Source organism: Notolepis coatsorum (assembly GCF_963971535.1).
Source record: "Notolepis coatsorum genome assembly, contig: SCAFFOLD_1165, whole genome shotgun sequence".
NCBI lineage: Eukaryota > Metazoa > Chordata > Actinopteri > Aulopiformes > Paralepididae > Notolepis > Notolepis coatsorum.
In genome coordinates this window covers 1-64,992 of record NW_028174350.1, presented here as the reverse complement: position 1 = coordinate 64,992, position 64,992 = coordinate 1, and the positions used below count along the sequence as shown (strand labels likewise).

The window sequence follows — 64,992 nt, the reverse complement described above, 5'->3', positions numbered from 1 at the left end:
ATGCATTTGCATAGATGTAGAAATATATGTTAGCTTATGTTATTTTAACAAATAATTTTAGTTTATCAGAACCCCATATTACTCCATCAATCAATGATCAAACCATTCAAGTAAATAACAAAGAAGAATATCATCAAATACAAGCTATGACATTAAGTTTGTTCAAAACCTTTTTGTCACAGTCAAGAAGGGCAGAACTAACAACTGAGCTGCAAAGAACACGTGGGACAGATGTAGCAGATGTTACAAAAACAAATGGCTGCACACAACCTTGCAGAGGCCACTAATGGAAGATAGTTTAATTTGATTGATTGATTGAAAAGTTTATTAACAGATTGCAGAATGGGTACAGTACAGTACAGCTCAATACATACAATTGTTAAGAGGATGCAGACCTGAGAAAGACTTTCGTCTTGTTTCCATCAGGGTCCCCCATTTTCAATTCATCATATGACACACATGACATACAGATAGACAGTACTGCTACATCTATACATTTATGACATACCAGATTTTCAAATACAGTACTGTTTGTGATACTAAAAAAATCCAGAAGAAGAGTATATACATTTGACATAGAAACTGTGCATTGGGGGAGGTTGGGTAGGTGGGGTGGGGCTGTACATTGGAGGTGGGGGGGGGGGGGGGGGGGGTGGGTTGGGTAGGGGGGGGGACACACTGTACATTGGAATACTGACATACATTTGACATGGAAACTGTACATTGTAGGAGGTTGGGTAGGTGGGGTGGGGTTGGGTGGGGCTGTACGTTGGATACATCACAAAAGTACTCTGCACAAGCCAACCCCCCCCGATAACCATGATGATCGCCACGACCATGAGAGAAGAAACGCAAAACGAACCCACCAACCCCCTTGCACCATACTTCCACAGATACGCACTAGAATCCACAATGCAGAACCTCTAATCCAACTATTTTAATTCATTTTATATTTCTCTTTAACATTCCTGTAAATTGTGTCATTCACTGAGCTGATGGTCATATTTGCATTAAGTCCTATTCCATTCATGTTTTTACCGTTTTATCTCATTGTTTACTATTTTAATTCATTTTATATTTCTTTTCATTTCTTTATCCAACCTTTAAATGATGTATATTTTACCGTTTTATCTCATTGTTTACTATTTTAATTCATTTTATATTTCTCTTTAACATTCCTGTAAATTGTGTCATTCACTGAGCTGATGGTCATATTTGCATTAAGTCCTATTCCATTCATGTTTTTACCGTTTTTATCTCATTGTTTACTATTTTAATTCATTTTATATTTCTCTTTAACATTCCTGTAAATTGTGTCATTCACTGAGCTGATGGTCATATTTGCATCAAGTCCTATTCCATTCATGTTTTTACCGTTTTTATCTCATTGTTTACTATTTTAATTCATTTTATATTTCTTTTCATTTCTTTCATTCACGTTTATATCTGTTTGCCAACCTTTAAATGCTTTTATATTTTACCATTGACCTGATGGTCATAGCCAGATGACAGTGTATATACTAAAGTAAAAGGTGGTGCCATCAAGTAAAAAGTAAAAGGGGCGATATTCACAACCCTAAAAATACACATAGATCTTAACCCACACTGTATAAATACTGACATTCAAATAATAACTAATTTTATCATTTTATATTTACTTTGTTTATTTTATATTTCACCATATTCTATCTCATTTATTAATTCATTTTATATTTACTTTAATTCATTTTATATTTACTTTCATTCCTTTAATTGTTTATTTTATATTTCACCAAATTATCTCATTTATTCATTCCTTTAAATTGTGTATCTCATGTGTTTACTATTTTATATTTCTTTTCATTTATTGACCCTATGACCGAAATAGGTCACAACAAGTTTATAATTTTACTATTTTATCTCATTTATTATCTCATGTTATGCTGACCTTACCTATTCCAGTCATACATCTGAGAATACTTGTCCCAGCCACATTATAAAAGAGAAAAGGACCCAACTGTGGAATATATGTATGACGCCCCCTTCCTCCCCTCCCCTTCCCCCACTCCCCCCATTGTTCACCGGTTACTTAACTGCTCCCCCAACTGGGGAAGGAGATCTTTTTACCTGACTGACGGAGCTGGTCTGTTCTAGGTAAGATCTCCAGCCATACTCTCTATTGTTGTATTGATTTGATTTGATCTGGTTAATAAACCTTATTATCTGGACCCTCTGAGTGAGCAAGTCATTTGACTCTATTCCTATTTGAATACTATTATTATCCTACAAATACTAACAAAGCCATGCTTGGTCTTTATTGTACAACTGGGTTAGGACATTTGTAGGGGCCAGTTTTGAATTGCAGTCTCCCGTAGGTGTTCTTTGAGAGTGTTTTTGAAGGTGGGTAGTGATTTACATTCCTTTACAGCTTTGGGTAGGGCGTTCCACATTGTTGTGGCATAATTGCGAAACGTGTTTAGTCCCTTGTTTGAGCCGAATCTGGGTTTTACATGATTTGTGGAGCTCCCTCTGGTGTTGTGATCGTGGTATTCACTGACCTTTGGGAAGTATTTTGACATGTACATGGGTACCTTGGTCGTGTAGTGTATCTTGTAGACCAGGCCCATTGCAAGTTGCTGTACTCTGTTGTCTACTCTAAGCCATCCTAGGTTGGCAAAGTGTGCAGGGGTGAGGTGGGTTCTAGGAGTCAGGTCAAGCAGTAGTCTGACTAGTTTGTTTTGAGATGTTTGTAATTTGGTTTTTAGTGCCTTTGAGGTGCTTTGGTACCATGAGGTGCAAGCATAGTCGTTAACTTTAATTAACAGATTGCAGAATGGGTACAGTACAGTACAGCTCAATACACACAATTGTTAAGGGAATGCAGACCAGAGAAGGACTTTCGACTTGTTTACTTCATCAAGGTCCCCCATTTTCAATTCGTAATGAAATTGCTATTATGTGTCTGCATGAACACACAACTGTAACTGTACTCAAAAATAACAAAATAAGGGTTGTCTCAGTTCACAACTATATTGGTCAAGTTTTGGGTGGGACTTGTTTGCGTCCCTACAGCTTCTTATTCAATTGAGCGAGATGCTCGGTTATGTCACACAGCCAGCTTGCATCTGACAGTTCAGACAATATTTCTTCAAGTTTGTTACCTATTCCGCCTGGATCTTTTTTGTATTTTGGGCTGTAAAATTGTCAAAGAATGTCTGAGGAGTAAGTGCTTTTGGCTTTTTTCCTTTGTTACTTCATCAATACCTCAGATGTTCAACACACATGTATGTGTAAGAATGTGTAATAACTAAGGCTGTCAAAGCTTTATTAACGCATTAACCCACAATTATTTTAACGCCGCTATTTTTTTACCGGCGCTCTTGGGGGGCCACATCAAATGACGTGGCGGGCCGCATTTGGCCCGCGGGCCATGAGTTTGACACCTATGCATTAGACTATTGTGTGATGTCATTATTCAGGCTCATTCTTAACCATCAATATTTGTTCATTTTCTTACTCACCTCTGATATATAATGCCATATTTACTTATTTGCATTTTGCATCTGAAAAAATACAACAATTTAATTTGAAAAATTAGACCAAATTTATGAACTTGAATTAACATTTATTTGTCTCTGCACTTATAAATCAAAAACTAACAAAATAATCTAATGGAAAATAAATAGTTGTATGGCACAACAGCAGCATTTATCAGGATACAGTAAGTAACATTATCATCTGATAATAAAATGAACATAAAATAAATACTTGTATAAATCAAAATAAATAATGTTATAAACAAATGTGCACAGGTAATCAAGAACTGTATGAAAAATAGTAGCAGCATCTTCTTAGAACAACAAGAAGAAAAGTAACTACTGCAGCATGTCACCGACATGCAGACTGGAAGAGCCGGGATTCAAACCACTGACCTCTTTTATCCAAAGCGAGTAGTGACGACTATATTCTCTTCCTCAACTTCTTGCTCTGAGAGCTAGTCACAGTCCCATTCATCCACTGCTCTGCCAAATGGGCTCCAAATGATTTATTTAACAATATCTTGGCGTTTTTACATGGAAGGCAGCCAATGCATCCCTCCTTGGCAAATAACCAGTCATATTTATTTTTCCAAAAGTTCCACTGACTCGGACCCCAGCATTGTGGTGGTTGAGTAGCAGCGCAGTCCAGGTCTAGTGGTGGAGACTCGGGTCTGGCAGTGGCAACCGGCGCGGTAACAATAACAGGTGCACTGCGCACAGGAGCAGCAGAGCTAACACTAGTACTAGCACTAGCAGTGTCAACTTCAGTGACAGTAGCGCTGCTAGCTGCTGCACTAACAGCGTCAGTCTTTGGCCTTTTTATAAAACCAAAGCTGTCCAGCTTTGTACAGCCTTGCGGCGGGTTGAGCCTTTTTTTTTTTCTTTCTTTTTGGCGGCATGTGGCGTACTGTTTAGTGTTTATGTTTTTAGTTGCAGGACACAGACCGGCAGCTTTCTGTTTACAGCAGCTGCTTGCTGCTTCTTCTTCACTAGGTTGCAGTAGCGTTAAACTTATGGGCGACGCATAGCGGCTTGGAGGTGAAATGCAGCCTATTCCACAACATTAATTACTCAGTTCTTTTAAAAACTGAAAAGAAAAATATGATCTATTAACAATTTATTTAGGTAACATAAATAATACTAATTCGTAAAAAAAAAAAAAAAAATATTATATAAATTTTTTGAGAGACCCCCACAGGGGCTCTTGACTATGGGGGCTCAGACTATAGCTATGGGGGCTGAGCCCCCATTGGCCCCCTCATAATTCGAACACTGGTGTCTGGATGGTGTGTGTGTGTGTGTGTGTGTGTGTGTGTGTGTGTGTGTGTGTGTGTGTGTGTGTGTGTGTGTGTGTGTGTGTGTGTGTGTGTGTGTGTGTGTGTGTGTGTGTGTGTGTGTGTGTGTGTGTGTGTGTGTGTGTGTTATTTACTGGTAGAGCCAGGGGGCAGTTTGGGCCATGAGAATGCTCTCAGGACTGTGACAGCGGTTAATCAAGATAACAAGAGACAAAAGAGATGTTAATTCAATCCAATGCCCAACAATGAAAATGGCCAGTTGAAGTGTGATTATCTAAAGTCACATGTTAGCGACAAGTTACAGCGTGAAGACACACCCATAGATAAAGTTTAAACCAAAGGCCACTCTTGGTCTGTAAGTAGGACCTGAATGGAGGATACAATGTTTGAATGTCACTCTGATTGGCCAGGCAAGTGTGACAGTGTATGATGTCATCATAACAGGGTATATAAACCCCATCTGAAAGTATTAGGATTTAGGCCACACAGCAAGTCTGGACCTCCTCCGCCCCAGCTTGAGATGCATTGCTGTGCCATACGTGAGTAACTATACGTTTGAATGTATATTGAACAACTGTTAGTTGACGAATGTAAGGTCAATGCACTGGACCAGGTGAATGTAAAGAGTATTGATAACCATGTAATTAATTTGAATGAATTGATCCTGATGTAGAGGGAGAGGCTCTAGTGGTGGGTTTAGATATTTGTCATTTCTCTGTCTGCTAAATGAAATTGCCCCTACTGCCTGATCCAAAATAATCAGTTTTACAACAGCTTGTAATTTTAAGATAATACATGTATGTTACAACAAAAACTATTGTTTTGATGGTGGAAACATTAGTAGTAGGAAAACGTGTTTACCATTGTTTACTTTAGAACACATACAGTAGTTATATAGATGCATGTTCCAGTTGTCAACGACTTGTAGATGGCATCAGGGTTCGAGTTATCACCTGAGAGCTATGGGGGCCCCCTGAATCTTTTTTTTTACTATTTTTTTTCCTGGAATTGTGGCTGTTTTCGAAGTCATATTTAGAGGAATATCTCATTAGGATTAGTCTAATACTAAGTAATAATGACATCACACAACATTCTAATCATTAGACCAGGGGTGTCAAACTCATTTTCACAGAGGGCCACATCAGCATTATGGTTGCCCTCAAAGGGCCAAAGACTGTATTAATGTTAAGGTTAAGGTTAAGGTTAGGCATTGTTTCGGAGTTGGTTAAGGTTAGAACGGTTAAGTTTAGGCGCTGTTAAGGAGCTGGTTAAGGTTAGAGTTTGTCAAAGAGAATGGCAATAGACAGCCTATTTCCGCGCGACAGCTCCCAAAGCGGGCCTGAAAAGAAAGGCGCTTTACCGTAGTGGCGTGCGGTGACGAATGCTTCCGCATTTTTGCACTGTTGGATTGGGAAAAAGCCACACGCGTCCCCCCTACCCCCCCTCCTCCCCCCCCCACCCACTGCCTGCTGTTTTTGACCAGTTTGCCCCGGTCTCCCTCTCCTCCCTTTCCGACGCACTCCCCTCACGCATTCTAAAGGAAGTACCTGACCCTGTCCTCATCACATTATTACCCCTACTAAACGCCTGCCTCAGCACTGGATGTGTCCCGGCTGCCTTAAAGCATGCTGTGGTCCAGCCCCGGATAAAGAAGCCCAACCTCGATCCCTCTGTCTTCGCCAATTTTAGACCCATCTCACAACTACCATTTTTATCAAAAATCCTGGAGCGCATAGTCTACATACAGCTACAATCATTCCTTGAACACAACAACATCCATGACAAATTCCAATCTGGCTTTAAACCACGACACAGCACTGAAACGGCTCTCCTCCGTGTCTTAAACGACCTGATTACAGCTGCTGATGCAGGAAACTCATCCCTACTATTACTCCTTGACATCTCAGCCGCCTTTGACACGGTAGACCACCACATCCTTATAGCTCGCCTCGAGCATTACGTAGGCCTTAGGGGCCCCGTCTTAGACTGGTTCCGGTCCTACTTGAGTAATAGGACCTTCTCTGTCCAACTCGGTGATCTCACTTCCTCTGTGGCCCCCCTCACCTGCGGGGTGCCCCAAGGCTCGATATTGGGTCCCACTCTCTTCCTCCTATACATACTCCCCCTAGGCCAGATCTTGGCAAAACACAATATCTCATTCCACTGCTTCGCCGATGACGTGCAGGTTTACCTCCCCTTAAAGCCCACCCAAGGGAAGACATCAATAGAACCACTGCTTGACTGCCTGGCAGAAATCAAGTGCTGGATGTCCGAAAACTCCCTGACATTGAACGAAGGGAAAACAGAGGTCATTGTTTTTAATAGTGCCCCCCCGCCCCCCCTCATTGACGCACTTGGTCCCCTGGGCCCAAACCTCTCCACCTCTGTCAGGAACCTCGGGGTCATCTTCGACAGTAATTTTAAATTCGATAGACAGGTCAGCGCCGTAGTGAAAAACAGCTTTTACCACCTTAGACTCCTGGCGAAGACAAAGGCATACCTCTCCCAAAGTAACCTAGAGACGGTGATACATGCCTTTGTCACCACTCGCCTCGACTACTGCAATGCTCTGTACACGGGCATCGACAAGTCCCTCCTCCGCCGCCTACAACTGGTGCAGAACGCAGCCGCGCGCCTCCTCACCAAAACAAGAAAATACGAACACATCAGCCCAGTTTTGGCCTCGCTCCACTGGCTGCCTATTAGCTTCAGGATCGATTTTAAATTAGCACTAAATGTTTTTAAATCATTAAATGGCACGGCTCCCTCCTATCTGTCCGAGCTCCTGCACCGCCACACCCCCCACCGATCCCTCAGATCAGCTGACCAGATGCTATTGGTGGTACCCAGAACCAGGCTCAAAACTAGGGGAGACAGAGCTTTCTCCACCGCAGTGTCTAGACTGTGGAACAGCCTCCCCCTCAGCGTACGGACTGCCCAGACCGTACAGGCTTTTAAATCACTCTTGAAAACCTACCTGTTCTCCTTGGCCTTCCCCCCTACTTAACCACCACTAGACCCCTGGCCCTTCTATCCTCTTTGTTTTACTGTGTCCTACCAGTTTTTATTACTTTCATTGCTTTATTATGTTTTTAATCCTATATCTTGCACCATACTGTTTGTTTTTGTTGCTTTCATTGCTTTGCTATGTTTTTTTTTTTTTTTCTTTTAATCTTATACCTTGCCTCACACTAATTTGTTTTTATCAACTTGCTTGTGAAGCACTTTGGTGTCAGCTGCCGCTGCCTGGAAATGTGCTATACAAATAAAACTGAATGAATGAATGAATGAAACACACATGTACACACAGAGGAACACACACACACACACACATGTACACACAGAGGAACACACACACACATGTACACACAGAGGAACACACACACACACACACACATGTACACACAGAGGAACACACACACACACATGTACACACAGAGGAACACACACACACACACATGTACACACAGAGGAACACACACACACACATGTACACACAGAGGAATACACACACACACACATGTACACACAGAGGAACACACACACATGTACACACAGAGGAACACACACACACACACATGTACACACGGAGGAACACACACACACACACATGTACACACAGAGGAACACACACACACACACACACACACGTGTACACACAGAGGAACACACACACACACACATGTACACACAGAGGAACACACACACACACGTACACACAGAGGAACACACACACACACACACACATGTACACACAGAGGAACACACACACACACACATGTACACACAGAGGAACACACACACACACATGTACACACAGAGGAACACACACACACACATGTACACACAGAGGAACACACACACATGTACACACAGAGGAACACACACACACACACACACACACACACACACACCTACAGTATAAACATATGTATTGATGATGTCATTATTGTAATTATTGTATGATCACGTAAAGAATGTCACTTTTTAATTATGTGCTCATTTTAACTAATGTACTTTAGGTAGTGATGATATGTGATAATAACCCCGTTTAAGTAGAGAAGCCTATAACCAGGGACGGCGGTTGCAAATTAGCCTCTAGAAATCCTACATGCAGTGCATCTGTATCTTGTTATTGTAACCAGCTACAATGTTTTCTTTTGCATCGTCCCTGAGAAAAATAAAATAAAGACTATACGCAAAGTCAAGCTGACACAGGCTCGGTGAAATCTACTCCGCGCTGCACACAAAGTAGGTTTCAGACGTCTGTAGTGTGGTAGTGAAAGGGTTAACCTTCTGTAGTGTGGTAGTGAAAGGGTTAACCGTCTGTAGTGTGGTAGTGAAAGGGTTAACCGTATGTAGTGTGGTAGTGAAAGGGTTAACCTTCTGTAGTGTGGTAGTGAAAGGGTTAACCGTATGTAGTGTGGTAGTGAAAGGGTTAACCGTCTGTAGTGTGGTAGTGAAAGGGTTAACCGTCTGTAGTGTGGTAGTGAAAGGTTAACCTTCTGTAGTGTGGTAGTGAAAGGGTTAACCGTCTGTAGTGTGGTAGTGAAAGGGTTAACCGTCTGTAGTGTGGTTATGAAAGGGTTAACCGTCTGTAGTGTGGTGGTGAAAGGGTTAACCTTCTGTAGTGTGGTAGTGAAAGGGTTAACCTTCTGTAAGGTTAACCCTCTGTAGTGTGGTAGTGAAAGGGTTAACCTTCTGTAGTGTGGTAGTGAAAGGGTTAACCTTCTGTAGTGTGGTAGTGAAAGGGTTAACCTTCTGTAGTGTGGTAGTGAAAGGTTAACCTTCTGTGGTAGTGAAAGGGTTAACCTTCTGTAGTGTGGTAGTGAAAGGGTTATCCGTCTGTAGTGTGGTAGTGAAAGGTTAACCTTCTGTGGTAGTGAAAGGGTTAACTGTCTGTAGTGTGGTAGTGAAAGGGTTAACTGTCTGTAGTGTGGTAGTGAAAGGGTTATCCGTCTGTAGTGTGGTTGTGAAAGGGTTAACCCTTTGGTAGTGTGGCAGTGAAAGGGTTAACTACCCGGAGCTGGGTTGTGTCGAGACAGAACTCTTATACCGATCGCCGTCATATAAGTGAGAAGTCAGGGTTCCACAAATCAGAACGGTGCCTTTATTTTTCTGGTCGTCATGGCGCCACGCAATCATAACGTGACACATGTGATTTCACCTCAATGTCGAGATGATGATGAAGGCACTGAAGAGCTACAACACCAGCGTCGTTCCCTTCGTCTTGTTCGTCCAACACGTTATCTCTCCCCTGGTGGGTGTCGGCACACACACTGGGACCACTGCGATCGGAGACGGAACACCCTGTTCTCCAGATATAGACCCGTTCACTGTCCACGTCGGATGGCGACCGCGCGACGCATCAAGGAGACGTGATCTGGGTCAGAACAACCGGGGCAGACTACAATATATTAGCATTCGTTAGCCGCGCTAGCGATCTAAACGATCAATCCATGCCAACGCTAGATATGCAAGAGGTGAAAGACTCACACTCAGCCACGCTGATTTGGCTAAAATGACATCCAGCCGTTTTAGTTTGAAACTACTTTTAGTCCGGGGAGTGCCATGGTTTCTCCATTTCTTCTTTTTGCGCAGCAAAAGTCCCGCAGGTAGGGGGGCGACTCAGTTGGTATTGCTGATTGGCTGGAACACGGTATGTTTGTTACTGATCCCGGGGGTATAATAATTTTGGAAGCTATTTTAATTTTAGTTTTAGTCTTAGTCATGTGTCAAATCATGCTCCTTTTTCGTTTTCAATCATATTTAGTCACCTTCATTTATTTTCCGTTTAGTCAGTTTTAGTCAACTACAGGTCTGAGCATTTTAGTCTTAGTCAGTTTTATTCTCGATTTAGTCTTTTTTGTTTTAGTCTCGATTTAGTCGCAGAAAACGGATGACATTTTTGTCTTTATTTTTTTTTGCTTTTTATTCTCTTGTAATGCAATTCTATATGTACCGCTACAGTCAGTCAAATTCACATTAATTTCTATTGGGATCATAGATTCATGTAGACGCCCCTTCTCCCCACTCCCCATATATATATATATACACACCATAAGACATAATCAAACCAATAGTTTTAGTCTTAGTCAGTTTTAGTCTCGATTTTGTCTTTTTTGTTTTAGTCTAGATTTAGTCAGGGGAACAAGCTTCGATGACGACCATATTTAGTCATCATTTTCGTTGACAAAATTAACACTGTTGGGAGAGCAGAGCTTTAGGAGAGCAGAGCTTTAGGAGAGCAGAGCTTTAGGAGAGCAGAGCTTTAGGAGAGCAGAGAGCAGAGCTTTAGGAGAGCAGAGCTTCAGGAGAGCAGAGCTTTAGGAGAGCAGAGAGCAGAGCTTTAGGAGAGCAGAGCTTTAGGAGAGCAGAGCTTTAGGAGAGCAGAGCTGTGGGAGAGCAGAGCTTCAGGAGAGCAGAGCTTTAGGAGAGCAGAGCTTTAGGAGAGCAGAGCTTTAGGAGAGCAGAGCTTTAGGAGAGCAGAGCTTTAGGAGAGCAGAGCTTTAGGGGAGCAGAGCTTTAGGGAGAGCAGAGCTTTAGGAGAGCAGAGCTTTAGGGGCAGAGCTTTAGGAGCAGAGCTTTAGGAGAGCAGAGCTTTAGGAGAGCAGGGCTTTAGGAGAGCAGAGCTTTAGGAGAGCAGAGCTTTAGGAGCAGAGCTTTAGAGCAGAGCTTTAGGAGAGCAGAGCTTTAGGAGAGCAGAGCTTTAGGGGCAGAGCTTTAGGAGCAGAGCTTTAGGAGAGCAGAGCTTTAGGAGAGCAGAGCTTTAGAGCAGAGCTTTAGGAGAGCAGAGCTTTAGGAGAGCAGAGCTTTAGGTAGGAGAGCAGAGCTTTAGGAGAGCAGAGCTTTAGGAGAGCAGAGCTTTAGGAGAGCAGAGCTTTAGGAGCAGAGCTTTAGAGCAGAGCTTTAGGAGAGCAGAGCTTTAGGAGAGCAGAGCTTTAGGGAGCGCAGGGCTTTAGGAGAGCAGAGCTTTAGGAGAGCAGAGCTTTAGGAGAGCAGAGCTTTAGGAGAGCAGAGCTTTAGGAGAGCAGAGCTTTAGGGAGCGCAGGGCTTTAGGAGAGCAGGGCTTTAGGAGAGCAGGGCTTTAGGGAGAGCAGAGCTTTAGGAGAGCAGAGCTTTAGGAGAGCAGAGCTTTAGGGGAGCAGAGCTTTAGGAGAGCAGAGCTTTAGGAGCAGAGCTTTAGGAGAGCAGAGCTTTAGGAGAGCAGAGCTTTAGGAGAGCAGAGCTTTAGGAGCAGAGCTTTAGGAGAGCAGAGCTTTAGGAGCAGAGCTTTAGGAGCAGAGCTTTAGGGGAGCAGAGCTTTAGGAGAGCAGAGCTTTAGGAGAGCAGAGCTTTAGAGCAGAGCTTTAGGAGAGCAGAGCTTTAGGAGAGCAGAGCTTTAGGAGAGCAGAGCTTTAGGAGCAGAGCTTTAGGAGAGCAGAGCTTTAGGAGAGCAGAGCTTCAGGAGAGCAGAGCTTTAGGAGCAGAGCTTTAGAGCAGAGCTTTAGGAGAGCAGAGCTTTAGGAGAGCAGAGCTTTAGGGAGCGCAGGGCTTTAGGAGAGCAGAGCTTTAGGAGAGCAGAGCTTTAGGAGAGCAGAGCTTTAGGAGAGCAGAGCTTTAGGAGAGCAGAGCTTTAGGGAGCGCAGGGCTTTAGGAGAGCAGAGCTTTAGGAGAGCAGAGCTTTAGGAGAGCAGAGCTTTAGGGAGAGCAGGGCTTTAGGAGAGCAGGGCTTTAGGAGAGCAGGGCTTTAGGGAGCGCAGGGCTTTAGGGAGAGCAGAGCTCCCACATGGCTCCAGTGTTGTGGCTCCTTGTGAAAGCAGCCGGGACTAGAGGCTGAAGTCCAGGTCTTCATTCTCAGAACACGACACATCAATTTGTAGGTTGTGTAACGTGAGTGGTGCAATTCAAGTGTTTGTGTAGAACTCTTTGGTGTGTGTGTGTTATAGAACTCGTTGGTGTGTGTGTGTGTGTGTGTGTGTGTTATAGAACTCGTTGGTGTGTGTGTTATAGAACTCGTTGGTGTGTGTGTGTGTGTGTGTGTGTGTGTGTGTGTGTGTGTGTGTGTGTGTGTGTGTGTGTTATAGAACTCGTTGGTGTGTGTATGTTATAGAACCCGTTATTTTGTGTGTTTTATAGAACTATATTGTGTGTGTGTTATAGAACTATATTGTGTGTGTGTGTGTGTGTACATGTGCGCGGCCCCTGTGTTATGCTATCATAAAACACTAGATCCATTTCTCATCCTCTTTTATGGATAGCCCTCCCACCCTCCTCCTTCTCTCCCTCTGCCTCTCTCCCTCTCTCCCTCCCTCCCGTCTCCCTCCTTCCCTCCCTCCTCTATCTCTCCCTCCTCCCTCCCTCCCTCCCTCCCCTCTCTCTCCCTCCTCTATCTCTCTCTCTCCTTCCCTCCCCTCTCTCCCCCGCTCTCTCTCTCTCTCTCTGGGGGTCATTGTCCTCCTGCCTCTCTCTCCCACAGAGCTGTTCTCCAGATAGCATCAGAAGGGAGTCCTAGCCTGCGAGTTCCGCCATGTTCTGTCCGTCCCGCACCTTCCTCCTCTTCTTCCTCCTTCCTCTCCTACATCATGTGACCTCCGAGGGTAGGTGAAGGCGCCCCGCTTTGTCTAAGTGTTGACCTGTAGTTGTGTGTGTGTAGAGAGAGAGAGAGGGAGAGAGAGAGGGAGAGAGAGAGAGAGATAGAGAGAGTGACATTCGTGTAGCGTCAAAATGGACACTGTGCGTTGTTCGTGTTCACTGTCAGGGCTGTGTGTGTGTGTTTTTGTGTAGTTATGTTTGTGTGTTTTTGTGTAGTTATGTTTGTGTTTGTGTTTTTTTTTTTTTTGTTTATCCACTTTTTCTCCCCATTTTCTATTTTTTCTCCCATCCCAATTTCGTGTATCCAATTCTTCCCTCCCCTGTCTTGAACGTTGCTAGACCATGCCCCCCACTGGTCGGTTGTAGTGAGGATAGAAGCCTTGCATCACGTGTCCCCTCCGGTACACGAGGAGGCAGCCTGTCGCATCTTTTCACCAGACAGCTCGAACTCTCAGTGGCGAGGAGTAACGCGTGGGAGGCTCACGCTGCCCCCGTCACTTCCTGCTGCCGTCGCACCGGCGTCACCAAACCGACCTGTAGGAGTCGCTGTCCACAATGTCAAATCCCCACCCACCGGCTTTTCCCACCCTCTAACACTTGCCAATTGTGTTAGTATGAACGACCGGCCAGCCGGTAGCAACGCCGAGAGCTGGGCTCGAACCCAGCGTATCCTGCGTTAGAGGCGAGCGCCTTGCCTACTGCGCCACTTAGCCGCCCTCGTGTGTTTGTTTTTTGTGTAGTTATGTTTGTGTGTGTGTGTGGTGCGTGTTTGGGTGGCGTGAATATTTTCCCTAGCGCGATCTGATTGGCCACTGGCGTTTCTGATCATGTGACATCTGCGCCAATCGTGTGACGCCTGTTTCTGCGCCTATTTCCGCCTCTAACAGCCTGCAAACTACCTAACGCCTAGTTTATCACTGGTTAAGCTTAGGCGACTCTTTCGAAGTTGGTTAAGGTTAGAGTTTGGAATCAGGGCTGGTGTTCTATCGCCCTGCTCTAAGACAAACTCTAACCTTAACCAACTTCGAAAGAGTGCCTAAGCTTAACCAGTGATAGAAACAGGCGTCACACGATTGGCGCCGATGTCACATGACCAGAAACGTCAGTGGCCAATCAGATCGTGCAAACCGAACGCGGAAGTGCAACTCCGTTAGGGAAAATATTCACGCGTTGGGGTGGTGGGTGGTTTATCGACTTACGGTTTGTGTTTGTGTGTCGTTCCTTTGAGTTGTGAGTGACGACATAACAGCACTATTGATGATGAAGATACTAGTAATAATATCAATACTAATAACAATAACAATAGTCAAGATAATGATGGTGATTATGATGGTGATTATGATGGTGATTATGACGGTGATTATGACTGTGATTATGATGGTGATTATGACGGTGATTATGATGGTGGTTATGATGGTGATTGTACCTACGATACTGCAATCATGTCTGCAGGCAGGGGTGTAAAACGTACCCAGAAATTATACTTAAGTGAAAGTATGGGTACTGTCTCAAAATCGTACTCAAGTAAAAGTCCGAGTATCTGGCAAAAAAAAAATAGTGTCTACTTTTAAATGTACTTAAGTACTAAAAAGTAAAAGTAAAAACCTTTTTTCTGACTGTCTATTCTTCTGATAGCAGGTGTTTAATCAAAGATCCCCGCGTTCTAGTCTTACACAAGGACCAATCAGCAGGGGTGTGGGCGGGTTCATTTTCCATTGATGGGGATTTGATTGGCTGTTTTTAAATAAAGCTCGGCCGCAGGATTAATAACGTTAACGTTAGTTCGGCCAGAGAAACAAATATACTAATTAAAATAGTTCGACCTGCGAGATTTGTACTTTGTACTTTAAGTTTACAAACCGAATAATACTCGAGTAAAGTACAAATCCCCCAAAACGGTACTTAACCCTTTCACTGCCACGCGACAAAGGGTTAACCCTTTCACAACCACACTATACAGAAGGTTAACCCTTTCACCACTGTCACAAACGGGTCAATTGTGACAAATAGGGAGTCCACACGTGAAAGCAATTTAACAATATAATTTATTTAAACCTATATATAACAAACAATAACTGACATAAATAATTAATAGAGTTGGGGTATAAGAATCAGTGATGAATGCAGTGTGTGGATGAGTGAAAAGTGAAGTGTGGTGCGGTGTGGTGTAAGTAGGAATAGTATAGTTCAATGGGCGGTGGATAACCTAGGAGATGGAGAAGCCGAGAGAGAAGGTCAAACAGGGACGCCTATATTCGAATACCAACCGTTTTGTGCGTTTTGCGAATCTGATTGGCCATGCACGTTTCTGGTCATGTGACATGTGCACCAATCGTGTGACGGCAAGTTCTTTCGACGGTTAAGCTTAGGCACTCTTTCGAAGTTGGTTAAGGTTAGAGTTTGTCTTAGAGCAGGGCGATAGAACGCCAGCCCTGATTCCAAACTCTAACCTTAACCAACTTCGAAAGAGTCGCCTATAAGCTTAACCAGTGATAAACTAGGCGTTAGGTCGTTTGCAGGCTGTTCGACGCGGAAATGGGCAAAGACACAGCTCGTCACGCGATTGGGCGCACATGTCACATGACCAGAAACGTCAGTGGCCAATCAGATTCGCAAAACGCACAAACCGGTTGGTATTTGAATAGACGCAACAGGGACACATGTAAACAGGCAGCTCTCTCACGGCCCAGGTGAGCCTAATTGGGCTGACGAGCCCCCACCACTCTACCACGCACCCTGAGGCAGCAGACTGACCAATCAGCAGGCAGAGAGGGGGCTCGTCACACTACCAAAGGGTTAACCCTTTCGCTGCGACAATACAGATGTCACTGCCATGCGACAATGGGTTAACCCTTTCACAACCAAAGGGTTAACACTTTCGCTTCGACAATACCAGAAGGTTAACCATCGGTATCGTCGCAGCGAAAGGGTTAACTAATTCGGTAGTGTGGTAGTGAAAGGGTTAACAACAAAGATGTCCGGGCGCTCAGGTAGCACACCACGTACAGCGCTGCGTCGCAACACGGTCGTCCCGGGTTCGACTCCCGGACCCGGCGACCTTTGCCGAATGTCTTCCCCCCCCCCCGTCTATCTCCCATTCTTCCTCTCTCTCTCTCTACCAGACTGCCGAATGTCTTCCCCCCCCCCCGTCTATCTCCCATTCTTCCTCTCTCTCTCTCTACCGGACTGCCGAATGTCTTCCCCCCCCCCGTCTATCTCCCATTCTTCCTCTCTCTCTCTCTACCAGACTGCCGAATGTCTTCCCCCCCCCCGTCTATCTCCCATTCTTCCTCTCTCTCTCTCTACCAGACTGCCCGGTGGTAAAAAAATAAAAAAAAAACTATACAAATCTACCAAAAACATATTTAAGAAAAAAAAATAACTACAAAGATGTCTGACCTGCACTCTAACAATCCTCCCCCCCCCCCCCCCCCCCCAGTCTTCATGGACGGTGCGTCGGCCAACCAGGTGCTGGCTCCACGGAGGAGGCGGGCCAACAGCATCTTCGAGGAGGCGCGGCAGGGCAACATGGAGAGGGAGTGCGTGGAGGAGCGCTGCGACTACGAGGAGGCGCGCGAGATCTTCGAGAACGACGAGAAAACCGTACGAACAACCCGAGCCGTTTAGCGTGGGGGGGGGGGGGGTGCCATGTGTTTATCAGCTAGCCTAGCTTAGCACAAATGAATGGAAGCGGATACAGACCAGCTACAGTGGCCTAGCTTAAAACTCTGGGAGAGGTGTTTTTGGCCAACAGCTAGCTAGGCTACCTGGGTCCGTATCCACTTCCATTCTCTTTGTGCTAAGCTATAGGCTACCTGGGTCCGTATCCACTTCCATTCTCTTTGTGCTAAGCTATAGGCTAGCTTGCAGCCGGATAGCTTTCTACTGAACGCACAGAGAGGAAGTTGGCATCTATCTCCTTGTCTGACTCTGGAGAAGAGCGTAAGAGCATCTCCCATGAAGGCGTGTTCCGTTAATGATTTTTATGACTTCTGTTAATGACCTTTACGACTTCTGTTAATTCCTTTTTTCTTCTCTCCTTCCTTCAGAATGAATTCTGGAACATATATGTAGGTAAGTAATTTGGCTTGTCTGTGTTTTGGAGATTATTATTATTACTATTAACCTTTTTTTTGGAAAAAACTCCCTGGAATCATGGAACTCTAGAACGCTGTGGCTGTTTGATGAACAACTGCCACTGTGATGCCATCGCTAGAACGCTCTTTCCCCATCCTTACTCAATGGCACCAGCGTTATTGACCATTTTAGCGATGTTTGCAGATGTGTTTGCAGACCCATCGTGTGTTCTGTATTATAGCTATGGAGACAATAGTATGGCTCATTTGACAGGCATTGTTCATAGTCCATTACTGACTAATTAGTTCATTTCTACACACTGTAGTTTGTTACACGCTACACGCTAAACATCGCCCCTTTCCAAAATAATCCAGTCTTTTTTCATAGATCGCGAGATACAACGCGTTATATGCAATAAGCCCAAATCGTTCTGGTTGATCGCCTGAAACCCCAAATACTCCCAAATCAAAGGTATATACCATGTACATATGTGCCTTCACAAAATCATCAAGGGGGGGGGGGGGGGGGGGTTCGTTTCAACTAGAAACTGCGATCGTGTTTGTCGAGCATGTTTTACGTCCGGTAAAACACGAAACTGTGATCGTTACAAAAACATGTTTCAGGTTCGGTAAAATAGACATAGAATGTACCTTACCTTAGCCAGAAGGTATATTCAAAAAAGAATAATTTCCAGTGATCGCATCGCCATCGCGATTACCCGTGTATATGTCTATACTCGTGAATACGGGAAATAGGCTTCAGGCAACAACATCTCCAGGCGGAGGAGCCCTTGCAAAGTAAAAAAATAAAGGAAAATATGCACACCAAGCCATTCCAGTTCAAAAAGGTAGGCGATACTGCCACCTGGTGAGATTCGATCGGCATTGCAATTCCAACGTAGGCAAATGAGCCAGGGACACCGAGAGTGAAACCGTCTGACCGTTTAGAACGGGGATCAAAGGGAAAAAGATCAAAAGATCTAAAACGAGTATTACGTGTTTGGCCGTCAAAGAGTTACACATGCACTATCTAAGATTTCCATTCATTTGAAATGAGGACTGCACTGCTGGCGACCCTGCGCTCTGAGCTCTCTGATGAAATGCATGTGTGTGGTGGACTGTGTGTAACTAGGAGGGATATGAGGACTGTGTGTAACTAGGAGGGATATGAGGACTGTGTGTGTAACTAGGAGGGATATGAGGACTGTGTGTAACTAGGAGGGATATGAGGACTGTGTGTAACTAGGAGGGATATGAGGACTGTGTGTAACTAGGAGGGATATGAGGACTGTGTGTAACTAGGAGGGATATGAGGACTGTGTGTAACTAGGAGGGATATGAGGACTGTGTGTAACTAGGAGGGATGTGAGGACTGTGTGTAACTAGGAGGGATATGAGGACTGTGTGTAACTAGGAGGGATATGAGGACTGTGTGTAACTAGGAGGGATGTGAGGACTGTGTGTAACTAGGAGGGATATGAGGACTGTGTGTAACTAGGAGGGATATGAGGACTGTGTGTAACTAGGAGGGATATGAGGATTGTGTGTAACTAGGAGGGATATGAGGACTGTGTGTAACTAGGAGGGATATGAGGACTGTGTGTAACTAGGAGGGATATGAGGACTGTGTGTAACTAGGAGGGATATGAGGACTGTGTGTAACTAGGAGGGATATGAGGACTGTGTGTAACTAGGAGAGATATGAGGACTGTGTGTAACTAGGAGGGATATGAGGACTGTGTGTAACTAGGAGAGATATGAGGACTGTGTGTAACTAGGAGGGATATGAGGACTGTGTGTAACTAGGAGGGATATGAGGACTGTGTGTAACTAGGAGGGATATGAGGACTGTGTGTATGCGTAACTAGGAAGGAGAGGCGAAAAGACACATTTCAATTGCCTTGTGTACATTGACAATAAAGGATAACTTGTTTTGATCTAAATCAATGATTATTATTCCAACCTGTTTTCAGATGGGGACGGGTGCATCTCCACCCCCTGTGCCAACGCCGGAGTGTGTAAAGACGGGATTGCGGCGTACACCTGCTACTGTGAAACTGGCTTCCAGGGATACAACTGCGAAATCGGTATTCCCGCTCAGTACCCACTTTTTTCCAACAGGACTGACCTATCTCAAACCCCGCCCCTCTTTTCCCTTTTCTCTCCATCCTCCAATCACGGCTGTTGCTGTTTTCTGATCAAGTACCTTATAGACTCAACCACTACATGCTTATTATGGCGCGGAGTCGACATGAACCTCCATTCAAACTTAGTCGTCTTAGTTGGTGGTGCATATTTAAAATTCAACTAAAATATTTCACAGTTACAATATTATAGAACAAAATTGGGGGGGGGGGACTTTCAATTCACCTCATGTGTTTTATCAGCCAGATCTTGCTTAAAATATGTAATCACACTGTTACCTTAAAATAACCATAAAGGCCTCTGCATGCTACAGAAACTTCAAAGCAACTGCAACACAACATCGACAAAGCAACGGTGTTTTAGACACTCTGCCTTTATGCTTCTGCAACATCGACGCGCAAAGTTAGTTTAACTAAAGTTAGTTTAGGTTCGTGTTAACTTTAGATAATGTACAAAATAAACGTATTTCCGGTGATTTTAGACGTCGCTCTTTTATTTTGAAAACCCCCGACCGGAAGTGTTATAGTGTCTGTTGCTAGCAGCTTAACTTTCTGTGCTTTTCGAGCTAACGTTAGCATTAGTTTCCAATGGAGAGGACCTCGGCTCACATGCAGCTCAAACTACCTATTGGAATAAATTAATTGATTGATGTTTAACTTGTCCCTGTGTGTGTCCAGTCATTTCGACTAGCAAACGTTGTATTTAACGTTACCTCAGGACGGATACCATTGTATTTACTTGGTTAGCTATGTAGCTAATGTGGATAGCATTTTGAATAGACCCAATGCTAGCTGGCTGGCTACAGCTTTATTTACTAAATTATGGAGGCTTTTTAATCGTCAAGGTAAGAGAGGATTTGTCATGATCAACTGAAGGCGTATGCTATGGAACAATATGTGCTTGGGTTTTCAGAAAAAGGCGAGCTATGTGACGCTGATTATTTAGCGTCAACGCTGGCTTCAACAATGGAGGATATTATTCTCTGCGGGACTAATATTATTCTATGACAGCCCCGCCCCCATTCGCTAACCAACCAATCACTGCTACGCAATATCAACGCAACGGTTGTTCAGATTAGATTCTGGGGACATGTACGCAACGTCCAAGCAACACAGTCTACAAGACCCTCTAAAACAACCGCGCTGAAATCGCGCCGATGTTGTGTTGCAGTTGCTCTGAAGTTTCTGTAGCATGCAGAGGCCTTAACCCTGGGGCGCCTGGGTGGCGCAGCGGACTAAGCGCTCGTCACCAACGCGAGAGACACTGGTATCGAATCCGGCTGTCAGCGTTGCCCCCGGCTTGGCCGGCCGTCATACTGGCTCAATTGGCAGAGTCAGCGGGCGGGAAGCCGTGGGTGGTAATCTGGTCGTTGTGGACAGCGACTCCTACAGTTCGGTTGGGGCGCCTGCACAGCGAGGGAAGGATCTAGGTGAGGTAGTGTGATCCTTCCACACGTTACACTCTCCCAGTGAGAGTCCGCGCTGCCAGGTGAAAAGAAGCGGCGGGCTGGCTACACATGTGTCGGAGGAAGCATGTGATAGTCTCCACCCTCCCAGACCGACGGTAGGGGGTAGAGTGCGCAACGACCAGGAAGGGGATTGGGAATTGGCATAACGACTAACACTGGGAGGGCAGAAAAACGGAAAAAGAAGGGGGAGAAACATAATAATATATATATTTTTTAAAATAACCATAACCCTAACCTTAACCCCAACTTTCTATCTCAACCATAAACTTTAAAATGAACCATAGTATTGCTGTGTTTGTATCAGGGTGGGTGGGTGGGTGTCTTAGTCTAGTGGTGAGAGCTGTGTTTGTATCAGGGTGGGTGTCTTAGTCTAGTGGTGAGAGCTGTGTTTGTATCAGGGTGGGTGTCTTAGTCTAGTGGTGAGAGCTGTGTTTGTATCAGGGTGGGTGTCTTAGTCTAGTGGTGAGAGCTGTGTTTGTATCAGGGTGGGTGGGTGTCTTAGTCTAGTGGTGAGAGCTGTGTTTGTATCAGGGTGGGTGTCTTAGTCTAGTGGTGAGAGCTGTGTTTGTATCAGGGTGGGTGTCTTAGTCTAGTGGTGAGAGCTGTGTCTGTATCAGGGTGGGTGTCTTAGTCTAGTGGTGAGAGCTGTGTTTGTATCAGGGTGGGTGTCTTAGTCTAGTGGTGAGAGCTGTGTCTGTATCAGGGACTGGGTGTCTTAGTCTAGTGGTGAGAGCTGTGTTTGTATCAGGGACTGGGTGTCTTAGTCTAGTGGTGAGAGCTGTGTTTGTATCAGGGTGGGTGTCTTAGTCTAGTGGTGAGAGCTGTTTGTATCAGGGTGGGTGTCTTAGTCTAGTGGTGAGAGCTGTGTTTGTATCAGGGTGGGTGTCTTAGTCTAGTGGTGAGAGCTGTTTGTATCAGGGTGGGTGGGTGTCTTAGTCTAGTGGTGAGAGCTGTTTGTATCAGGGTGGGTGTCTTAGTCTAGTGGTGAGAGCTGTGTTTGTATCAGGGTGGGTGTCTTAGTCTAGTGGTGAGAGCTGTGTCTGTATCAGGGTGGGTGTCTTAGTCTAGAGGTGAGAGCTGTGTTTGTATCAGGGTGAGTGTCTTAGTCTAGTGGTGAGAGCTGTGTTTGTATCAGGGTGGGTGGGTGTCTTACTGTCTTAGTCTAGTGGTGAGAGCTGTGTTTGTATCAGGGTGGGTGTCTTAGTCTAGTGGTGAGAGCTGTGTTTGTATCAGGGTGGGTGTCTTAGTCTAGTGGTGAGAGTTGTGTTTGTATCAGGGTGGGTGTCTTAGTCTAGTGGTGAGAGCTGTGTTTGTATCAGGGTGGGTGTCTTAGTCTAGTGGTGAGAGCTGAGTTTGTATCAGGGTGGGTGTCTTAGTCTAGTGGTGAGAGCTGTGTTTGTATCAGGGTGGGTGTCTTAGTCTAGTGGTGAGAGCTGTGTTTGTATCAGGGTGGGTGTCTTAGTCTAGTGGTGAGAGCTGTGTTTGTATCAGGGTGGGTGTCTTAGTCTAGTGGTGAGAGCTGTGTTTGTATCAGGGTGGGTGTCTTAGTCTAGTGGTGAGAGCTGTGTTTGTATCAGGGTGGGTGTCTTAGTCTAGTGGTGAGAGCTGTGTTTGTATCAGGGTGGGTGTCTTAGTCTAGTGGTGAGAGCTGTGTTTGTATCAGGGTGGGTGGGTGTCTTAGTCTAGTGGTGAGAGCTGTGTTTGTATCAGGGTGAGTGTCTTAGTCTAGTGGTGAGAGCTGTTTGTATCAGGATGGGTGTCTTAGTCTAGTGGTGAGAGCTGTTTGTATCAGGATGGGTGTCTTAGTCTAGTGGTGAGAGCTGTGTCTGTATCCGGCTGGGTGGGTGTCTTAGTCTAGTGGTGAGAGCTGTGTTTGTATCAGGGTGGGTGTCTTAGTCTAGTGGTGAGAGCTGTTTGTATCAGGGTGGGTGTCTTAGTCTAGTGGTGAGAGCTGTGTTTGTATCAGGGTGGGTGTCTTAGTCTAGTGGTGAGAGCTGTGTTTGTATCAGGGTGGGTGTCTTAGTCTAGTGGTGAGAGCTGTGTTTGTATCAGGGTGGGTGTCTTAGTCTAGTGATGAGAGCTGTGTTTGTATCAGGGTGGGTGTCTTAGTCTAGTGGTGAGAGCTGTGTTTGTATCAGGGTGGGTGTCTTAGTCTAGTGGTGAGAGCTGTGTCTGTATCAGGGTGGGTGTCTTAGTCTAGTGGTGAGAGCTGTGTTTGTATCAGGGTGGGTGTCTTAGTCTAGTGGTGAGAGCTGTGTTTGTATCAGGGTGGGTGTCTTAGTCTAGTGGTGAGAGCTGTTTGTATCAGGGTGGGTGGGTGTCTTAGTCTAGTGGTGAGAGCTGTGTTTGTATCAGGGTGGGTGTCTTAGTCTAGTGGTGAGAGCTGTTTGTATCAGGGTGGGTGTCTTAGTCTAGTGGTGAGAGCTGTTTGTATCAGGGTGGGTGGGTGGGTGGTTGGGGGGGGTGGGTGTCTCACCCACGACCACAATCAATGTTGATTCAACTCCTGGTGTTTGTTTTGGACGTTTGCCCCATCCATACAAGACGTAAATAATATACTACTTATGGCCATAACATAACGTACATTATGTACCTTTTTTCCTTGTGGTCGATTGGCACTTTGTTTCGGTTTGTTTTCCGACGAGACCGTGTTGTTGGCTCTATGGGATGTAACTGGCTCTATAATAATGTGTCTCTATGGGATGTAACTGGCTCTATAATAATGTGTACCGTGTTGTTGGCTCTATGGGATGTAACTGGCTCTATAATAATGTGTCTCTATGGGATGTAACTGGCTCTATAATAATGTGTACCGTGTTGTTGGCTCTATGGGATGTAACTGGCTCTATAATAATGTGTCTCTATGGGATGTAACTGGCTCTATAATAATGTGTACCGTGTTGTTGGCTCTATGGGATGTAACTGGCTCTATAATAATGTGTTGTTGGCTCTATGGGATGTAACTGGCTCTATAATAATGTGTTGTTGGCTCTATGGGATGTAACTGGCTCTATAATAATGTGTTGTTGGCTCTATGGGATGTAACTGGCTCTATAATAATGTGTTCTATGGGATGTAACTGGCTCTATAATAATGTGTTGTTGGCTCTATGGGATGTAACTGGCTCTATAATAATGTGTACCGTGTTGTTGGCTCTATGGGATGTAACTGGCTCTATAATAATGTGTTGTTGGCTCTATGGGATGTAACTGGCTCTATAATAATGTGTTGTTGGCTCTATGGGATGTAACTGGCTCTATAATAATGTGTCTCTATGGGATGTAACTGGCTCTATAATAATGTGTTGTTGGCTCTATGGGATGTAACTGGCTCTATAATAATGTGTCTCTATGGGATGTAACTGGCTCTATAATAATGTGTCTCTATGGGATGTAACTGGCTCTATAATAATGTGCTCTATGGGATGTAACTGGCTCTATAATAATGTGTCTCTATGGGATGTAACTGGCTCTATAATAATGTGTCTCTATGGGATGTAACTGGCTCTATAATAATGTGTCTCTATGGGATGTAACTGGCTCTATAATAATGTGGCTCTATGGGATGTAACTGGCTCTATAATAATGTGTCTCTATGGGATGTAACTGGCTCTATAATAATGTGGCTCTATGGGATGTAACTGGCTCTATAATAATGTGTCTCTATGGGATGTAACTGGCTCTATAATAATGTGCTCTATGGGATGTAACTGGCTCTATAATAATGTGTCTCTATGGGATGTAACTGGCTCTATAATAATGTGTCTCTATGGGATGTAACTGGCTCTATAATAATGTGTCTCTATGGGATGTAACTGGCTCTATAATAATGTGTCTCTATGGGATGTAACTGGCTCTATAATAATGTGTCTCTATGGGATGTAACTGGCTCTATAATAATGTGTCTCTATGGGATGTAACTGGCTCTATAATAATGTGCTCTATGGGATGTAACTGGCTCTATAATAATGTGTCTCTATGGGATGTAACTGGCTCTATAATAATGTGTCTCTATGGGATGTAACTGGCTCTATAATAATGTGTCTCTATGGGATGTAACTGGCTCTATAATAATGTGTCTCTATGGGATGTAACTGGCTCTATAATAATGTGTCTCTATGGGATGTAACTGGCTCTATAATAATGTGTCTCTATGGGATGTAACTGGCTCTATAATAATGTGCTCTATGGGATGTAACTGGCTCTATAATAATGTGTCTCTATGGGATGTAACTGGCTCTATAATAATGTGTCTCTATGGGATGTAACTGGCTCTATAATAATGTGTCTCTATGGGATGTAACTGGCTCTATAATAATGTGTCTCTATGGGATGTAACTGGCTCTATAATAATGTGTCTCTATGGGATGTAACTGGCTCTATAATAATGTGTCTCTATGGGATGTAACTGGCTCTATAATAATGTGTCTCTATGGGATGTAACTGGCTCTATAATAATGTGCTCTATGGGATGTAACTGGCTCTATAATAATGTGTCTCTATGGGATGTAACTGGCTCTATAATAATGTGTCTCTATGGGATGTAACTGGCTCTATAATAATGTGTCTCTATGGGATGTAACTGGCTCTATAATAATGTGTCTCTATGGGATGTAACTGGCTCTATAATAATGTGTCTCTATGGGATGTAACTGGCTCTATAATAATGTGTCTCTATGGGATGTAACTGGCTCTATAATAATGTGCTCTATGGGATGTAACTGGCTCTATAATAATGTGTCTCTATGGGATGTAACTGGCTCTATAATAATGTGTCTCTATGGGATGTAACTGGCTCTATAATAATGTGTCTCTATGGGATGTAACTGGCTCTATAATAATGTGTCTCTATGGGATGTAACTGGCTCTATAATAATGTGTCTCTATGGGATGTAACTGGCTCTATAATAATGTGTCTCTCTCTTTGCAGTTATCCCTGAGCTCTGTGAAAACAGGAACGGCGGCTGCACACACTTCTGCCACGTTCAGTCTGGGAGCGTGCGCTGCTCCTGCGCAGACGGCTACTACCTGGGTTCAGACGACAGGGCCTGCTACTCCAATGGTGCGTGTGTGTGTGTGCGTGTGCGTGTGTGTGTGTGCGTGTGCGTGTGTGTGTGTTCTGTGTGTTCTGTGTGTGTGTGTGTGCGTGTGTGTGTGTGTTAAAGTCCACATGGAACGGCTAGCAGAATGCCATTTGATTTGAATGCCACATATTAATAATCAATTTCCTGTAAAAATTGTAAGCTAGGGAGGGACTTGTCGTTTACATTGATTGGCGTTTTTACAGTAGCATTCTGCCAAGAACAGAGAGAAACAAGCGTCTTATATATTGTCAATAAGCCGATGATATGGCTTTTCAGAAAAGAGTAACAGACCAAACGACGACAGTTTTGGGTTTTCTTTAGAATAGCAGACTTAACAGGGCGGCTACGTGGTGCAGTGGGCAAGGCGCCCACCACGAATACTGGAGACGCTTTGGGCTCGCCTGTTCGAGCCCAGCGCTCCACATTGCTTTCAGTTTAGCTGGTCGTCCGTACTAATACACATTGGCCGTATTAGGGGGTGGGAAACTGATGGGTGGGGATCGGGCGTTGTGGACAGCGACTCCTACAGGTCGGTCGGTGCGCCTGCGCAGTAGAATCAGGAAGCGATGGGGGCGGCGCCCCTCCAAAGCGCAGACCCCTGACGCTGAAAGATCGCGCAGCGCAGGTGAAAAGATGCGACTGCTGTTACCTCAAGTACCGGAGGGGACTTGTGCTATGTATGACTTAGTCCACATTGCAGCCGGCTTGTGGGAGGCAAGAAACAGCGTTCGAGACAGGGGAGGGTTGAATTGGATGATACGAAATTGGGATGGGAGAAAAATATAGAAAATGGGAGAAAAAGTGGATAAAAAAAAATAATAATAGCAGACTTAAAAAGAGGGTATAGAATTCCTGCTGAGTTCGACAGTTCTCCGTTTAAGAACACAGACTCTCGTCTCCTGCCTATTTTGATTTCATGGGGCCTTTAACCCTTTGTCGTGTGGCAGTGAAAGGGTTAACCTTCTGTATTGTCGCAGTGAAAGGGTTAACCGTTTGATAGTGCGGCAGTGAAAGGGTTAACAATCTCAAACCCCGCCCTCTTAGTCTCAATCCTCCAATCACAGCTGTCCCTTCACTCGGGACAAATTGTGTTGATAATCGGACAAACGTTGTTGACGATGTATTGGTCAGTACCATCATTGTCGTTACAAAGAAATACAATTCATACATAAGGTTGACGCTTATACAATGTATCCGTCCTTCGGATTAGACGCTAAACCGAGGTCTTGACTGAATCTCGGTCGTTAAAGAACCCAGGACGCCTATCGCGAAGATTAGGGGGTTCCCCCGACGTTCCTGACCAAATTCCCAATCAGGTCTCTGACATCAAGGCCACCTAATCATCCCTTCCACTTAATTGGCTGATATCAATCCCTGTCTCCTGAGCCGTTCAGCCATTGTGTAGTGTGATGTGTGCCTGGTGCCAGTGTATGGTAGTCAGTGTGTAGTGTGATGTGTGTCTGGTGCCAGTGTATGGTAGTCAGTGTGTAGTGTGATGTGTGTCTGGTGCCAGTGTATGGTAGTCAGTGTGTAGTGTGATGTGCGTCTGGTGCCAGTGTATGGTAGTCAGTGTGTAGTGTGATGTGTGCCGGGTGCCAGTGTATGGTAGTCAGTGTGTAGTGTGATGTGTGTCTGGTGCCAGTGTATGGTAGTCAGTGTGTAGTGTGATGTGTGCCGGGTGCCAGTGTATGGTAGTCAGTGTGTAGTGTGATGTGTGCCTGGTGCCAGTGTATGGTAGTCAGTGTGTACTGTAGTGTGATGTGTGCCTGGTGCCAGTGTATGGTAGTCAGTGTGTAGTGTGATGTGTGCCTGGTGCCAGTGTATGGTAATCATAGTGTAGTGTGATGTGTGCCTGGTGCCAGTGTATGGTAGACATTGTGTAGTGTGATGTGTGCCTGGTGCCAGTGTATGGTAGTCAGTGTGTAGTGTGATGTGTGCCTGGTGCCAGTGTATGGTAGTCAGTGTGTAGTGTGATGTGTGCCTGGTGCCAGTGTATGGCAGTCATTGAGCCTGCATAGCCCAAGGTTGGGTGCTACACAGTGGTGGTGAAGGAGGTGAATTTCCACCCTACATTGTGGGGAGCGCTTTGAGTGTCTAGAAAAGCGCTATATAAATGTAATGAATTATTATTATTTTATTATTATATAGGTTCAAGTTTGTTTATTAATTGTCATAGTAAAATACAGAATACTTTATCATGAAATGCCTTTTTCTGTATGAGCCCCTGAGAGTGTGCTAGATAAAAATAGACGAAAAGTATAAAATAGAAAAAGTCAAAAAATAAGTGTTCAGTCAATATACATATATATACGATATAGAATACAGAGTCAAAAGAGTAACAGTGAGGTACAATGCAGCAATGGGATGAGGTACACACGTAGGGTAAGGTGCAATGAGATATGAACTGTAGTGCAAATCTCTTTAATAATAAATATCAAGTGTGTTAAAGTGTCTAAAGTGAGTAAAGTGGGTGATAAGGTGAGTGTTTGTTTAAAGTGAGTGTGTACGTGTGTGACCGGTGTAGTATGGGTGTACTCTCTGACGGCGTTGTGTTAAGGACGACAGACATGGATGACTGTTGACGGACTTTATTTCCCTCCTGTTAGGTTACAAAGGCAACACAATGCACCAGCATTAGGAATAGTCATCTGCACTGCAGCACGTGAGCTCACGGAGTTCCAGGTGGGACTCGCTCATAAGAATGACACATTTTAACATACAATTACATTGGAAAGATACACAATTGAATACAAAACGGACACATGGGAGCTACTGTACACACATACCTGTTAGGTTACAAAGGCAACACAATGCACCAGCATTAGGAATAGTCATCTGCACTGCAGCACGTGAGCTATGGTTGAGAAAAGACGTGACTGCATTAACTCCATGTTAACAGCAGCGCACGTGCGTGCAAACTTCCTACATGCTATTAAAGTGCATTTTACCCAGTCAAACCTCCCACAAAACAACTGCACAGGTACATATTAGTTACATTACAAACTCGTTTCACAGTTTTAGGAATGTAACATACAATATTTAACAACTTTAGACCGAAGTCTTTCACTGAACATAATAATTAGTGCTCACCTCACGGAGTTCCAGGTGGGACTGGATCACCGCGAGACAGCAGGCAGGATGTGTGTCCCGGAGGACCAGAAAAGTAAGTGTGTCGATGTCAAAATAAAAGCCTTAACTCCCAAAAGTGCAATAAAACAAAACGAAAGGAATGAAATCAACTTAAATCAATAAAATAAAACGTTTAGGAGTATTAGTGGAATGTATTAAAGTGTATTTTGTGATGGGGTGTAATTATCTATACAAGGCAACAAGGCACTTGTTACATTCACCCCACAGAATTACACCTACATCGAATAAAATAAAACTGTGCCTACCTCGTGTCACACTAGTCACAAGCTTACTATGAGAACCACACACTGCGGAACAATCCAACGATACCTGTCACCTAATAAAAGGCCAGGAGGGCACCAGGAGTGGCCAACTCCCACCATACCTCCAGGGATAACGACGGTGCCTTATACACCATCCAGCTACACTTGACCATACCATGACGAGGGCACATACACATAAATAAAACTGTTACTCCTTATCACCACAAAGGACACTGTATCAGGCTGTAAGCGCTATACACAACACTGCAGCTAACCTCACACACGTTTGATAGAGGCTTGTGGCTCGAAGCCCATCATACTCTCAAGTTGGACCATTGTCTCTATCAGCCGAAAGACTGGCTTGATGACCCTACCGAACCTGGACGTGTAGTGTTCAGTGGTCTGTGGACCCTGGCTCTGACCAGGCACACTGACACTCATTAGCTCAGGAGTACGCCCTGGTTGTGTGGACACAACACTGTCATCATGCTGGACTACAGCAGGGGGGGAACTCGGTGGAGCAAGCAACAGTGAGGGACTGGCGGCACTTGCCACTGGAAGCTCACTCAGAGCAGGGGACATCCCCTGGGGGGAATACGGACGTAGCCCGTCATCCTCACTCTCCACTGAAGACTGCTCTTGCACCCATGATGCGGTGCGATCCCCATCTCCCATGGAAGGCTCTGCTGCCACACTGTCCACGTCTGAGGCGCTAGCTTCAGGCATGACTGAGAGGGAGGCTTCCTCTTGCACCCATGATGCGGTGCGACCCCCATCAGGTCCATCTCCCATGGAAGGCTCTGCCGCCACACCGTCCGCGTCTGAGGCACTAGCTTCAGGCATGACTGAGAGGGAGGCTTCACCAGGCGCACAGGTGTCGCTGTCCGCGGCTAGACCCTCATCATCAAATGACCCGTCCAAGGGGAGGAAGTTGACCTGAAGCAGGAGGTTTCTGTGGACTGTCTTCTCCCGCCCAGTCCGGTCTCTGATCCGATATATGTGGCACTGTGGTCTGGAAGCGATGACGGTGTAGACGTCCGGCTCCCATTTGTCCGCCAGCTTCCGCTTCCCTCTGGCGCCCTTGTTCGCCACCAGGACCCGATCACCCACTGAGAGGGGCAAGCCCTTCATCTTTTTGTTGTACTGGTCAGCCTGATGCCCCTGTTCCACTGAGGTGTGCCTCTGGGCCAACAGCATAGCAGACTGGAGATCGGCCGCCAGGGACTTCACATAGGCATCATAGTCACAGACCACCTCGTCCTGGAGCACATTCTTAAACAGCAGATCAACTGGCAGACGCGGGACCCTCCCGAACATCAGGTAAAAGGGGGCAAAGCCAGTCGTCTCATGCTGTGTACAATTGTAGGCGAAGGTCAGGCTCTGGACCATCTGGGGCCATCTGTGCTTAGACTCCGATGGCAGGGAGCGCAGCATTCCACCCAGGGTCCGATTGAATCTCTCAGTGCCACCATTCCCCATAGGGTGATACGGAGTGGTCCGGGACTGCGTGACCCCTGCTAACTCCAGCAGCTCCGCCATCAACTCACTCTGGAAGTTCGCTCCTTGGTCCGAATGCAGGCGCTGTGGGAAGCCATACACACAGAAATAGTTGTCCCACAGCTTTTTAGCAACCTTCTTCGCGGTTTGGTCTTTGCAGGGGAAGGCGTGGGCCAGCTTTGTAAAGTGGTCAGTTATGACCAGAACATCCACAGACTTGTTGTTATTATCTTCAGCTGACCAGAAGTCGATGCACACCAGCTCCAGTGGTGCAGAGGTTATTATGCTCTCCAGAGGGGCTCTGGCCGCCGGCTCTGGAGTCTTGCTGAGTACGCATCTGGGACAGTTCCTCACATGGCCCCGCACATCCTTCTCCATGTCATACCAGTAGAAACGCTGACGTACGAGAGACAGCGTTCTAGGTTGACCTTGGTGACCAGCCAAGTCATGCACTCCAGACAGCGCCTCCGACTTCAAGGACTCAGGCAGAACATACTGGAACCTCTTGTGCCTGGTCATGTGGTCCTTCGTAACCCTGTACAATATGCCGTTCTGCATAGCGAGCCTCTCCCACTGCTTCAGCATCCTCAAGGCGGGCTGATCTTCATAGCAGCGCTCGCGTCTGGAGGGTCTACGGCCCCTTTCAACGTAAAAGATGACTCTGGAGACGGTGGCGTCTTTTCGCTGGCGGGCCTGCAGATCGGCCAACGACAAGGAGGAGACTGCGTCGTGGTCGGCAGTGACAACAGTGGACAGGTGACCCGCCATAGATACTGCCCTGTGTCTTGGCGCAGAGTCCCAGTCTTCCTGGGAGGAAAGCACCGTGGAGGTCTCATCCGCCGACATGGACACATCAGCAACCGCACATCCAGAAGGGGTCACTAGAGCTTGGGGCTGGCATGTCAGACGGAAGATATCCTGCACCCCCCTGTTCTCCACATCACACACCTGCTCCAGAAGAGCGGAGTAAGGCTCGGTCAAGAGACGCCGGCTGAGCGGCCTCACGAAGGGATCTCTGCTCAGCGCATCGGCCACTGTATTCAGCCTCCCAGGCACATGCTTGATGTCGAAGCAGTAAGGGGCCAGCTTGGACACCCAGCGCTGCTCGCATGCGTCAAGTTTAGGCTTGGTCATGATGTACGTGAGTGGATTATTATCAGTCCACACAGTGAACTTGTGACCCTTGAGCCAGTGACTGAATTTGTCACACACTGACCATTTGAGGGCCAGGAACTCCAGTCTGTGGGCAGGATAGTTCGCTTGACTGCGGCTGAGCGACTTGCTCGCAAAGGCGATTGGTCTGGCCTTTTCCTCCCCGACAGGGACTTGAGAGAGCACTGCTCCAATACCGTCCAACGACGCGTCAGTGGAGAGGATGAACGGCCTCTCAAAGTCCGGGTGAGCCAGCACTACACATTCGACGAGCGCCCTCTTGAGCTCCTCAAACGCCGTCTCACAGGCGGGAGTCCAGTCCTCAGGAGTCAGCTTCCGGAACGTACCGGCTCTCGTACGACCAGCACTGGTCTTCCCTTTTCTCTTCTGGCCAGCTGTCAAGGCAAAGAGGGGCTTGGCTATACTGGAGCAGCCATGTATGAAATGTTGGTAATACAACACCATGCCGAGGAAGGATCTCACTCTCTTCGGAGCGGGAGTGCGGCCATCCGACTCCATCAGATCCTCTCTCTGGAAGCCAGAGATGACGGAGACCTTCTCTTGGTCGACAGAGACTCCACTGGCATCGACCACATGACCCAGGAACCTGACCGACCTCTGTAAGAAGTTACATTTCTTCTGTGAGAGCTTGAGGTTGTTCACTCTGAGTCTGCAGAAGACCACCTCCAATCGCTTCAACGCCTCCTCCTCAGACGGCGCAAACACCAGCAGGTCGTCCAAGTAGCACAAGAGGCTGGAGTAGTTGAGGTCGCCAAAGATGCCGAGCATCATACGCATGAAAGATGCCGGACTGTTGCACAGGCCTTGCGGGAGTCTGTTGTACTCGTACAAGCCCAGTGGTGTTGTGAAGGCAGTGTACCGCCGGTCAGACACATGGAGAGGGACGTTGTAGAACCCTGAGGTCAGATCCATGGTGCTAAAGAAAGCGTTCCCACCAAGGGCAGCAAGGCAGTCGGACTGATGGGGCAACGGGTGAGCATCTTTGACGGTCTTTGCGTTGAGCCAGCGGAAATCCGTACAGATCCTGAGGTCTCCATTCTTCTTCCACACCATGACCAGAGGTGAGGCATACTCGCTCATCGACTTGGAGATTATCCCCTTCACCTCCATCTCAGTCAACACCTCTCTCAGTTTGTGATAGTCAGCTGGGGGGACACGCCTAAAGGGCAGGCGGAACGGACGGTCGTCCGAGAGGTGGATACGGTGCACAAAGTCTTTGACCTTTCCACAGTCCAGCTTGTCCTTGGAGAAGACATCTTGATACGTCACCAGTAGGTCAGCTAGCCTCTTCTTCCCATCAGGAGACACATCACATGACTTGATGTTCACGTCCTCCAGTCCACAGTCGGCCAACATCTGCTCAGCATCTAACGAGGAGCCAGGAGAGGCGGAGGAGCTGGAGACACCAGACTGCTGCTGACACAGGCCCTGAGTGATGGACAGATCTTCAACAGCAAGACAAGGTGAGACATCAGCCAGTTTGGCATTACGACGGAGCGTGATGGGGCTCTGTGTCGGGTTCAAGACCTTCATGGGGACCCAGCGGTCGCCCCACATGGGAGTCACCACTCTCCCCACTATGATGTTGCGAGGGGCCGACCTCGCTGAGGTGGGCTCCACAATGACTGTACTCCCAGGAGACACATGTGCACTGGCTGGTAGCTTCCCCCACACTAGATACTCCTGCTGAGGGAGGAGGGTAACCGCCTGGCATAGCTTCACTGTGCCTATCACCCCGGGCGGGTCTGGGCCCGACCAGCGGGAGGTGCAGCTTAAGAGCTCAAGGAACTTCTCACACTCAGGGTCTCTGTTCCTGCAGGACACAAGCTCCCAGTACTTTTCAGTCGACTTCAGCCTTTGGAGAACGGACTTGATTACATTAGTGCCAATTATAAACTCGTCTCTCTGACCTGGCACAACCAACGTAGGAACCACAAATTTTGACCCACAAACTTCAATCTCCAAATCATAGACACACTTTGGTCGAGTAGTCAAGCCACCACAACCAACCAGCACCACATTCACAGGTGCCGGCTGGACACGAGGGAGAACACCAGCGGTTTGTAACTTTTGTTCACCTTCCTCACTGAGCGTGCATGACATACTACCAGAATCCAACATCCCCCTCAATGTGTACTTGTCACTGACTAACACTGGAGCATAAAACAGTTCACTAGCTCCGTTCACTCTCTGTGACCCAACAAAGATGGCTGTTTCGTTTTCTGGAAGTAATCTGCAGCTGTTTACATAGATGGCTTCTAAGTCTGGTTCTCTCTCGAGGGTTTCATTCACTTTGCCCATACTATCCCTCTCATTGCATGGGCTGGCTAGTTTAAAGGGGCAGCATTGACAGGATGGGTCTGAGCGGGTCTGTTGGAGGGAGATGCTGATCCAGCTGATGGCTGGGAGATGCCAGGGCATGAGTCCTCATAGTGACCAGGGCGGAAACAGCGGTGGCACAGCCGATGGTACATACAGTGTTGACGAGTGTTATGACTGCTGTCTTGACACACTTCGCATGGGTCGTGCTGGTTGTGCGGGTAACTCTGCTGATTCGGTCTGGCCTGGTTGCGCGAATAACCCTGCTGACTTGGTCTGGCCTGGTTGCGCGAGTAACTCTGCTGACTCGGTCTGGCCTGGTTGCGTGAGTGGTACGTCTGCCCATTACTTGGCTGGATGTGGGAGCGAGACGGCTGACCAGGCTGAGCCTGTACTGCTGGGGCCAGCGAGGCCGAACACAGTGAGAGCACACGGTCTAGCAAGTCAACCACCTGATGAAGGCCAGGGTCTACAGAGGGGGGACTCGCCGGGGCAGGAGTCATTAAGATGGGTGTAGGAGGGCTGAGGGCCTGCGCTGCGGCTAAGACCCTGTGGGGCTCACTAAGCTGTTCATGAAAAGAGCCAAAGGAGGGAGGCTGCTGTGACTGCACAACAACAGAAGACTGCTGGGCCCCACCATACAGGACAGGAGGGGATGGGCCACCAGCCATGGGGCTCTGACTGCATGCCGAGATGTTAACCTGCTGTGCCCGTGAACTGGATCTCCTTTGGTCTCTCTGGTAACCATCTAGACGCTCCTGGACCTCAGCTGCAGTCCACTGCTCCACAGGCTTCAGCTGGAAGGACATAGCTAGACTGGGATCTGGGCAGTGCGTGATCAACATCATCACGACCTCGGCGCTCGCATCATCAACACACCGACCCCGGCGACGTAGACACTCATCTGCAACATCGATTGCTTTATTCAGCCGGACCCAGTAATCCATCACTCCCTCACTAGGCCTGGGAACCATGGCATAGAAGTCGGCCATGGGCATACTGGAGTATGTCAGCTCGCTGAAGTTACGCTTTAAAATGTCAAACACAGCTGCAGGGGTCATATTGGCAGACAACTCAGGCCGGCTACGCAGTGACACCTTCACTATGTCTCTAGCTTTACCAGTCAACCTGCCCATCACTAGATCACACAATTCTCTGTCGGTTTTACAACTCGCTCTAGACAGATACACTAGCATCATGTCTTCCCACTCATGTATGGAGACTGGCTCAGTGCGATCACCTCTGAAGAACGGAGGTGGTTTAGTCTCCGCCTGCACTATCACTTTCATCCTTGACATGTCTGCACACCCAGAAAAACATTGTGGTTGGGGTGCGGGGACCTTGGGCTCAGGGGCGGGGACCTGGGGCTCAGGGACGGGGACCTGGGGCTGATAACTGGTCTGGTGCATGGCATGCAGAGTAGATGCAATTTGTTCTCCTATCTGTATGGCAAGGTCTGTGACGAGGCTGCTTAAATCCTCTGACCTAGCGAGTTGCGGGGCTGCATCATTGCCATGCGTGATTGGAGTAGATGTGGCCACTGGCCCCACTGCTTCAAACACTGACTGGCGAACTGTAGACTGACTCAGTTCCACAGGTCTTCCCCTCCCACACATAAGAGCTGACTGACCCCTGCCATATACAGGCATCATACCCACCATCTCCAGATCTGGTGGTCCTGCTTCAGACATGTTCAAGAATAAAAAATAAAAATGCTTTAGAGGGCTATAAACAAAAGAAAAGTATGTGTGAATGTGTTAAATGGCCGCTTGTTACTGGCTCAGACTTTAAACACTAGACTACACACGAATACATGTAGGCTACTGTATGGCTATCCATTCACAATTTACCAGAACAGATGGGGGGGGGGGGGGGGAATAATATATATATATCTCATTACCAGCCAACCATATAAACAAATTAGTTCCCAATTATATTTACAGTGGGCATGTGTTAGATAGCAACACTTGTTACTGCTCAAACTTTGAACATTAGACCATAGGCTATCAATTCACAATACATAAGAGATGAAAGAAAAAGAAAAAAACAATGGTCTTGTACAACTAGTGTCGTCTCCAATTACTGTATCATTACAATAATATTTACAATTACAATCAATAGCATATTATTATCAAACAAAAACAACCAATATCACATATGCGCTTATCCTATGCGCACACGTTAACGTTCGACGTTGTACTCAGCACAGCCAGTTGAATGAAGAAGCGGCGTGCAGACAGCGTCCCCGGTGGACAGGCGAGCGTTGTCCGTTGTCCGAGGTCAAACGGCACCACGTGTGACCGGTGTAGTATGGGTGTACTCTCTGACGGCGTTGTGTTAAGGACGACAGACATGGATGACTGTTGACGGACTTTATTTCCCTCCTGTTAGGTTACAAAGGCAACACAATGCACCAGCATTAGGAATAGTCATCTGCACTGCAGCACGTGAGCTCACGGAGTTCCAGGTGGGACTCGCTCATAAGAATGACACATTTTAACATACAATTACATTGGAAAGATACACAATTGAATACAAAACGGACACATGGGAGCTACTGTACACACATACCTGTTAGGTTACAAAGGCAACACAATGCACCAGCATTAGGAATAGTCATCTGCACTGCAGCACGTGAGCTATGGTTGAGAAAAGACGTGACTGCATTAACTCCATGTTAACAGCAGCGCACGTGCGTGCAAACTTCCTACATGCTATTAAAGTGCATTTTACCCAGTCAAACCTCCCACAAAACAACTGCACAGGTACATATTAGTTACATTACAAACTCGTTTCACAGTTTTAGGAATGTAACATACAATATTTAACAACTTTAGACCGAAGTCTTTCACTGAACATAATAATTAGTGCTCACCTCACGGAGTTCCAGGTGGGACTGGATCACCGCGAGACAGCAGGCAGGATGTGTGTCCCGGAGGACCAGAAAAGTAAGTGTGTCGATGTCAAAATAAAAGCCTTAACTCCCAAAAGTGCAATAAAACAAAACGAAAGGAATGAAATCAACTTAAATCAATAAAATAAAACGTTTAGGAGTATTAGTGGAATGTATTAAAGTGTATTTTGTGATGGGGTGTAATTATCTATACAAGGCAACAAGGCACTTGTTACACGTGTGGATAGATATCCCGATATGTTCTCTAAAATAAAAATAAATGAAAGAAAGAAAGAAAATCCGATCCCGTTTCCCCTCTGCAGACACCTACAAGTGTGGCGTCATCTTCGACAAGACGAAGACACGCAGCGTGTTCGTGTACGAGAGGCCCGAGAACGCCACGGCCACGGCCAACCTCACCGACGACAGCGGGGCCAACGACGACAACAACAACGTCACCACCGGGGGGCAGCACCTGGACGCCGACGCCCTGGAGTGGCTGCCGTTCGCCGGGCCGCAGTTCAACGCGGCAGACGACCGCTTGTGGGTGCTGGAGGGGGACGAGGAGGCCGAGCCCCTCCTGCAGCAGGTGACGGAGCTCCCCATCCTGGCGGACGTGATCGGCCACACGCGCATCGTCAACGGGGAGGAGTGTCCGCCGGGGGAGTGCCCGTGGCAGGTAATAATAATAATAATAATAATAATAATAATAATAATAATAATAATAATAATAATAATAATAATCAACTTTATTTATAGCACCTTTCATACAGAAACTGCAGCTCAAAGTGCTTCACAACAGAAAAAAGAGATAAAATGAGCACATAAAGTGCAGACGTATAAAATCACAGTTTTTCACATTAGGATCCAACATCCCAACAGGCCACCTTGTTTATGGTTTGATTCAGTTTTAAATAGACGATAATAAAAAAAAGAGCAAGATAAAATAGACAGAGTAAAATAGTGCTGCAGTGCAATGAAATAGTAGATCAAATTTTCTTTTTTTTACAGTGCAATAAAATAGTTCTGGATTACTGTGCAACGGTTCAAAGTCGTCTTTACCTTCTCTGTTTGGTATCCACAGGTTAAAACTTGACAGTCTTCCCCCCTTTTTGATACCCACTTTGACCCTTCGAACCTCCCACTCAGGGCAAACCTCCCACTCAGGACAAACCTCCCTCTCAGGACAAACCTCCCTCTCAGGGCAAACCTCCCTCTCAGGGCAAACCTCCCACTCAGGACAAACCTCCCTCTCAGGACAAACCTCCCTCTCAGGGCAAACCTCCCTCTCAGGGCAAACCTCCCACTCAGGACAAACCTCCCTCTCAGGACAAACCTCCCTCTCAGGGCAAACCTCCCTCTCAGGGCAAACCTCCCACTCAGGACAAACCTCCCTCTCAGGGCAAACCTCCCACTCAGGACAAACCTCCCTCTCAGGACAAACCTCCCTCTCAGGGCAAACCTCCCACTCAGGACAAACCTCCCACTCAGGACAAACCTCCCTCTCAGGACAAACCTCCCTCTCAGGACAAACCTCCCTCTCAGGGCAAACCTCCCACTCAGGACAAACCTCCCTCTCAGGGCAAACCTCCCACTCAGGACAAACCTCCCTCTCAGGGCAAACCTCCCTCTCAGGGCAAACCTCCCTCTCAGGACAAACCTCCCACTCAGGGCAAACCTCCCTCTCAGGGCAAACCTCCCTCTCAGGGCGCAGTTCTAGGCCTGGGTCCTACACAGTTTTAAAGCCTGACAGTCTCTTGTTTGAGAGAGAGAGAGAGAGGTATAGAGCGCGCTCCCAGCTGCACCCAGCTCACACGCGTCGCGCAGGGTTAGCAGTGTCTAGATCCCATAGCCCGGGAGGACGTTGTTTCCGTGGCAACCGTCACTTTTCGCCTGCGAAGCCGTTACTCGTCATGATTTTCACCCACAAAGTCGTTAAAAGGGCCTGTTCGCCAAAAAAAACTAAACCACACATTTATTTTGCACATGATCTCGCACACGTCCAAAAACTTGAAACAGTTTTGCACGCCCTTATTTAGTTTGACAGTTTATTGAGAGTAAATGAGTTTGAATACGGCCACCAGTGATGTCATCGGGGGACATTGGATCATTGTGTTGATAACAGCTCAATTAAATGATAAGGTAGCAGTCCCTATAAGACAAGGTGTTGCTATTCTTTCATCTACACTTCATTCCATGCTCTGCTGAGGAACCTGATGTTTAAATGTATGCATCGTTTATTAGTCAAAAAACAAGATAATAGGTGCCATTAGTGATGTAAAACAAAGTGATACAAGGTACTCCTCTGATCTGTGGAAACATTGGAAGTCAAGTCAAGTCAAGTCAAGTAATTTATTTATATAGCACGTTTAAAAGCACAAGAGCCAACCAAAGTGCTGTACAATCAAAGCTTAAAATCAATGTCCTAATATAAAATACACAAATACAAAAATACAAAAATACAAAAAGGCACAGCAGGACAAGACAGTACATTCAGAGAACAGGACAGTAGGACAACACACGGATAGGGGAACACAAAGTACAGTAGCACACAGGGGACAGAGGGGCATAAGAAGAGATACAAGAGGGAGGGGGCAGGATAAAATTGCATTGGAAAATTGGAGTGTGTGGGTTAGGGTGTGGGAGAATCAGGGTTTATTGAAGGCCAGGGAATAGAAGTGGGTTTTTAGACGGGCCTTAAATGTCTCCAGCGAGGGGGCAGATCGGATCTCCAGGGGAAGCTGGTTCCACAGTTTGGGGGCCACGGCCTTGAAGGAGCAATCGCCTCTCTTTTTGAGTCTGGTGCGGAGGGGGAACCGATGCCTTTATGTATTTTAATGTATGTCGTTGGCCTTGTTTCTTTTGTTATTGTATTCTTGTTGTTGTTTTGTATATGTGTAATATGGACCTTGAGTCTGAAATAAAGTCTTCATCATCATCATCATCATCATCATCATCATCATCATCATCATCATTTCATGGAGCTGTAATTAACACAACGCGGGGATCCAATGACCCCCGATGACATCACTGGGGGCCGTATTCAAAAACTCACAACTGTCAAACTAAATGAACAAAGTGTGCAAAACTGTTTTTCGATTTTTTTTTTGGGGGGATGTGTTGTGAGATTATGTCCAAAATAAATCACCATTGTGGTGGATAGATCTGGTTAATACAATTTATTAATACTCAGAATGAAAGTATCAAATACAAAATAGTCAGAGAACATGGCTGGAAGGCTCTCTCACAGAGGTAACTGGCTAGGAGACCTGGGGAGAGAGAGAAAGCTCACTCACATTTGGGGGACACTCTTATAGACACGGGAGAGGGGGGGGGGCGGACAATAAGGGACTGGGGGAAGGGTTAGTTGAAGAAATGGCGGGGGGGGGGGGTGAAGGGAGATGGGTGAGAGATTAGGGAGGGGACAAAGTTTTATCTCTTTTGTTTTGGCCCTTTAATAAACCCATCCCTTAACTCAGCCCTGACCCTAACCACTCCCACCACCTAAAGACGGTGAAATACTTGGCCGACCGTCCACACTGACACAATTTGCAGTGTCAGCGGGTGGGAAAGCCGGCGAGGGTGGGTCCTCCTGGTCGTTGTATAAAAAAACAGCGACCCCTACAGATCGGTCGGGGCGCCTGCACAGCAAGGTCGGGTCCTGGGAGAGGTAGTGTGATCCTTCCACACGTTACACTCCCCCAGTGAGAGTCCGCGCTGCTGCCAGGTGAAAAGAAGCGGTGGGCTGGTGGCTACACATGTGTCGGAGGAAGCATGTGGTGATAGTCTCCGCCCTCCCAGACCGACCGGGGATTGGGAATAGACCTATCTCAAACCCTGCCCCTTTTCTTGATCCTCCAATCACAGCTGTCGCTTACCTCGGACAAACAAACCGAGGAAGTCCGAGGTAAGCGACAGCTGTGATTGGAGGATCAAGAAAAGAGGGCAGGGTTTGAGACGGGTCCATTGGCATAACGACTAACATTGGGATGGGAGAAAGATGAAAAAAATATTTAAAAAATAAGAAAGACGGTGAAATACACGCAGAACGTTCCCTCCCGGCTATGGGATCTAGACACTCCCCACGCTGAGACTCACCGCAGTACCTTCCTCCCCCTCCAGGCGCTGCTGCTGAACGAGGACAACATCGGCTTCTGCGGAGGAACCATCCTGAGCCAGTACTTCATCCTCACCGCCGCCCACTGCATGAACCAATCACGCTACATCTACGTCATCCTGGGTTAGTAGTCTCCCCCCCCCCGGCCTATCGCCATTAGCCGAGGTCACGTGACCGTGCTAAGACCCGCCCTGCTCCCTCCCAGGCTGAGTCCGGCGTCACCGCGAGGCCGGGTGCAAGTTATTATGGTTCCACTTATTCAACTGGTCGAGTTTTAAAGGCGTAATTAAAGGAACACATCGTGAGAAATGTTCTCCGGAGTCAGACGAGAAGATAAGACACCAGGGGGCGGCCGGGTAGCACAGCGGACTAAGCGCCTGCCTACCACCGCAGAGACACTGGTATCGAATCCGGCTGTCAGCGGTGCCTCCGGCTCGGTCGGTCGTCCATACTGACACAAGTGGCAGAGTCAGCGGGTGGGAAGCCGGCGGGGTGTGTGTCCTGGTCGTTGTAAAACAGCGACTCCTACTGGTCGGTCGGGGCGCCTGCACAGCGAGGGAAGGGAACTGGGGGTTAGTAGTGTGATCCTCCCACGCGTTACGCTCCCCCGGTGAGAGTCCTCGCTGTCAGGTGAAAAGAAGCGGCTGGCTGACGCCACATGTATCTATCAACCCTCCCCAGGCCGACAGTGGGGGGGAAATGCGCACAACGACCAGGAAGGGAATTGGCATAACGACTAAATTGGGATGGGCGAAAAATACAGAAAAAAGGGGGAGAAAAAGTACATTAAAAAAAGAAGATAGAAAGCTACCCCGCTGCAAGCTAGCCTAGCTTAGCACAAAGTAATGGAGGCGGATACGGACCAGCTAGCCTAGCTTAGCACAAACGAACGTAAGCGGATGCCGAGAACCACCGGTTTAGAAGCCAGACGGCGGGCGAGAGATTCAAGATGGTTTATTGTCGTGTGCAGTTAACACACAGTTAAACGGACAGTTAAACAGACAGTTAAACACACAGTTAAACGGACAGTTAAACAGACAGTTAAACAGACAGTTAAACAGACAGTTAAACAGACAGTTAAACAGACAGTTAAACAGACAGTTAAACAGACAGTTAAACAGACAGTTAAACGGACAGTTAAACGGACAGTTAAACGGACAGTTAAACGGACAGTTAAACGGACAGTTAAACAGACAGTTAAAAGGACAGTTAAACGGACAGTTAAACGGACAGTTAAACGGACAGTTAAACGGACAGTTAAACGGACAGTTAAACGGACAGTTAAACGGACAATTAAACGGACAATTAAACGGACAATTAAACGGACAATTAAACGGACAATTAAACGGACAATTAAACGGACAATTAAACGGACAATTAAACGGACAATTAAACGGACAATTAAACGGACAATTAAACAGACAGTTAAACGGACAGTTAAACGGACAGTTTGCCATACAACGAAAATCGTACTTTGCTAGTCCGCCCTTCACACAAAATCACACAATACTCAACCAAAACATATTTACATACAAGCGAGTGGTAGAAAATAAGGTAAGAATAGATAAATATAATATATGTACAAGGCACAGTGAGTAACATTGCACGTTCCGATCAGTATTTATTTACATGTGAATGGAGGTGACAGTGTGTTCACAGCAGCAGTCAGGTCAGAGTGTCTGCCAAGAAGGAGACCTATAGGGTTGATTGATTGATTGAACATTTTATTAACAGATTGCAGAATGGGTACAATACAGCACGGCTCAATACACACAAGTGTTAAGGGGATGCAGACCAGAGAAAGACTTTCGTCTCGTTTACATCAGGGTCCCCCATTTTCAATTCATCATAACACACACGACATACAGGTAGACACAGTACTGCTACATCTTAGACATTTATGACATACCATATCTACAGATATACAGTCCTGTTCAAGAGTACAAACCAGTCAACCGTCTTGTCCTTTAACCCTGAAACGCTCTCCCTCCCTCCCTCCCTCTCCCGCCCCCACAGGGGAGTTCGACAAGGGGGTGGAGGAGGGCCGTGAGGCGACGCACCACGTGGAGACCGTGCTCATCCACAAGAACTACAAGCAGGAGACCTACCACAACGACATCGCCCTCATCAAGCTGCTGAAGCCCATCCGGTTCACCCAGTACATCCTGCCCGCCTGTCTGCCGGAGCGCGACTTCGCAGAGAAGGTCTCTGGTCAAGTCCAACGTCTGGTGGTGGTTGTTGTTGTTGTTGTTGTTGTTGTTGTTGTTGTTGTTGTTGTTGTTGTTGTTGTTGTTGTTGTTGTTGTTGTTGTTGTTGTTGTTGTTGTTGTTGTTGTTGTTGTTGTTGTTGTTGTTGTTGTTGTTGTTGTTGTTGTTGTTGTTGTTGTTGTTGTTGTTGTTGTTTGTCTTCATTACATTTACATTTAAGTCATTTAGAGCTAAACTGAAAAATTCTCAAACTCTTTCATACCGTGACCCCATTTTATTTAGGATACATTTATTTGGGGACCCCACACTTAACCCTTTCACTGCCACACGGCAGTGATACTAAAGGGTTAACCTTCTGTGTCGTGTGGCAGTGAAAGGGTTAACCGGCTGTCGTGTGGCAGTGAAATGGTTAACCTTCTGTGTGTCGTCGCAGTGAAAGGGTTAACCGTTTGGTGTTGGTGCGGTGGTGAAAGGGTTAATGTGTCGCGTAATTTCAACGTGGAATATCAAAATAAAAGCACACGTTGTTGAACGTGATCGTGCATATGTATTAGAACATTTAATTACAGCACTATGTCATCAATACACATTCATAAAACGAGGCATATTTTGCCAAAATATGTGGCCAGAAGATATATATATATTTTTTTACTTGCTAAATGCGCGACCCCAATGTCACCTCTCCGCGAGCTCACTTTGGATCGTGACCCGTAGTTTGAGAACCGCTGATTTAGAGTAATTTAGCTGAACGCTTTGATCCAAAGCCACTTGCAGATTGTGATCAGGAAGGGTACAACTCTAAGTAGCAGAGGGTCAGATTGTGATCAGGAAGGGTACAACTCTAAGTAGCCGAGGGTCAGATTGTGATCAGGAAGGGTACAACTCTAAGTAGCCGAGGGTCAGATTGTGATCAGGAAGGGTACAACTCTAAGTAGCCGAGGGTCATATTGTGATCAGGAGGGTACAACTCTAAGTAGCCGAGGGTCATATTGTGATCAGGAAGGGTACAACTCTAAGTAGCAGAGGGTCAGATTGTGATCAGGAGGGTACAACTCTAAGTAGCCGAGGGTCAGATTGTGATCAGGAGGGGTACAACTCTAAGTAGCAGAGGGTCAGATTGTGATCAGGAAGGGTACAACTCTAAGTAGCAGAGGGTCAGATTGTGAGCAGGAGGGTACAACTCTAAGTAGCCGAGGGTCAGATTGTGATCAGGAGGGTACAACTCTAAGTAGCAGAGGGTCAGATTGTGATCAGGAGGGGTACAACTCTAAGTAGCCGAGGGTCAGATTGTGATCAGGAAGGGTACAACTCTAAGTAGCCGAGGGTCATATTGTGATCAGGAGGGTACAACTCTAAGTAGCCGAGGGTCAGATTGTGATCAGGAGGGTACAACTCTAAGTAGCCGAGGGTCATATTGTGATCAGGAGGGGTACAACTCTAAGTAGCCGAGGGTCAGATTGTGAGCAGGAGGGTACAACTCTAAGTAGCCGAGGGTCAGATTGTGATCAGGAGGGTACAACTCTAAGTAGCCGAGGGTCAGATTGTGAGCAGGAGGGTACAACTCTAAGTAGCAGAGGGTCAGATTGTGATCAGGAGGGTACAACTCTAAGTAGCCGAGGGTCAGATTGTGAGCAGGAGGGTACAACTCTAAGTAGCCGAGGGTCAGATTGTGATCAGGAGGGTACAACTCTAAGTAGCAGAGGGTCAGATTGTGATCAGGAGGGGTACAACTCTAAGTAGCAGAGGGTCAGATTGTGATCAGGAAGGGTACAACTCTAAGTAGCCGAGGGTCAGATTGTGAGCAGGAGGGGTACAACTCTAAGTAGCCGAGGGTCAGATTGTGATCAGGAGGGTACAACTCTAAGTAGCCGAGGGTCAGATTGTGATCAGGAGGGTACAACTCTAAGTAGCCGAGGGTCAGATTGTGATCAGGAGGGTACAACTCTAAGTAGCCGAGGGTCAGATTGTGAGCAGGAGGGTACAACTCTAAGTAGCCGAGGGTCAGATTGTGATCAGGAGGGGTACAACTCTAAGTAGCCGAGGGTCAGATTGTGAGCAGGAGGGTACAACTCTAAGTAGCCGAGGGTCAGATTGTGATCAGGAGGGTACAACTCTAAGTAGCCGAGGGTCAGATTGTGAGCAGGAGGGTACAACTCTAAGTAGCCAAGGGTCAGATTGTGATCAGGAGGGGTACAACTCTAAGTAGCCGAGGGTCAGATTGTGAGCATAGTAGTATAGACTAGGGCTGTCAGTTTATCGCGTTAGTTAGATTAATTAATTACACAGCAAATTATCGCGTTATGAAAATGAACTCAAAATTATTTATATAAAAATAATAATTTAATAACATTTTTCTTTTTTATCCCATTCATTCCATAAGAATGTAGAATACACATTTACAGACTTTTTTTTTTAATATGGTCCATTTGCATGTTCTTGGTATCTGATTCTAGGGACATCTATGGATCTCAGGGAATGTGTTCCCAGTGTCAGAAATACTGTGTCTGTTACTAGGCTTGAGGAAATTGTAATGAACCAAATGAGAATATCAATTACATTCTTTTTATCTTTGACTGTGAATAACACCATGCTCAAATTGACCAGACCTGACAAATCTAAGCAAATTAATAAAGGGAAGATGATTAAACAGAAGGTTTTGTAGATACAGTACTGAATTCTGACATCCGGACACATGCAATTTGAAATATGATTATAGAATATAGAATATCAGGCCTAAAATGGTTATGCGATTAAAATGTGATTAATTAGATTAATTAATTACAAATCCTGTAATTAATTAGATACATTTTTTTAATCGCCTGACAGCACTAGTATAGACACATTAGCATGATACTAGGTAGTAGCATAAGTATAGTAGTGTAAACTACTAAGGAGTTGGTCGCCGTCGACCAGCACCTGCTGACGGGTCTGACCCTTGAGCTCAGCCGGTCAGTGCGGCCGCCTGTGGATCCTATGGTCCCGGGTTCAAATACACAGGAGAAGAGCCCAACCAGGGGTTGCAAATTGGCCTTGGATGGAAATCCTACATGCAATGCATCTGTATCTTGTTATTGTAACCTGTGTCATGGATGTCGGAGTTTAGTAGTTGGTTGTTACAAATGTATTCGGTAAAACAGGAGTGTGGCTAGAGAGGACCCACCGGAAGTCCCTGGTCTGGGGAGGGGGGGGGGGGTTATGATTAGGGGGGAGGGGAGGAGTTTAGGATTAGGGGGGAGGTGAGGATTAGGGGGGAGGGGGAGGAGTTTAGGATTAGGGGGGAGAGTTTAGGATTAGGGGGGAGGGGAGGAGTTTAGGATTAGGGGGGAGAGTTTAGGATTAGGGGGGAGGGGAGGAGTTTAGGATTAGGGGGGAGGTGAGGATTAGGGGGAGGAGTTTAGGATTAGGGGGGAGGGGGAGGAGTTTAGGATTAGGGGGGAGGGTTTAGGATTAGGTGGGAGGGGGAGGAGTTAAGGATTAGGGGGGAGGGGGAGGAGTTTAGGGTTATGGGGGAGGAGTTTGGGATTAGGGGGAGGGGGAGGAGTTTATGATTAGGGGGGAGGGTTTAGGATTAGGGGGGAGGGGGAGGAGTTTGGGATTAGGAGGGAGGGGGAGGAGTTTATGATTATGGGGGAGGGTTTAGGATTAGGGGGGGGGAGTTCCTACCACACCAGCTACAATGTGTTCTGTTGCGTCGCCCCTGACCGAACAAACTGATGAACACACCACGTCTCACGCCCCCTGACAGAACAAACTGATGAACACACCACGTCTCACGCTGCCCTGACAGAACAAACTGATGAACACACCACGTCTCACGCTGCCCTGACAGAACAAACTGATGAACACACCACGTCTCACGCCCCCTGACAGAACACACTGATGAACACACCACGTCTCACGCCCCCTGACCGAACAAACTGATGAACACACCACGTCTCACGCCCCCTGACAGAACAAACTGATGAACACACCACGTCTCACGCCCCCTGACAGAACAAACTGATGAACACACCACGTCTCACGCCCCCTGACAGAACAAACTGATGAACACACCACGTCTCACGCCCCCTGACAGAACAAACTGATGAACACACCACGTCTCACGCCCCCTGACAGAACAAACTGATGAACACACCACGTCTCACGCCCCCTGACAGAACACACTGATGAACACACCACGTCTCACGCCCCCTGACAGAACAAACTGATGAACACACCACGTCTCACGCCCCCTGACAGAACACACTGATGAACACACCACGTCTCACGCTCCCCGTCTTCAGAACACACTGATGAACACACCACGTCTCACGCCCCCTGACAGAACAAACTGATGAACACACCACGTCTCACGCCCCCTGACAGAACAAACTGATGAACACACCACGTCTCACGCCCCCTGACAGAACACACTGATGAACACACCACGTCTCACGCCCCCTGACAGAACACACTGATGAACACACCACGTCTCACGGCCCCTGACCTAACAAACTGATGAACACACCACGTCTCACGCCCCCTGACCTAACAAACTGATGAACACACCACGTCTCACGCCCCCTGACCTAACAAACTGATGAACACACCACGTCTCACGCCCCCTGACAGAACACACTGATGAACACACCATGTCTCACGCTGCCCTGACAGAACACACTGATGAACACACCACGTCTCACGCTGCCCTGACAGAACAAATTGATGAACACACCACGTCTCACGCCCCCTGACAGAACACACTGATGAACACACCACGTCTCACGCCCCCTGACAGAACAAACTGATGAACACACCACGTCTCACGCCCCCTGACAGAACAAACTGATGAACACACCACGTCTCACGCCCCCTGACAGAACAAACTGATGAACACACCACGTCTCACGCCCCCTGACAGAACAAACTGATGAACACACCACGTCTCACGCCCCCTGACAGAACAAACTGATGAACACACCACGTCTCACGCTGCCCGTCTTCAGAACAAACTGATGAACACACCACGTCTCACGCCCCCTGACAGAACAAACTGATGAACACACCACGTCTCACGCTGCCCGTCTTCAGAACACACTGATGAACACACCACGTCTCACGCCCCCTGACAGAACAAACTGATGAACACACCACGTCTCACGCCCCCTGACAGAACACACTGATGAACACACCACGTCTCACGCTGCCCGTCTTCAGAACAAACTGATGAACACACCACGTCTCACGCTGCCCGTCTTCAGAACAAACTGATGAACACACCACGTCTCACGCTGCCCGTCTTCAGAACAAACTGATGAACACACCACGTCTCACGCTGCCCGTCTTCAGAACAAACTGATGAACACACCACGTCTCACGCCCCCTGACAGAACACACTGATGAACACACCACGTCTCACGCTGCCCGTCTTCAGAACAAACTGATGAACACACCACGTCTCACGCTGCCCGTCTTCAGAACAAACTGATGAACACACCACGTCTCACGCTGCCCGTCTTCAGAACAAACTGATGAACACACCACGTCTCACGCCCCCTGACAGAACACACTGATGAACACACCACGTCTCACGCCCCCTGACAGAACACACTGATGAACACACCACGTCTCACGCTCCCTGACAGAACACACTGATGAACACACCACGTCTCACGGCCCCTGACAGAACAAACTGATGAACACACCACGTCTCACGCTCCCTGACAGAACACACTGATGAACACACCACGTCTCACGCCCCCTGACAGAACAAACTGATGAACACACCACGTCTCACGCCCCCTGACAGAACAAACTGATGAACACACCACGTCTCACGCCCCCTGACAGAACAAACTGATGAACACACCACGTCTCACGCCCCCTGACAGAACACACTGATGAACACACCACGTCTCACGCCCCCTGACAGAACAAACTGATGAACACACCACGTCTCACGCCCCCTGACAGAACACACTGATGAACACACCACGTCTCACGCCCCCTGACAGAACAAACTGATGAACACACCACGTCTCACGCCCCCTGACAGAACAAACTGATGAACACACCACGTCTCACGCTCCCTGACAGAACACACTGATGAACACACCACGTCTCACGCCCCCTGACAGAACAAACTGATGAACACACCACGTCTCACGCCCCCTGACAGAACAAACTGATGAACACACCACGTCTCACGCCCCCTGACAGAACAAACTGATGAACACACCACGTCTCACGCCCCCTGACAGAACAAACTGATGAACACACCACGTCTCACGCCCCCTGACAGAACAAACTGATGAACACACCACGTCTCACGCTCCCTGACAGAACACACTGATGAACACACCACGTCTCACGCCCCCTGACAGAACAAACTGATGAACACACCACGTCTCACGCCCCCTGACAGAACAAACTGATGAACACACCACGTCTCACGCCCCCTGACAGAACAAACTGATGAACACACCACGTCTCACGCCCCCTGACAGAACAAACTGATGAACACACCACGTCTCACGCCCCCTGACAGAACAAACTGATGAACACACCACGTCTCACGCCCCCTGACAGAACAAACTGATGAACACACCACGTCTCACGCCCCCTGACAGAACAAACTGATGAACACACCACGTCTCACGCCCCCTGACAGAACACACTGATGAACACACCACGTCTCACGCCCCCTGACAGAACAAACTGATGAACACACCACGTCTCACGGCCCCTGACAGAACACACTGATGAACACACCACGTCTCACGCTGCCCGTCTTCTCGCCCCCAGGTCCTGATGCGCCAGCCGGACGGCATGGTGAGCGGCTTCGGCCGCGTGGGCGAGGGCCGGCAGCCCTCCATCCTGCTGCAGCGCCTCTCCATGCCCTACGTGGACCGCGCCACCTGCATCGAGTCCAGCCAGTTCAAGATCTCCAACCGCATGTTCTGCGCCGGCTACGACAAGGAGAAGAAGGACGCCTGCCAGGGCGACAGCGGCGGGCCCCACGTCACCAAGTACCTGGACACCTACTTCGTCACGGGCGTGGTGAGCTGGGGCGAGGGCTGCGCCCGCGAGGGCAAGTACGGCGTCTACACGCAGGTGTCCAAGTACATCGGCTGGATCCGGGACGGGATGCAGAGGCTGGTGCCACGAGGCGCCCAGGCCGGAGCCGACCCCCCGGGCAGGAGGAGGAGGAGGAGGGGCGCGGCCTTCAAGACACTCTGGGTTTGAGCCGCCATCGGCCTCCGAGCATCGCCGAGACCTCGGCTTTCACTCACGGTTATCCAACGCGCCCCCTGGTGGCGGTTCACAGGCACTTTCAGGATGTCAGTCACTAAAGCTCACTTTGTATTTTGAGAGTTTTGCACCGATGCTTTACGTGTCCCTCCCCGTCTGAGCCGCCGCCAAACCCACCAAATTCTGCAGAATCTAAACCAGCCCACGTCGGGAGAAATCTGGCAACGCTGGTCAAGTGCGGCGAAGATTATTGATAAAAGAACCTTTTGGATTTATATATATATATAAAAAATAAAAATGTATGTTATTCTTTGTCGTTATTGGTTATTATGTGAACGTACCCTTTTCATCTCCTTGTAACGTCAATGTAATAAAGGTATTGGCGGCTACAACAGCAGTGTCTGGGGTGAAGTTATTCTCCTCTATTTTAAAACATATGTCAATTTCCATTTCAAAGGAACGCGCCAACATGATGGGAGATGCTCTCGCCGTCTTCTCCAGAGTCGGACAAGAAGATAGATACCAACTTCCTCTCGGTGTGCGTTCAGTAGAAAGCTAGCTATCCCGCTGCGAGCTAGCCTAGCTTAGCACAAAGTAATGGAGGCGGATACGGACCAGCTAGCCTAGCTTAGCACAAATGAACGGAAGCGGATGTTGAGAACCACTGGTTTAGAAGACAGACGGCGGGGGAAGAGAGACCTAGGGACCAGTCAACTGTCTGTCTTTTAAAGACTCTGACCGTCGGTCCAAAAACACCTTCCCCGGAGTTTTAAGCTATAGGCTAGCTGATCCGTATCCACTTGCATTGGTTTGCGCTAAGCTAGGTTAGCTCACAGTATGATATCTTCCTACTGAACGCACAGAGAGGAAGTCTGTATCTTCTCGTCCGACTCTGGAGACGGCAGTGAGCGTGTTTGTTTGTTGGCGCGTGCATCGTGGGGGTTGCTGTCGATTTCTTTTGCAATGTACACACAGACCCACTGGGCTCAAAGGTCACTGAGTTCATGGCGGCTTTGTTTGCGTTCCTGTGCGCGGCTGTGTGTGTACAGAATAGAGTCCACTCGCGCAGGACGTCTGTAGTGACCCGAACGCGGAGGACACATCGCCTCAAACTGTTTTGTACCACAACCCCATTTTATTTAGGACTTTTTTTTTGGCGACCCCACACGTAATGTATCGCGTAATTTCAACGTGGAAATAAGGAATATCAAAATCACATGTTGTTGAACTTGATCATGCATATTACAGCACTATGTTATCAATGAAATGAACAAATATTATCGACAAAAGCAACAGAATTGTGTCTGTATACACATTTATAAAACAATATATATATATATATATATATTTAGCCCAAATGTTGCCAGAACATAAATATTTTTTAAAGAAAAATACGTTCACACTGCGCTTTTCAAGAATACTAAATTAACTAGACTTAATGGAAAGGGTGTGCTTGTACATTTGAACAGTTCCATGATACGTGGCCGTGTTGTGAACAAGACTTTCTCGTCCTACTCAGACAGTGGGAGGCCCGTTGCGTCGTGCGTGATGAACGGATCTAGGATCCAGTTGTCCGTGCTCTCTCTCTCTCTCTCTTTCGGGAAAATAGTTCCGAAATTGTTCAATGACATGACACCCTTCTAGTGGCTACAGTAGATGATGGGCTTCAAATTATTTTTGGCAACATCCTGTTCCTCCAAAAAGCCACCTAGCAGAGTAAATACCCCCCAAATCTCCCCTGATTATCCTGGAGCGCCACAAACGGAGTTCCTTAATCCAGCTCTCCATTTCAGTCCAAACAGGTCTGTACGCCGACCTCCCGACCTTGTAGTCCCCAGATTCAACGCATTGAGGCGGTCAAAGATGTCCGCTAGATATGCCAGCTGTGCCAGCCAGTCATTATCAGCAAATTTCTCTGCCAATGTGTTGTTTTTGTCTGCAAGGAGAATCCGCTCCTCTTCCCTCTCTGCGCTTCTGACAACAAACCTATCCATTGCGAGTGTCAAGGTGACACACAAAAGACGAGACGTGGTCTCCCCGCGATTATACACGCGCAGGATGTAGTGAGATATGTATTGGAAATACCGTGTCCTCTGTTGATGAAGGGGTGAGACGTGGCAAATACATGAACGTGTGTGTGTGTGTGTGTGTGTACGGTCTGTATGCGTGTCACTGGAAAGTTTACTATTCAAATACTAATACAGGGCTCCTTTGCCTAGAGGTCGCTGTTCAAGAAGCCTATTGGAATGTGAGGTTCTGATATGATTTGATTAATATATCTGCATTATTTCATCCCACTTTATGCTTTGGTCTTGCTGCTTGTTTTTTTTTTATGTCTTATTTCTTACTGATGTAAAGCACGTTGAACTGCGATCCCCTGTATGAAAGGTGCTATACAAATAAAGTTATTATTATTATAACTGCACCCGTAGGTGCAAGCTCCCAGACTGCCAGTGCTTAAGCAGTGGCTTGAAATGTACAGACATGTGGGCGGCTAAGTGGCGCAGTGGGCAAGGCGCTTGCCACTAACGCAGGAGACGCTGGGTTCGAGCCCAGCTCTCTGCGTTGCTTCCGGCTTGGCTGGTCATTCATACTAAACACAATTGGCAGTATTAGGGGGTGGGGAAAGCCGGTGGGTGGGGATCGGACGTTGTGGGACAGCGACTCCTACAGGTCGGTTGGTGCGCCTGTACAGCAGAATCAGGAAGTATCGGGGGCAGCGTGAGCCTCCCCACGCGTTAGGCTTCGTCCACATTGCAGCCGACCAGTGGGAGGCATGGTCTAGCAACGTTCGAGACAGGGGGGGGGAGAATTGGATAATACGAAATTGGAATGGGAGAAAAAAATAGAAAATGGGGAGAAAAAGTAGATAAAATAAATGAAATTTACAGACATGTGACAACCAGTCCCAAGAGGACCTCGACACGATGATCATGGAGGAAGACCTGACGGACTCTGAAACTGATCTTAAGTAAGGAGCCCTCACACTGATCTTAAGGAGCCCTCACACTGATCTTAAGGAGCCCTCACACTGATCTTAAGGAGCCCTCACACTGATCTTAAGGAGCCCTCACACTGATCTTAAGGAGCCCTCACACTGATCTTAAGTAAGGAGCCCTCACACTGATCTTAAGTAAGGAGCCCTCACACTGATCTTAAGGAGCCCTCACACTGATCTTAAGTAAGGAGCCCTCACACTGATCTTAAGTAAGGAGCCCTCACACTGATCTTAAGGAGCCCTCACACTGATCTTAAGGAGCCCTCACACTGATCTTAAGGAGCCCTCACACTGATCTTAAGGAGCCCTCACACTGATCTTAAGGAGCCCTCACACTGATCTTAAGTAAGGAGCCCTCACACAGTGATGGCATATCGTCTCAGCCTCAGACTTCATAAGGAGAAGCACTTGAGCGCATCAACCAAGGCTGTACTGAATAAGGACTTTACAGCCGCAATAACTCTGCAACAATAACTGCTTTTAAGTGGAACGTTCTCCACAAATAAAATTCACCCAGGGGACATTTGAAAGCCATACTTAATAATTTAATATCACCATGCATAAATCATAATAGAAAATACTTTACAGCAATGACGATAGCAAAAAAAAATAAAAATAAAAAAAATTCATAATGCAAAAGGTGAGCGTCGCGGATCATCGAAGGCAGACGATGTTTTTTTTATTACATGGTTCAATCAACGGTTCTCAACGTAAACCCCCCCCCCCCGGGAGGTTCTCAACGTAACCCCCCCCCCCCCGGGAGGGGTCGACAATGTAACGTAACCCCCCCCCCCCCCCCCGGGAGGGGTCGACAATGTAACCCCCCCCCCCCCCCGGGAGGGGTCGACAATGTAACCCCCCCCCCCGGGAGGTTCTGAACGTAACCCCCCCCCCCCCCCCGGGAGGGGTCGACAATGTAAGAAGAAAAAACTAACAAACGAAAACAAAACAAGAAAAAAATATTCAACAGTTTGTTAGAAAATGCAGACTCTATGTTACATCCTGGTGATTTACAAGAACAACAAATACAGCAAATACCCATTATGGGTGTGTTCCCCCCCCCCCCCCCCCCCCCCGCACACACACACTATGCCTTTTCACCTTTTAGTCAACAAAGAAATGACTGATCTGACGAGAGTAGTCCGTTATCAACCCCCGACAGAAGTGGGGGCTTGGTGCGTTAGGGTGGTGGTGGTGTTAGGGTGGTGGTGGGGTTAGGGTGGCGGTGTTAGGGTGGTGGTGGGGTTAGGGTGGCGGTGGTGGGGTTAGGGTGGTGTGTGTGTGTTGTGGATGCACCGATACCACTTCTTTCCCTGCCGATATCTATTCAAAGTACAACATTGACCGAGTATCGATCTGGGCCCTGTGTCCACAGAGCCTCCCAGAGGAGTATGAGCGCTGACCTGGGGTCAGTGACCAGGGACTAGTTGTCTTCATGACCTTTATTCAACCCGACAGACTGAAGCCGACTCCAGATCAGTTTGAGAGTATACGGGGACCCTCGATCGTTACTTCTACTCTGCAATATAAAGGTTTGAACACCGGTTTAAGTAATTGAGGACTAACGGTACAGAAGGTCCAAGACCTTCACCGAGGTTAACCCTTTACCGTCTGTAGTGTGATAGTAAAGGGTTAACCTTCTGTGTAGTGTGGCAGTGAAAGGGCTTCTGTGTATTGTCGCAGTGAAAAGGGGTTAACCATTTGATAGTGCGGTAGTGAAAGGGTTAAGAAGATGAAGCCGAGTGCTCACGCTTTGAGAGTATATATGGACTGGGGCTGTGCGATTAATCGTAAAAAATCTCGATCTCGATTCTTAGAGAGAGAAACATCGCGATTCACATTTTCAAGCAAGAGCGGTGCTGCAGCCCTAATGGACCCTCGATCGTTACTTCTACTCTGCAAAATAAAGGTTCACCGGTTTAAGTAATCGAGGACTACGGTACAGAAGGTCCAAGACCTTCACCTTTAACCCTTTCACTGCCACACTACAGAAGGTTAACCCTTTACTATCACAATATAGTACTGATAGAAAAGGGTTAACCTTCTGTGTAGTGTGGCAGTGAAAGGGTCAAGAAGATGAAGCCACTTTTTTGCTTTGACTTCTGCCACGGTGAGGCTGATGGCGTAAAGATGTTTTAGGACCGAGGGAACCTTTACAAGAAACCAATACTCTGATTTAACCCGATATTGGTGCAATGTTCCCAAAGTAAAGTAAAGTAAAGGTATCGGTGCATTCTGTGTGTGTGTGTGTATGTATACGTGTGTGTGTGTGTGTGTGTGTAGTTAGGTGGAGGCTACATGCAGTAGGCATAGATTCTATAGGACCCACCCTAAACAAATGGCACCAGTCCAGAATGTACAAGGTATCAAAACAGTCCTTCATATTATAGTCACGTATCATCATCATCATTATCACATATAATACTGCTCTCTCTTCACAGCACTGGGTCAAAACATTATTGGAAACCCGTCTCATCACTTTCAGCCTGCGGTGTAGTAAAAAAAAAGTCCACACATTCACAGACACGCTGAGTATTACGCTCCTAAAGGGGATAGCTTGGATCTTTGGACATTAAGTGGTAAGGAGCACCTGCTAGTGGTGTAGTTAGCTTACGCATTAGCGTACTCACCCTAGCTTACGCATTAGCTTACTCACCCTAGCTTCCGCATTAGCTTACTCACCCTAGCCTGCGCATTATCTTACTCACCCTAGCCTGCGCATTAGCTTACTCACCGTAGCTTACTCACACTAGCTTACGCATTAGCTTACTCACCCTAGCTTACACATTAGCTTACTCACCTTAGCTTACTCACCCTAGCTTACACATTAGCTTACTCACCTTAGCTTACTCACCCTAGCGTACACATTAGCTTACTCACCCTAGCTTACGCATTATCTTACTCACCTTAGCTTACGCATTATCTTACTCACCCTAGCTTACGCATTAGCTTACTCACCCTAGCTTATGCATTAGCTTACTCACCCTAGCCTGCGCATTAGCTTACTCACCCTAGCTTATGCATTAGCTTACTCACCCTAGCTTACGCATTAGCTTACTCACCCTAGCTTTCGCATTAGCTTCCTCACCCTAGCTTACGCATTAGCTTCCTCACCCTAGCTTACGCATTAGCTTACTCACCCTAGCTTACACATTAGCTTACTCACCTTAGCTTACTCACCCTAGCTTACACATTAGCTTACTCACCTTAGCTTACTCACCCTAGCGTACACATTAGCTTACTCACCCTAGCTTACGCATTATCTTACTCACCCTAGCTTACGCATTATCTTACTCACCCTAGCTTACGCATTAGCTTACTCACCCTAGCTTATGCATTAGCTTACTCACCCTAGCCTGCGCATTAGCTTACTCACCCTAGCTTATGCATTAGCTTACTCACCCTAGCTTACGCATTAGCTTACTCACCCTAGCTTTCGCATTAGCTTCCTCACCCTAGCTTACGCATTAGCTTCCTCACCCTAGCTTACGCATTAGCTTCCTCACCCTAGCTTACGCATTAGCTTACTCACCCTAGCTTACGCATTAGCTTCCTCACCCTAGCTTACGCATTAGCTTCCTCACCCTAGCTTACGCATTAGCTTACTCACCCTAGCGTACGCATTAACTTACTCACCCTAGCGTACGCATTAGCTTACTCACCCTAGCTTACGCATTAGCTTACTCACCCTAGCTTATGAATTAGCTTACTCACCCTAGCTTACGTATTAGCTTACTCAACCTAGTTTACGCATTAGCTTACTCACCCTAGCTTTCACATTAGCTTACTCACCCTAGCTTCCGCATTAGCTTACTCACCCTAGCTTACGCATTAGCTTACTCACCCTAGCTTACGCATTATCTTACTCACCCTGCGCATTAGCTTACTCACCGTAGCTTACTCACACTAGCTTACGCATTAGCTTACTCACCCTAGCTTACGCATTAGCTTCCTCACCCTAGCTTACACATTAGCTTACTCACCCTAGCTTACGCATTAGCTTACTCATCCTAGCTTACACATTAGCTTAGTCCCATGGTCAGAGTTCTGGCAAGTCGCTCCGGAAAACAAATAAAAACCCATTTCCAACAGAAAACTGCGGTCCTCCAGCGTTACCGTGCTCGAGTCATATGAATCGAGCATGGAAATGCTACAGGACGACGGATTTCCTCCGTTGACTGTTGAAGCTTTTGCCGGCATGTCATGGTGTGCATCGACACTGCCGACCATGGGACTTGGGCGAGTAAGCCAGTGGCATTGCCATCAACTACACTACTAGTGTTCCATAGCAGAACTACTCAACTCTTTTATTGCCTATATTTAATGTAACGTATTATATAAACACACAGCCAGGCCCTCATCTGCACCTTTGTCTACGCCGTTTATTTTTCTCACATCTTTATATTTAGATCTAACTTTATTGCCTATATGTATGTCTTTCATCTATTACTCGGCCCATACCTGTACATGTACCTCCCCTCCCCCATGCTGCTATGAGATGCCCGGATTTCCCCCCCAGGGGATCAATAAAAGGAATATCTTATCACTTGATGTACAAAGATCCAAACTATCCCTTTAAGGTTCCTCTGCAGAGACTCAAATGAGTCTCACAACAAAGGCTCCTTAACTACCAGCGAGTTAGCCAGCGAGTTAGCCAGCGAGTTAGCCAGTGACGGGCGGGGCTTGGGACTCGTGAATCTGTTCCAATCGGTTTTGAGCACTAGGTGGGTGGGGCCACCACGGGGTGGGTGGGGGCACTGGATGGGTGGGGCCACCACGGGGTGGGTGGGGGCACTAGGTGGGTGGGGCCACCACGGGGTGGGTGGGGGCACTAGGTGGGTGGGGCCACCACGGGGTGGGTGGGGGCACCACGGCATCAGGGAACTCAGTGTCGGGCAAGTCGTCACGTTCACAATTACATTCACCTTCAAGAAGAAAGCTATGAGGTGAACAGACTGAAAATGTCATCTTATTAGATCAAACAGATGATGTATATATATATATATATTTTTTTTTATTTTTTATTGCAGATGGTATCAAAGTTTTCCGTTGGGGACATAATTAATAGTTCATAATAATATATATGACAGAAAATAAATCATCAAAGGTGAAATCGTCTGTTTTAAGAGCTGAGACAGAGAGAGATAGGGATGAGAGAGGAGAGACAGGGCTGACCCCTATTAGTCGAATAGTCGACTAATCGATCAAAAGGAGCCGTAGTCGACTGCTAACCTCTTAGTCGAATGCAAAAAAATATATAAATGTATGTTTTTTTTTATCATTCTTTCCAAAAGAAAAGAGGCCTAGAAGCGTGGCTAACGCTAATGGCACACATACCAGAGGCTAACTGCCTATGAAAACAGGCACAGAGGCACTGAAAGAGGATTTCACCCGTCTAATGAACACACTAGACTAGACAGATATCAAGATGTATCCATCAGTGGACCAATTGCATGCTTTTGCAGAGAACAAGGAGCCTTCAGTCGACTCCTTCAGACATTAAGCTTCACCCCCCCACAGCGCAAATGGAATGATAAAAAAAAAACATTTTAATAATTTCTTTTTTTTCATAGTCGACTATCGGCTCATTTCGGCCAATCAAAGTCGACCATCCAAATCCTTAGTCGGTGACAGCCCTAGTGTCCATGAGGACCGGTCCAGCGCCCGCCCCTCACAGAGCAGGACAAAGCTCTGTGACAACAGTCTCCGTCATCGCTTGTTGAAGCTTCGTCATCGTTTGCTTCGTCGTCCCCAGAGTCAGTTGCGCATGAATCTTCAACTGGCCGTTTAGATGTTGGACTCGCCCCTGTGCTTCCTTCTTTGATTCTCCTTCAGCTCAGCTGAATCTCTTTCCTGTATCAAAGTTGTCCTTCGGTCCCTTTCCCCCCGCAGGACACAGCCTTGGATTCACCGTGATGGTCCTTTCCCCCCGCAGGACACAGCCTTGGATCCCCCGTGATGGTCCTTTCCCCCCACGGGACACAGCCTTGGATCCCCCGTGATGGTCCTTTCCCCCCCCACGGGACACAGCCTTGGATTCCCCCGTGATGGTCCTTTCCCCCCCACGGGACACAGCCTTGGATTCCCCCGTGATGGTCCTTTCCCCCCCCACGGGACACAGCCTTGGATTCCCCGTGATGGTCCTTTCCCCCGCGGGACACAGCCTTGGATTCCCCGTGATGGTCCTTTCCCCCGCGGGACACAGCCTTGGATTCCCCCGTGATGGTCCCTTTCCCCCCCGGGACACAGCCTTGGATTCCCCGTGATGGTCCTTTCCCCCCCGCGGGACACAGCCTTGGATTCCCCCGTGATGGTCCTTTCCCCCCACGGGACACAGCCTTGGATTCCCCCGTGATGGTGCTCGGAGGTGTCGCTTTCAAAACATAATGTTGTCGTCGTCCACGTTTCTGTCACGCCGCCTCTTAGCAACAGAATCGTCTGCACGCCCTTCTTTCTTTTCCAATTTTCCATTGAAATTAGGGCTGTACCGAATGTCATTTTTAACATTCAAAGCTTCTATTGAAGTATTCGAACGAAGCTTTGAATGTCTGTAAAAAAAAGAAGAAAAAAAAGAAATTGTATTTCATAAATCTTTTTTTTTTAACTAAATCCTCAATTTGAATGAAGTGATTAATCTGATTAAATTAGTATTTTTTTTATTAAATCAACTTTCTTTAATGAATATAACTATCAGTTTCGTCAAATATAAATAATCCAATGAGGGCACGGTTGGTATGAAAGTGATGGTGACGTCTTATAGTATAATACTATAATATTAGTGTAGCCTAATCTTTATCTGCAACTGTGAAGAAAAACCCCCATTGGTTTAAACAGAATTAATAGACACCAAAATAGATTTATTAAATCTTTTAAAAAGAATTTATTGGAATGTTGATTTAGAATTCGAACGTCGACATTATGATTGAAGCTTCGAAGCATCCGGTACAGCCCTATCAATTTTCCCATTCAAATCCTTTTGTTTATCGAAGAGGACACAACAGCCACTTTTCCACGACGCGTCCCTGGTCAGGACAGAAGACGAGGCGTGCGATGACTCTCTCCGTCTTCACGCGGTCAAAGGGGGAACACCCACCCCCCTCCCCGTGCCCCATCCCACCACCGGCGGCGCCAGACACCGCTCGTGTGACGAGTCCCGACAAGTCACTGTTCCGTCTGTCTCCCTCCCCTGCTTCCTTCAGGACAGAGCTCCCCCCCCCCCCCCCGCCCCAGTCTCATCAGAACAGGACGTCCTGGCTGGTGATGAGCGTCTCCACCACCAGCCGCTGGTACCGGATGTCGTTGAGGGCCGTCATGGCGTCCAGGTCGGGGGCTCGCATCAGCGTGGGACCAAACACAATGCCCAGGTTCTCACTGGTCATCAGGTTCTCCTTCTCACACTGGATCACCCTGAGGGGGGGGGGAGAGAGACAGAGAGAGAGAGAGAGAGAGAGAGAGAGAGAGAGAGAGAGAGAGAGAGAGAGAGAGAGAGAGAGAGAGAGAGAGAGAGAGAGAGAGGGAGAGAGGGGGGGGGGGGGGGAGAGAGAGAGAGACACAGAGAGAGAGGGAGAGAGAGACAGAGAGAGAGAGACAGACAGAGAGAGAGACAGAGAGAGATAGAGAGAGAGACAGATAGAGAGATGAGGTACAGTAGAGAGACAGAGAGAGATTGTGTATGTAGTGTGTAGTGAGTGTGTGTACCTCTTGAGATGCCCCATCAGATGCCTCATGGTCTCACAGTGTGTGTGTTGTGTAGTGAGTGTGTAGTGAGTGTGTAGTGAGTGTGTGTACCTCTTGAGATGCCCCATCAGATGCCTCATGGTCTCACAGTGTGTGTGTTGTGTAGTGAGTGTGTAGTGAGTGTGTGTACCTCTTGAGATGCCCCATCAGATGCCTCATGGTCTCACAGTGTGTGTGTTGTGTAGTGAGTGTGTAGTGAGTGTGTAGTGAGTGTGTGTACCTCTTGAGATGCCCCATCATGTACCTCATGGTCTCACAGTGTGTGTGTGTTGTGTAGTGAGTGTGTAGTGAGTGTGTGTACCTCTTGAGATGCCCCATCATGTACCTCATGGTCTCACAGTGTGTGTGTGTTGTGTAGTGAGTGTGTAGTGAGTGTGTGTACCTCTTGAGATGCCCATCAGATGCCTCATGGTCTCACGGTGGGCAGGAGGCAGCAGCTTCAAGGCCTCATGGAGCGACTCTAACCGCCTGTCCGAGTCTGTGATCTCTGGAGAACACACACACACACACACACACACACACACACACACACACACACACACACACACACACACACACACACACACACACACACACACACACACACACACACACACACACACACACACACACACACACACACACACACACACACACACACACACACACACACACACACACACACACACACACACAGAAAGTGAGTTGCTAATGTCGCATGCCGAGTCTCAACTAGGGGGTGTGGTCAGGAGGCATACCTTGTCAACCCTCCCGTTTTTCCCCGGATTCTCCCGTATTTCACCCTTCTTTCCCGCCGTCCTCCCGTTTAAATATGTCCCAGTATTTTTGCCGTTTTTTTTTCTTTCAAATTTTCAAAATGTTTTACAAAATGGCTGCAATTCCCCTCCGTGACGACAGGTGGCAGCAGTGTGGATTAGACCGCTAGCACAGGAAGTCACACCAGAAGAAGGTTGCGACCCAAAGAAGAAGAAGACGGACCAGATAAAGAAGGGTTTTAGCACGAAATTTATTACATTCTACGGTGGACTTGAGAGAGGATGGTGCGGTTCCACCGGCAAAGAAAGCCAAGAAGAGTTACTGCAAATATCTCACCAAACGGGAGGAGACGTTCCCGTACCGGACGAAAATCTAAATCTGCCGTTTTTCAAATCCCAATGTTGACAGCTATGTCAGGAGGGGCATAACAAATTGCAATAAAGAAAGATATTTGCGATACTTTCTTGCAACTTAAAAACACGCCTTGACACGCCCTGACACGCCCTGACACGCCCCAACATGTCCCAACACGCCCTGACACGCTCCGACACGAAAAGAAGTACACCTCCGTTCATTATTATGGTTGGTGTAGTTCGGTAGAAAATACTTCCTACGTGAAACTGTTCACAACGAGGTCTGTTAGTAAAGGCACTGAAACTATCTGTTGTCAACTAGGGCTGACCTTCGAATTTCTTTTTGGCATTCGAAGCTTCGGGGCCGAGATTCAATTCTATCAATTTAAATAAAATAAAACTATAATATTTATTTTATTTAATATTTTTATGTTGTGGGACTTGTACAGCACTCTTTTAAAATCATAGACAAACGAAACACTTTGCTTTCATGAAATATTGTAAGCCGTCATTTGAGGCTTTATAAAAGCAGCACAATGAACACAAATCTGTCCGACCTCATCTTAAATAACAAACAGCATTACTTTTGTAATTAACAAAGGGAGGCAGAGTTGATTTTGCAAAGTAAAAAAATTAAGATTTCTTTTTTAAATGATTTTTTCTTTTTTTATATATTTTAATTTTATTCTCCCATTCGAATCCCATGCCCATCGAACGAAGCTTCGAAGTATTTAAGACAGCCCTATTGTTAACCATCATATATTTAATTATTTTGTATTTCTATTTGGGTGAACTGCCCCTTTAAGCATTTCATTCCTTCTCAGAAAGTAACATTCTCCCGCAAAACAAACAAAACAAACAAACAAACAAACAAACAAACAAACAAACAAACAAACAAACAAACAAACAAACAAACAAACAAACAAACAAACAAACAAACAAACAAACAAACAAACAAACAAACAAACAAACAAACAAACAAACAAACAAACACACACACACACACACACACACACACACACACACACACACACACACACACACACACACACACACACACACACACACACACACACACACACACACACACACACACACACACACACACACACACACACACACACACACACACACACACACACACACACACACACACACACACACACACACACACACACACACACACACACACACACACACACACACACACCACACACACACACACACACACACACACACACACACACACACACCACACACACACACACACACACACACACACACACACACACACACACACACACACACACACACACACACACACACACACACACACACACACACACACACACACACACACACACACACACACACACACACACACACACACACACACACACACACACACACAGTGAAGACCTACTCCCAGCCTCTATGAATCGTGGGTAGGCGTCGTACGTGATGAGGGGATGGGCAGCTCTCGGAAGTACAGCTTGAGGGCTCCGGTGATGATGTTGATGTCTTCGTACACGTTGGACGATATATCGGCTTTCTCTCCGTCTAGAGACCAATCAAGTCAAGTCAAGTCAAGTCAAGTCAAGAATCACCAGAGATAAACTGAGTGAACAGAGATCGAGGAGAGGAGGGCGTTACGTCTCTTGGAAGGAAATGCTGAATAAAGCTTAAAAGCCGTATGATGGACGGGGGTACAGTAGTTGTGATTTTTGGACATTACGTTGTATGAAATACTTAAAGGAACACTCCCAACAGTTTGGGAAATTAGCTTATTTGCCATCTACCCTGGAGTTAGACAAGAAGATGCATACCCTTTTCTTCTCTCTGCATGCAGTAGGAGTAGGAAGACGTTGGGAACTAGGCTAATGGAGGAACCTACTTCCAGTGACTGATGCTAAGCTAGGCTAATGGTGCACGTCTTCCTACTCCTACTGCATGCACAGAGAATAAAAAAGGTATGTATCTTCTTGTCTAACTCCAGGGTAGATGGCAAATAAGCTAATTTCCCAAAAGGTTGGAGTTTTCCTTTAATGCCAGTAGTGTAGTGGATTCAGGGTTCCCACAGACATTGCAAAATGAAATTCAAGGACTTTAAAGTACTTTTCCAAGCACTCTTTTTCTTTTAATGCTGGTAATTTTTTTTATG

At 46.9% G+C, this 64,992-nt stretch overlaps 1 protein-coding gene across 1 annotated transcript; it reads left to right on the top strand.

Moving 5' to 3' along the window:
- Positions 1-13,322: 13,322 nt before the first annotated feature.
- Positions 13,323-50,981, top strand: f10 (coagulation factor X; the record flags this gene model as incomplete). Its single annotated transcript, XM_084338604.1, has 9 exons — positions 13,323-13,392; positions 16,827-16,990; positions 17,437-17,461; positions 19,437-19,550; positions 26,006-26,137; positions 37,757-38,112; positions 41,556-41,673; positions 43,567-43,754; positions 50,541-50,981. 9 exons carry the CDS (start codon positions 13,323-13,325, stop codon positions 50,979-50,981), a joined length of 1,608 nt encoding a protein of 535 aa, XP_084194730.1.
- Between the last annotated feature and the right edge of the window lie 14,011 nt (positions 50,982-64,992).